Source organism: Dermochelys coriacea, chromosome 1 (assembly GCF_009764565.3).
Source record: "Dermochelys coriacea isolate rDerCor1 chromosome 1, rDerCor1.pri.v4, whole genome shotgun sequence".
Lineage (NCBI taxonomy): Eukaryota > Metazoa > Chordata > Testudines > Dermochelyidae > Dermochelys > Dermochelys coriacea.
The window spans coordinates 158507742-158571105 of NC_050068.2; the positions used below are offsets into that span (position 1 = coordinate 158507742).

At 42.4% G+C, this 63364-nt stretch overlaps 1 protein-coding gene across 3 annotated transcripts; it reads left to right on the forward strand.

Moving 5' to 3' along the window:
• The first annotated feature begins 244 nt into the window (after positions 1–244).
• ZBTB21 (zinc finger and BTB domain containing 21) lies at positions 245–41366 on the forward strand. Of its 3 annotated transcripts, XR_006278448.1 has the most exons (4): positions 557–727; positions 22782–26119; positions 38285–38340; positions 41061–41366. XR_006278448.1 is itself a non-coding variant. In XM_043506996.1 (2 exons), exon 2 carries the CDS (start codon positions 22795–22797, stop codon positions 25960–25962), a length of 3168 nt encoding a protein of 1055 aa, XP_043362931.1. In that variant the 5' UTR covers positions 19448–19741; positions 22782–22794; the 3' UTR covers positions 25963–31464. The 3 variants fall into 3 exon arrangements, 1 of the variants encoding a protein (XP_043362931.1); XR_005288574.2 differs by lacking the exons at positions 38285–38340; positions 41061–41366 and adding an exon at positions 28468–31464 and having other exon boundaries at positions 245–727; XM_043506996.1 differs by lacking the exons at positions 557–727; positions 38285–38340; positions 41061–41366 and adding an exon at positions 19448–19741 and having other exon boundaries at positions 22782–31464.
• Positions 41367–63364: the final 21998 nt, after the last annotated feature.

Here is a 63364-nt window from a genome sequence, read left to right on the forward strand (position 1 = left end):
CACCCCGGCCCAACCGGACTCCGCGGCTGAGCGCGGGTGTCCCCGGAGAGGTCACGGTGCTGCGGCTGGGCTGGGGGCGCCTCGGCCCCGGCAGCACACGCGGGCCTGGGTGGGCAGCGGGTCAGCCCCGACTGTCCCCGTGCGCGGCTCGGGGGCAGCGCCCGGGGCTGCTCGGTCCCCCCCAGCTCCCGCGCAGCTGCATCCCCCGCTCAGTCTCGAGCCCGGAAGCCGGCAGCGGGGCCCAGCCCATCCCCGGGCGCTGCGAGACGCGCTGCGGGCTCAGGGGACGGGGGGATGCTCCGCTCTCAGCCCCCGAGTCTCGGGCCCGGCCCGCAGCGCGTAGCGGGGAGGCGGCTCCCACCCGACGCAGCGACCGGGATGAGATTTTGGCGAGAGGCGACTCCCCAGTCCCGCACAGAGCCGCCGCCGCCGCGCCCGCGGCAGGGCGCGAGGAGGAGCTGACGGTTGGGGGAACCCCGGTAACTCCCCCTCACCGCCACCCGTTCCCCAGCGCAAGCGCCTCTCCCGCACCCCCCACCCTGGCGCCGGCCAATCGCAACGCTGCGCACGTGACGAGCGTTCCCTGCGATGACCTCATCCCTGGTGTGGGATGACGTCAAATTCAAGATGGATGGAATCACGGCGGTGGCAGCAGCGCGCTCGGGCGAATCGTGAAGGGAGGCGCCGAGGGGGGCAGCAGGGTGGGGTGCGGCTAACGGCGGAGAGGGTGAGTAACGGCCGCGTCTCGCGCCCGTTTCGGGAGCTGCCCGCGCCGCGCGGGTCTCCCCGTGCACAAAGGCGTCTTTTCCTGACGTAACTCTGAGGTGTTTTTTTTTTCCCCCCCACCGAGCGGGGCTGCGGTCCCCAAACTCTTCAGTGCGCCTGCGCCACTTACAAAACTAGCCCGTCCCTTGTTCGCGCATGCTCCACTCCCGGGGGCGGACTAAGCCTGCCCATTGCGCGTGCACACATCCGCCACATAGACTCATCGAAGCCTCCAGTGCGCCTGTCTGGCGCCCACAGTGGGCTTCGCATTCCCTTTTTTTGCGGGTGTGTAGTGCCGCTGAAACAACCTCGAGCTTGCTTCGGTGCGCGTGCGCGGTAGCCAAAATATGGCCTTTTGCCCTGAGGCGTAGGCTGCTCAGGCGCAAACGTTTCACTGCGCAGGCGGGCTGACGGTGCCTGCGAGGGGAAAGGGGCGGCAGGGAGTTGCTGTGAGCATGCGCAGTGGCGTGAGCGTGGCCCTGCGTGGGGAGGGGAACTATTGAGTGTAGTGATGTCACTATAGGTGGTGAGAGTGCTCGTGCCTCCCCTGCTCCCACCAGCCCAAGCACGGAGCTCCAGCGCGGGTGCAGTCAGCGGGTGCAAGAGCTGCCGTGTTGCTGGTTAGGGCATCCGTGCCTGGCGTGGGGCCCAGTCACCCCGTTTGCATGGCACCCTGGGCTGTCCCTGCTGCATTGGCTTCAGTGCAGCGAATGTAGAGGGCGCTGGGCTGCCGTGGCAGTGTGGTTTATGCTGTATTATATGGAAGCTATACCTCGCGTTCGTGTTTCTGTCATCTGAACCTTGAAGAAAGAGAACACGTTTGTATATCGTAGGTTCTCCCTGCTGTGTCTCACAAAAGTGCTATGCTAATGTAAAAATTTAAGAGTAACTGCCTATGAAGTGGGCTGTAGTCCACAAAAGCTTATGCTGTAATAAATTTGTTATTCTACAAGTACTCCCGTTCTTTTTGCCGATTATGCTAACCTTGCTGAAAAGTCGTGCACACCAGTGCTGGGCAGGTAGCTGGTGGTTGTTTTTTCTTGTTCACTGAATCTGAAAATTGTGAAAAATTTCAGCATATCGAAAAAATGTGTTTTGAGTCAAATACAGCATGTTGTTTGACCTGGAACTCTTTGTTTTGGGTATTTTTAAAAGGATTCACAGAATGCCAGGAGGAGAAGTAGATGGTGATGATTGTGGTACCAATGCCCTTCTTATAACTTTTAGCCCAGCTTTTAGGCTACTCACCTGGGATATGAACATAAGAATGGCCATAGTGAGTCATACCGATAGTCCATTTAGCTCAGTGTCATTTCTTCTAACAGTTGTCAATGCCAGATGCTTCAGAGAGAATTAACAGAACAGGGCAATTATCAAGTGATCCTGTCCCTGTCATCTAGTCCTAGCATCTGGCAGTCAGAGGCTTAGGGACACCCAGAGCATAAGGTTGCATCCCAGACCATTTTGGGTAGTAGCCACTGATGGACCTGTCCTCTGTGAATTTATCTAAGTCTTTTTTGAACCCAGTTCTACTTTTGGTCTTCACAACATCCCCTGGCAATTAGTTCCACAGGTTGACTCTGCCTTGTGAGAAGTAGTACCTCTGTTGGTTTATTTTAAACCTGCTGCCTATTAACTTGATTGGGTGACCCCTGGTTCTTGTGTTATGTGAACGGGTAAAAAACACTTTGTTTATTCACTTCATCCACACCATTCTTGATTTTATAGACCTCTATCATATCCCTTCTTAATCATCTCTTTTATGAGCAAAACAGTCCCAGTCTTTTTTAATCTCTCCTCATTTGGAAGCTGTTCCATAACCCTAATCACTTTTGCTGCTCTTGTCTGTACCTTGTCCAATTTTAATGCATCTTTTTTGAGATGGGACAACCAGAACTGAGCGCAGTATTCAAGGTGTGGTTGTACCAAGGCTTTATGATATATTTTGTCTTATCTGTCCATTTCCTAATGGTTCCTAACATTCTGTTAGCTTTTTTGTTTGCTGCTGCACACTGAGCAGATGTTTTTCAGAGAACTATCCACAATGACTTCAAGATCTCTTTCTTGACTGGTAACAGGTAATTTAGACGGCATCATTTTGTATGTATAGTTGGGATTATGTCGCCGACGGTGCATTACTTTGCACTTATCAACATTAAATTTCTTCTGCCATTTTCTTGTCCCGTCACCCAGTTTTGTAATACTTCACTATCTGCTTTGGACTATATTGAGAACTATTGTATTGTCTGCAAACTGTGCTACCTCACTGCTTACCCCTTTTTCCGGGTCATTTATGAATAGCACTGATCCTAATACAGATCTTTGTGGGACCCTGCTGTTCACCTCCCTCCACTGTGAAAACTGACCATTTTATTCCTTTTACTTTGTTTAACTTTCCTCTTCATTTTTGTGTAGTTAAATGCTACTGTGGTGGACTTCTTTGGTATTCTGCCCCTCCCCCCCCCCATCCCCAGGATGTTAAATTTAATTACGTTATGGTCGCTATTACCAGATCCTGTGTGCCATTTAGGACTAAATCAAAAATTGCTTCTCCCTTTGTAAGTTCCAAAGCTAGCTGCTCCATGAAGTGGGGGAGACAGGTTCAGTTCTCTTCTCTGCCATGTGGAGAACGGATCTGAAATTATATCTCATATAACAGGAATGTGTCCATACCTCTCAACTATAGGCTATTTGGGGGCAGATCTCTCTCAATCTCTTTTGTTGAAGCTGTTCCGCTTTGTATAAATAATTAATCGTTGGAGCCCAGGGACTTGAACTTGGTCTTCCATATTCATAGATTCCAAGGCCAGAAGGGATCATTGTGATCGTCTAGTCTGACTTCCCATACTACACAGGCCACAGAATCTCCCCCAAAATAATTCCCAAACATATATTTTAGAAAAACATCCAATGTTAATTCAAAATTCAGTGATGGAAGTCCATCACGACCTCTGGCAAATTGTACCAATGCTCAACCACCCTCACTGTCAAAAAAAAGAAAAGGGGGAAAAAAAATAAGTACACCTTGTCTCCATCCTCAACCCCCAGCCATTGGATCATGTTATACCTTTCTCTGCCAGAATCAAGAGCCCATTGTCAAATATTTGTTCCCATGCAGACACTTACAGAATGTAATCAAGTCACCCCTTATGTGACAGCTTTTCAGAATGCCCAGGACTTTGTTACCTCATTATCCTCCTTCCTGAGTGAGAGAGACAGCTTTGGTTATGCATAACTAGATGTCATCTCCCTGACAACACTCTATTAGAAACCCAAACAATCTCCTCGGGGCTCTCTCACTCCTTACTTTACCTATTGTTATCTGCAAGGTATACATCAGTGCTCGAGCCCCTCTGAAAGCACCCCCCCATTGTATCCAGCCCCTGTCACTAGACACTCACAGAAATTACCAGGTTTGCTGTCCCCAAGGGAGCAGTATATGCACAGTTTGACTGCTACAACTCAGGATCAGGTTCTTTATACTGTCACAGCACTAAGACATGAGTTAAAGTTAAAACAATCGTATGTTTATTATCAAAGATAAAGATTTAAGAGATGCTGAGTAAGGGTTGGGCCAGATGGTTACAAGAGAGTGGTTGAAGGTAGATACATTAGTTCCAGGTTAAGCAAGTCCCTTTTTCCTGGGTAAGATAACAGGGATTATTCCAGAACACTCAGGAACTTTCAAGAACTAATTAAGGCAGACTGATTAGGACACCTGTAGCCAATTGGGAAGCTGCTAGAATTAATTAAGGTTAATCAGGACACCTGGTTTAAAAAGGCTGTCACTCCAGTTAGTGAGTGTGTGCGCGTAAGGAGCTGGGAGCGAGAGGATGTGGTGCTGGAGGAGTACAAGTGTTAACAGACATCAAGAAGAAGGTCCTGTGCTGAGGACAAAGAAGGTTTTGGGAGGAGGCCATGGGGAAGTAGCCCAGGGAGTTGTAGCTGTCGCACAGCTGTTCCAAAAGGCACTCTAGACAGCTGCAGTCCACAGGGCCCTGGCTGGAACCCACGGTAGAGGGCAGGCCCGGGCTCCCCCCAAACCTCTCAACTCGGGACCCAACACAGGAGGTTCCACCAGAGGGGAAGGTCTCTGAGCTGTTCCCCGACCCACATGGTGGATCAGCAGGGATTGTTGATTTTTTTTCCCATGCTGGCCAATGATGAGATTATCTGAGTGAACGGTAGATTTGAGGCACAAAGGTGGCCAAACTGAGGGCTACTGTGAATCTCTGAGGCGAGCAAAATCTGCCAGTAATCACAGGACCCACCAAGGTAGAGGAGGAACTTTGTCACAAAGGATAATGGAAAGAGAAATGGTTATGTATAAAACAAAAAGAATGACCTGTTTCTTGGAGGTTAAACTTAACTTTAATAGGCTAAAACTCTTGTTTAAAGCACTTTCTCACCTAAAGCAGTCTTCCAGCATCAACCAAACAACATGGCTGGCATTCACCTTTCTAAGTAGTATCTAAGGTGCCACAAGTACTCCTTTTCTTGTTACAGAACAGTGAACCCTTTACCAGTTGGCACTGAGGGGTTCTTAGGGTCACACCTGAACCGTCTTTGTTAAAATAAGTAGATTAGACTTTTTCGGTCTATATCCATACCTACATCATTCAGTGATTATGAGGCTCAGTGTGCCTGTTCTCCAAATCCTGTAATCCTTCTCGTGGCTCCTCCCCGAATCCTCTACAATTTATCAACATCCCTCAAATTGTGAGCTTCAGAACTCCTACATGAGTGCCCTACCGACCAGGTTATAGAATTATTCTCTCTCTCTCTGCCCCAATGACTGTTCATGTCATTATGAATGACTAAAAATTACCACTTCTAAAGACAATAACACCATCTCCAGACATTTTTCAAATGGCACCTAAGTCCTCCCAAAAAAATTTTGGTGAAAACTATTCAATTAACTCTTTATCGCATTCACAAATAGGTGAATCAGGTCACTCAAAATTGCATTTTTCATTGAATAAACTATTTGTCCAAAAAACTTAACTTAGCTCTAAGGCACACATAAATACTAAAAGACTAACGTGTAATGTATTTATTGGTCTGAGTTTGGGATGGCTTCATTGTTCAAAAGTAGCAAAGCTACATTCCAAACTCAGGTAAATAAAGCCTTTATTTCACCACACACCATCGTGTACTCTATCTTTTACAGAAAAGCTATTTTATATATTTGTAAACTTTTAATGGTGTTTGTGGTTTTTTTGTTTTTTTTTTGGTTTGTTTGGTAAAGCTTTGCTTGTAAATCCAGGGTTGTCTTAATACCATTAATCCAATTATACAGAGCTCAGAGAGAGAAAGATGGCGGGGAGAGTACTAATATATTTTTTTAAAAGCCTCTAAAATGATTTAAAATAGTTTTTCTATAAAGGTAGGACACTGCATTTTTTTCACGGTCAATATTTCATTACAAGACAGATGAAATGAACACTGTACAACACTGGAAAGCCTGGAATCGCAGTTTTCCACTGGTATAAGGACAGTTTTTTTCTTTTTCCTGATTGTGTGAGATATTGGATTTTAAAGTCACCTGTCAAGGAACCCATAGTAGTGTAAATTTAGAAGACCAGGCTACATTTTGGGCAAAAGGAAACTCTTGTGATAGATGCTATTTAAAAAATTTAAAAAAACCTATTTGAAGCTGCTCAGTTTTTTTTCACTTTGGTAGTCTCAGAATGTAAGGATTAGTAATAGACTGCAGGTGAAAAGGGCAAGATGCAGTTTCTCAGATGGTTGTAAAATTTAGCGTATGGATGGCATTGTCATATTTAGTATGAATAGGTGTAGAATTGGTGTGTGTATATAAAATTAACACTGCACTAATGTAGTTTTTTATTAAACTTCAAGTTAAAATAATCAAAAGTTTAATGTTCCAATAGCAATGTTAACATGGGGGGACGAGGGAGATGAGAGAGTTGTACAAATAAAGTCAATTTAACTATTAAAACAGGAGTAGCAAATGCTACAATATAGGAAGAGCTGGTAGCACTGACTATAAAAATTGCCCAACGCTTCCCCATTATAAGTCCCTGTTTTTGTTGCTTGTAACTTCGCTACGCTTTAACAGTTTGAACTGAAATATTCTGTGCTGGATTTCTCCGTCAAGATGAATGATTTTGTGGCAGCAGGAATTTGAGCCAAAATGATTTAGCTGTTTCTGAGAATAAGGCAAGACAAAAATAAGTTGTTTGTACATGTTCTGGTGACCTTTTATTTTAGAAACTCCTAATCCATTAGAGCAGGAATTCAAAATTAGGCAGGGGGAGGCCTTTGTATTAGGGAGGTTCGTTTTTCCATTCCCAAGAAAATAGACCTAAATTGGGCCAAATTATTAACCTTTGAAGAATTGCAGTCTGCATATGCTCAGTAGACATTTGCTAGAGCTTCACAGTCAAATGCCAAAGATTCTGTCTGCATGTCAGCCCAGGGCATAGCAGGACTTTCCCCATCATTGCAGGTGTGAGCTACTGCAGGCTCTGCCAAAGCTGGGGCCCAGGTTTGTGCATCAGAACGGAAAGCAGGGAACATTTCTCTTCTCCTGTGCCATCAATACTTTCCCCTTTGCTGGGCCCAGGCAGTGCTGAAGAGGAAGCTACCTGATTCAAATTCAGAGGGTACAAGAGCTGGACTGGGAGTGAGAGGAGGGAAGATAGGAATAGATAGGGACAAGGAGCCTGGGTTGGGGAGACATGGGACTGAAGGCTGGCAAGTGGGAGAGGTAAACTGGGACTGAGAGTTGGGATGTGAAGGCGGGAGGTAGGAGGGAGAGACAAATCTGATGGGGATCCGAGGTCTGGGAAGAATCATAGAATATCAGGGTTGGAAGGGACCTCAGGAGGTCATCTAGTCCAACCCCCTGCTCAAAGCAGGACTAATCCCCAACTAAATCATCCCAGCCAGGGCTTTGTCAAGCCTGACCTTAAAAACTTCTAAGGAAGGAGATTCCACCACCTCCCTAGGTAACACGTTCCAGTGTTTCACCACCCTCCTAGTGAAAATTTTTTTCCTAATATCCAACCTAAACCTCCCCCACTGCAACTTGAGACCATTACTCCTTGTTCTGTCATCTGCTACCACTGAGAACAGTCTAGATCCATCCTCTTTGGAACCCCCTTTCAGGTAGTTGAAAGCGGCTATCAAATCCCCCCTCATTCTTCTCTTCCTCAGACTAAACAATCCCAGTTCCCTCAGCCTCTCCTCATAAGTCATGTGTTCCAGTCCCCTAATCATTTGTGTGGCCCTCCGCTGGACATTTTCCAATTTTTCCACATCCTTCTTGTAGTGTGGGGCCCAAAACTGGACACAGTACTCCAGATGAGGCCTCACCAATGTGGAATAGAGGGGAACAATCACGTCCCTCAATCTGCTGGCAATGCCCCTACTTATACATCCCAAAATGCCATTGGCCTTCTTGGCAACAAGGGCACACTGTTGACTCATATCCAGCTTCTCGTCCACTTTAACCCCTAGGTCCTTTTCTACAGACAACTGGGACTGGCTGGACAAAGAGATTGGGACAAGGAACCAAGAAGGTGGGTGGGGATAAGGATACTGAAGCTCAACGAGAAGACTGAGTCTGGGGACAGGTATGGTGAGGGGGACAGTGAATGGAGGCTGAGATAGGAGAAATAGAAGGACAGATTAGAGAGGAACTATGGGGGAATGGGACAGGCTGGCCAAGGAGAGTGGACCAGAGATGGAAAAAAGCCTATGGAGTGGAGACAGACTGGCTGGGTAAGGAAAATTGGACTGGGATGAGAGGCTAGGATAGGGCCAGGGACAAACTGTAACAGAGAGAGCAGAAGTGAAGCTTGGGGGAAACAGGTATTACTCCCCCTGACCCACCCCCAGGATAAAGTTAGGGATCCCAGGTGGTGGGGTGGACCAAGGGAGATTCTGGATTCAGTGTCTGAAACTGAAGTAGGAGAAATCAGGCACAAGGGGATCATTTATAAGATGAGGAATGAATTAGCTTTTATTATTTACAGCTGTCTGGCACCTCTGGATAAGTCCAGGAACCAGCTTCAGATCAAAGAGAAGGGGCTGCTCACCCAACTGCTGTTTGACTCCACAAAATTGCCATCAGCCTCCTGCAAAAGCGTCTGTTATCCTGTGACCATTCCCACAAGGTTACTGCCAGTAGTGGCCACAGCCATCCTTCTATTTGGTCAGTCAGGACCAAGATCTCTGAAGGCCTCCCATTCTGACTGCCATAGTGTCAGCCACTTCTTATGTCTGCTCTGGCCCTTTCTACATACAAATTAGCAGACTTCCTGCAGATTCTGTCTGCATACCCCAGGAGTTAGGCTTGTTACACAGGCAAAGGGTCCTGTGGGGAAAAATAGTATATAATCATGTAATTAAAGACCATCTCAGAATGCGTACACGTAAGGGGGTCAAATTAAGGCAATCTTAATTCTGGCATTTCTTAACTTTTGAGTGCTTGACTTTGCCACCTTAATAATGTTCTGTTAACATAGCTTGTCTGTGTGTGTATATAATATATATATATATATATGAGAGTGAGTTAACATTTTATAGAAAACAAAAATGTTTTCTACCTATTTAAGATAATACACATCACTGAAAACTACTTGATGCCAAGTGTGAGCTTTCTGAGTTCAATTGACTATGAGCTATTTCCATGAAGCTGGAAATTACTGATGATCAGAATATAAAATAAATTAGGGTTTTTTGCTCGCCTTCATACCAGTGGCAATAATTTGTGTTAAATTAAACAACTGTCAGTAGACAGCAAGAATGGAAAATTTCAGGTCAAAGGGAGAATTTTTCACAAAGTTATGAGCAATTAATAATTATGAGTCACATTTATTATCACTGAAATTTTGAAATCTTAATAATAGTAGTTGCTAATAGTGACTGTTATAATATTCTTCAGTTTTGAAATACACAAATGAAAACTGTTGACTTTCCATATCTGCAAAGTGTCATTATTAACAGTGAGTGAAGGCTCATTCAGAAGGCTATCACCTTCTAAATTAGTGAATTACCTTCTTACTCAGTAGATCTGCACCCTGTGCATATTCAGTCGTTTGTGCTTTCTTTAATGACAGTTACATTTTTACTACTGGTTTCAGAGTAGCAGCCGTGTTAGTCTGTATTCGCAAAAAGAAAAGGAGTACTTGTGGCACCTTAGAGACTAACAAATTTATTAGAGCATAAGCTTTCGTGAGCTACAGCTCACTTGTACTTGTGGCACCTTAGAGACTAACAAATTTATTAGAGCATAAGCTTTCGTGAGCTTACAGCTCACTTCAAGCTCACTTTTCTTTTTATTTTTACTACTGTCAGCCCTGCAGGGCCAACTCAGATCTGGCAGAGAGAATTCCATTCATAAAAAATAATAGTACTTGCACCTTCCATCTGAGGATCTCAGAAAACTAATTCTCTACAAACACAGCAAAATCCTGCATCACAGATGGAAAAGAGTATAACATACTCTGCTTTAAAACCCATCCTCAGTTCAAAGGAGATCTCCTCCTCAATCCTGTCCCTAATGGCTCTCTGTCAGTGTAAGACTAGTCTCCATAAAGCAGTCCTCCCCCCACCCCCCCATGATTATGAAATTTGGGACAGCAAGGCTTTTTTTTTTTCCTTCCCCCCCCCCCCCCCCAACATAGTTGAAAGAAGGGAAATGTATTTTGTACTGTCTTCACTGAATGAAGCTTTTATGTGTCATGTCATTCTGGAGCAGATCATGTACATCTCAAAAACTGAGTCATTCAAGGAACAAGAAACAAAAGCTTGTTTTTATGTTAAGCACCTGCTCCGCTCTCCCATGTTTTTTTTCTTTTTTCTTTTTCATAATATTGTGATTAATCTCCCCTATCAAATTTTACTCATCTGGAATGGATGAAGAAATCCCTCATTTTGGATGATTTAAGATAATTTAAATCTCTTATGCTGAAGAATTTTGTTGTAGTGCTTCAATGAAACATTAAAATCTTGCTCCCTAATTTAATTAAAAATGCCCCTTTATTTAAATGGTCACAGATTGAGAGTATACCTTATGGAAACTTGATTTCCATAATCTACATTGAATGAAGGTTTCAAAAATACTTTAATGTGAAATCTGTGATCGTAGGGCAATTCATGTACATTTCTTAAACTGAATTCTTTAAGAAAGACAAAAGCATTTTGGGGCACCTACTTCACTCTCCTCCTCTTTTTCTACATTATCTTCAAAAGCAATTAAAATAAGCAGTTTTAAGAAATCTCTTACAAAAATGCCTTTAAATATATGTATGCACTTTTTTCCTAATTTTAGGATACTTTTTTCTTAATTTGTAAAACTTTTATTAGATTACTTGGAGGTATTATTAAAGAGTGGTGTTTACAATGGTATTTCTCATCTTTTCATGTACATGCATAATTTTGTTAACATTAATTGAAAGCACCAACCGATATTTATCGGTGGCAGGAGCTAACTTTGGGTCCAATTCTGCTCACATTAAAGTCAATAACAAAACTCTCATTGTGTTCTGTAGGAGCCGGTTAGGGTCCTTTGTTATTATGTATTCATGTTATAATGGACACAGAGAAAGAACACAATTTCTAAGTCTCATAGAATAAGGTTTCAGAGTAGTAGCTGTGTTAGTCTGTATCTGCAAAAAGAAGAGGAGTACTTGTGGCACCTTGGAAACTAACAAATTTATTTGAGCATAAGCTTTCGTGGGCTACAGCTACTTCATCGGATTCGGATGCATAGAATGGAGCATATAGTAAGAAGATATACACATACAGAGAACATGAAAAGGTGGAGTAAGAGGCTAATTAATTAAGATGAGCTATTTTCAGCAGGAGAAAAAAAAACTTTTATAGTGATAAGATGGCCCATTTAGATAGTTGACAAGAAGGTGTGAGGATACTTAACATGGGGAAATAAATTCAATATGTGTAATGACACAGCCACTCCCAGTCTCTATTCAAACCCAAGTTAATGGTTTGCTTCTTAATTCAAGCTCGGCAGTTTCCATCAGATCATCTAATCTGATTTACATATACAGGCCACTAAATTTCACCCAAATCCCCCTATATGAAACCCAAAGACTAGTGTCAAGGTTCCTTCCCCACTCTGAACTCTAGGGTACAGATGTGGGGACCTGCATGAAAACCCCCTAAGCTTATTTTTACCAGTTTAGGTAAAACTAGGTTAAAACTTCCCCAAGGTACAAACTATTTTACCTTTTGCCCTTGGACTTTATTGCTGCCAACACAAGTGTCTAACAAATATATAATAGGGAAAGAGCCTGCTTGGAAATATCTTTCCCCCCCAAAAATCCTCCCAAACCCTACACCCCCTTTCCTGGGGAAGGCTTGATAAAAATCCTCACCAATTTGCATAGGTGAACACAGACCCAAACCCTTGGATCTTAAGAACAATGAAAAAGCAATCCGGTTCTTAAAAGAAGAATTTTAATTGAAGAAAAAGTAAAAGAATCACCTCTGTAAAATCAGGATGGTAAATGCCTTACAGGGTAATCAGATTCAAAACATAGAGAATCCCTCTAGGCAAAACCTTAAGTTACAAAAAGACACAAAACCAGGAATCTACATTCTATTCAGCGCAACTTATTTTATCAGCCATTTAAACAAAACAGAATCTAACACGTATCTAACTAGATTGCTTATTAGCCCTTTACAAGAGTTCTGACCTGCATTCCTGCTCTGGTCCCAGCAAAAGCAACACACAGACCGAGAGAACCTTTGTTTTTTCCCCACCTCCAGCTTTGAAAGTACATTGTCTCCTCATTGGTCATTTTGGTCAGGTGCCAGCAAGGTTATCCTAGCTTCTTAACCCTTTACAGGCGAAAGGGTTTTTCCTATGGCCAGGAGGGATTTAAAGGTGTTTACCCTTCCCTTTATATTTATGACAACTAGTTTCCCCAGGACTGAAGTGTTTTGGGTTAACTAAACTATGAGCCACAGGCAGAAAACAGGAGAGATGCAGATGCCACCAGTGCCTGAGGCCCCTTCATTGGCAGGGAAATGATTAAATGAGAGATGCCCAAATGATCCCAGCAGGTGAAACATGCCCCATGCTACAATGGAAGGTGAAAACTCCTTGAGCTTCCTGTCAAACTGAGCTGGTGGAAAATTCCTTCCTGACCCAGATCTGGGATTTGTATGACCCTGGGTGCGTGAGCAAGACACATAAGTCAGGCATCTAGAAAGACATGCCAGCCAGGCATTTTCTGCATGACCTCAGAGCACTGGTCCACCAGTGTCCCGTCTCGAGCTATGACCAATTTAAGTTGCATTAGAGGAAGGAGAAGATTTTTAAAAAAAAAAAATGCATCAAGCCAATTGGGGGAGCGGGGGGGAGAGGCCCCTGCAGATGCCTGCCTGAAGCCTGATATTTGATTGTAGTCACTATCCTAATACAGAACTACAGGTGTTATGAGCCAATACATGTTTGTTTCCCACTCATATGGAAAAAAAACACTTGTTTAGAAAATATGCAAAGGAGCTTGTTCAAAATTAACTTTTATTTGGAAGTGGAGGGGAAAGTCCCTCATATACCTGTGTGACAAAATTCCTGCTCTACCCTGGTGGGTCTTGTGCTTATTGGCAGATTTGCTCGCCTTGGAGCTTCACGGCAGCCCTCAGCTTGGCCATTTTTCTGAATTCACAGTCCAGGTTGATTCCTCCTGTGGCTGACCAGGAGTTGGGGAGGATTTGGGGGGAACCTGGGCCTGCCCTCTACTCCAGGTTCCAGCCCAGGGCCCTGTGGACTGCAGCTGTCTAGAGTGCCTCCTGGAACAGCTGGGCGACACCTACAACTCCCTGGGCTACTTCCCCACGGCCTCCTCCCAACACCTTCTTTATCCTCACCATAGGACCTTCCTCTTGGTGTCTGATAATGCTTGTACTTCTCAGTCCTCCAACAGTCCACCTTCTCACTCTCAGCTCCTTACACACACCACAAACTGAAGTGAGCTCCTTTTTAAACCCAGTTGCCCTGATTAGCCTGCCTTAATTGATTCTAGCAGCTTCTTGATTGACTGCAGGTGTTCTAATCAGCCTGTCTTAATTGTCTCCAGAATGTTCCTGATTTTTTAGGAACCTTCCCTGTTACCTTACCCAGGGAAAAGGGACCTACTTAACCTGGGGCTAATATATCTGCCTTCTATTACTCTCTTATAGCCATCTGGCCGGACTCTGTCACACCTGTCATAAGGATTAGGTTCTCCCAATTTACTCCAGCATCAAACCACCAGCTATCTTCCCATTACCATCCATATCATCTGTCACAGCTACCACTATTTTGCCCCTGGCTCAGGACAGCTGGATGGAGTTTCCTTTGGAACCCATCAAACTGCTCTTACATTACTTAAGGGGAGGAATCATAAGAGAGAGAGATGAGGTGCTTTTCCCGGAATTTGGAGTTGGTAAATCCACTGTGGGGACTGTTGTGATCCAACTATGCAGGGCCATTTATTGCCTTTTGGTAAGAAGGGTAGTGACTGTTGGTAATGTGCAGGACATACTGGGTGGTTTTGCTGTAGTGGGGTTCCCTAGCTGCGGTGGGATGATAGGGATGTGTGTGCCATCTATCTTGGCACCAGACCACCTTGCCAAAGAGTACATAAACAGAAAGGGATGCTTTTTAATGGTGTTGCAAGCATCAGTGGATCACCAGAGGCCTTTTACCTACATCAACGTGGGGTGGTCAGGGAAGGTGCATGATGCTTGCATCTTTAACAAGACAGGTCTGTTCAGAAAGCTGCAAGTGGGGACTTTCTTTCCAGAACACAAAATAACCATTGGTGACTTTAAAATGCCGAAACTGATCCTGAGAAAGGCAGCCTACCCCTTGCTCTCATGGCTCATGAAGCTGAACACTGGACACCAGCAAGGAACAGTTCAACAATAGGCTGAGCAGGTGCAGAATGGTGGTTGAATGTGCCTTTGGCCATTTAAAGGGTCACTGGTGCAGTCTGTTTACTAGCTTAGACTTTAGTGAAAGCAATATCCCCTGGTTGTAGTTATCTGCTGTGTGCTCCATAAAATCTGTGAGGCAAAGGGTTAGAACTTTCCACAGGAGTAGGGGGTAGAGGCAGATAGTCTTGTCTGCTGATTTTGAACAGCCAGATACTAGAGCAATAAGAGGAGCACATCATGGAGCACTGTGTCTCAGGGAGGCTTTGAAAACCTGATTTAGTAATGATCCCCAGTAATGTGCGCTGCTTCTTGAATTATGCCTTCCCTTACTGTGAACCTTGCTGTGCCTGCTGAGTTTCTGTCTCCAGCAAATGCCCTCTGTTTCTGTAGTTTCCCTGTACCTCTCCTTCCTCCGTGGTGTGAAGTAATAAAGATTATTTCATTCTCAGGACCTGTAGTTTTATTGCACAAACATATTGGAAGTGAAAGATCAGGAAAATAATAAAAGGAGTACTTGTGGTACCTTAAAGACTAACAAATTTATTTGAGCATCTCTAAGAGTCTCTCTAAGGTGCCCCAAGTACTCCTTTTCTTTTTGCGGATACAGACTAACACGGCTGCTACTCTGAAACCAGCCAGGAAAATAATGTAACCTGGGACAGTCATTAGAATAAAATTTGGAGGGGCAAAACACTGTGATCTTTTCTTTTAAATACCGTGGCTTTGCCTGTCAAAGATCATCCTTTGTGCGCCTTCCTAGTACCCTCCCCCGGTGTGGAGTGGAAGAAATATAGCTTTTTTTCCCCCTGGCCTCCTGGAACGTGAGGGGGAGGTGAGAATACAGTGATGCAGCAATGCTGTTTTGCAGGAGCTGTAGAGGGAGTCTAACCTCAAGGTGTTTTTTGTGAAGGTCTACCGGATGCCGCAACATGTCCTTCGGAATCCCCAGCATCTCCTGCTGTGTGCCATGCCATGCTCATGCTCCTGAGCTGCTCTCCTGCTCACAATGTCCATGTCCAGTTTTTCAGATAGAGAAATCCTCCATGCTCTCTGCTCAGTGTCTGCCATCCCAGAGGTGTTCTAATCTCATTAAACACGTCATCACGTGTTGTCTTTTGTCTTCTTCTAATCTGAGACAGCCTCTCCGCTGGTATGGAGGATGAGCTAAAGGCCACACTTTCAGCTATAGGACATGAAAGCACAAAGCAATCATTGTCAATCCATAATCAGGGTCTAGTGCACAATTAATACATAAAATTTCTCCTTATTCCACTAAAGTACAAGGCAGAACATTTTCACTGATGCAAGGTATTCATTGAACTGGCTTGCTGTACCAGGCACGATGAGTAGGACCTGGGGACATGGGCACCAAGCGACTGTCTGCAGCATTGGGTGGGCAACCCACGGCAAGAACACAAGTGGCATTGGCCACCTGCCCTTTGTAACATGGACTTCGTGTGGCGATCAGGGGCCACCGTTGACCTTCCCAAACTGCAAACCTTGGCAAAGGCAGCGTGGTGGGGAGAGTTGCGGTGACGAGAGTGCACAAGCAAATTTCCCAAATCCTCCTCTACCCCTTCCCCATTGCACTGCTGCTAGCCATGGCCTGAGGCTTGTAGTTTGTAAGCTCAATGCCTACCCCTGCCACCCAAACCACCAGCATTCAGTGGTGCTGGAATAGTTTTTATAGTGGGATGAGAGCCATTGAACCAAACTGTAAACCCTATATATAATGGAAACCACTTCAACTCAAGGGGTGTTGCAGCACCCCCTGCACTCCTAGTTCCAGCACCTATGCCAGCATGTCTAGGAAACCGTGAGGGAACAGAAAAGCACAATGGGGTGGGATCACATGCACTATTGTTTTCAGTTGCTCGGACTGCAATGAAAACTGCCACCGTCTCCCCTAGCTGATATCACTCTCCTGAAGGTAACAGAGACAGCAAGGACCTCATTCAGTGCACAGAATAGACAGAACCCAGGGAATTGATCAGAATTCTATAGTGAAATGAAACTCTTATCTGCAGGACCCCTGCCTCCGTTAGTGCAGAAGTTGGAAGGTGTGTAGTGAATGAGTAGGGCCTTCATTTTCAGTTTTCATTTTATTTAACTTTTCCTGGGAATTTATCCGTGTTTATTAGTACACCAACAAAAACAGGTGAAAATTGGTGAAAAAAACTATTAATAATTTTTTCTGAGTAAATATCAGGGTTTATTTTGGTGGACGGGAAAAAACTATTCAGCAGATTAATGCTTTGATGAATGGAATTCAATGTGGTTTGCTGCAGAACTAAAACAGAACTCAAAACACAATGCTACCTCCTGAGTTTAAGAAAACAATACAGCTCTAATCTCCACATAAAACTTTTCATTTGAATAAACAGTTTACTGTTGTTGACTTAAAACTGTTAGCATAAAATATTTGTATTTAATAATTGAGCCACACCATTTACAGTGCATACAATCAACTTCTTCATTTTCTCCTGTTTTTGTTTTTTTAAACTTTAGAGGACTTCCTTGTGCTCTGAAACGTATTCTGATACAGATTTTCATTTTCTACCCATTTTAGTGTTTTAGATCTTTAAACCATTATCTGCTAACAGCTTGAAATGTGTACGTGGTGAGCATGAGATTCATCAGTACGTTTGGATGTGCACGCACTTCAGAGCTTGTGTGTGTGCCTGTTTGTTGTATCTTCTAGACCAGTGGTTCCCAAATTAGGGGCGCCGCTTGTTCAGGGAAAGCCCTTGGCGGGCCGGGCCTGTTTGTTTACCTGCCGTGTCCACAGGTTCGGCCAATCGCAGCTCCCATTGGCTGTGGTTGGCCACTCTAAGCCAATGGGAGCCGCAGGAAGCGGCATGGGCCAAGGGACGTGCTGGCCGCCACTTCCCACAGCCCCCATTGGCCTGGAGTGGCAAACTGCAGCCACTGGGAGCTGCGATCGGCCAAACCTGCAGACGCAGCAGATAAACAAACAGGCCTGCCCCGCCGGAGACTTTCCCTGAACAAGTGGTGCCCCTAGTCTGGGAACCACTGTTATAGACTAATACTTAGCCATACTTCAACAGGCAGCTTTGCATTTACACACAGACTAATATATTATCATAATACATGTATGTCATGCAATGTGTTTTAATTTTCTAATAAAACAAGTTATTTTTTATATATTTGAATGATACAAAAGTAGGGTGGAAATTGGAGGGAAAATGAATAATACTTTTTGTAAAACCCAGGATTTTTTTGGTAAAAATCAGTTTAAACTGAAAACGAGGGGGCTTATAAATGAGGTAGGGAACTGCAGAAAGAGAAAGGTGGTCCCATGGCTGAGGAAGTTGAATGCTGCCCTGGAGAACTGGATTATATCCCTGCCACAGAGCTCCTATATGATGTTGGGCAAGCCACTTAAACCAAAATGTTCATAGTTGGCCATTAATTATGTGTTCCTCATTTTCTGAGTATTCAGTGCATGACAACTAGGGTCTGACTTGCAGAAGTGGTGACCACTCCTAACTGTATCCTAAGCCAATGGGAACTGTGCTTTGAAACATGTAAAGTGCTACGAAAATGCTAAGTACTCTGTAAAATCAGGTCCGAGTTGTTTATAATTGGGCAATCAAAATTAGTGGATGCTTGACTATCTTGGTCTTAATTTCTCTGTGCCTCCATCCACCATTTTACTGATGGGGAAAAAAATACTACCACATCTTCTCATAGGAGTATTGTGAAGATAAATTCATTAGCGTGAAGCAGTCATACTATGGTGATTGGAACCACAGAAAAACATGAGAAAATTAATAATTTTGTATTCAGTGTAGTGTTGGATGATGTATCATAAATAAAGTAGGGGCCACACATTGGATGTTGAAGATAAAAACATTGAATAATTGTTCATTTAGTGAGCACTATGCATCCTGTGCACTCAATCAGGCAGAAGTCTTGTGGGAAAAGTAGTATGTGATCAAGTCATTAAACACTGTACTCTACTATAGGTAACCTGATAGGCCCCTGTGTCCTGGGGCAGTTTGCACAGTGATAGCAAACTTACACAATGTATTTTTAGATGAATATTTGCCAATTCTTTCCCTCGGATGTGCATTGTTGCACAAGGATTTCCTGAGACCAAATTACACTGTGATTCGCTTAATGATCTCTGTGGCATGTTAATACTGGAATGTATAGGAATAAATAGTTTTTGTTAAGGATCTTATCACTCCAGGAATATTGAAACAAAATTGTCTTTTATTAGTTGTTGCTGTCTTCATGATCTGGTGTCAATCATCTTGATTTTGCCACCTGCATATTTCAGTGATGGGCTTAATATTAGAAATATTTAAGGGAGAGAGTTTCACAGACACCAGCTCTGTACTGGAAATAGTTTCAGTTGAGTTGACGAAATGGAATTCTACTGTTTTGCTCATGGTATTAGGCAGACTATGGTGTGTGTTTGACACAGTACCTATAGATTGATCAGTCCTACTTCCTGCAGTGCACTGAACACCTGTAGGCTCAAGCCTTGGGTGAGGCCAATGTAAAACCTTTTGAGTTTCAAAGGAGATTTGATTGGTAAAGAATGATAGGATAGGAATAATAGTTAATGCTAGTCAATCTGGTTTTATGGAAAATAGGTCTTGTCAAACAAACTTGATTTCACTACTTGAGATTACAAGTTTGGTTGATAAAAATAACTGACTAGATGTAATGTACTTAGACTTGTGTAAAACATTTTAAAAGAGTAACTGCACAGTATTGATAAAGCACCTGTTAAATGGATTAAGAACTGACTAAGTGACAGATTTCAAAGTAGTCTTTTATGGCGAATCGTCACTGAGTGGAGGTGGTTTCTAGTGGGGTTCCAAGGGATCGGTACTAGGTCTAATGGTATTTAACATTTTCATCAATGTTATAAATATATCATTCAAGTAAATATAAAATTACTTGTCATAGGGTGGCACTAGCCCTTTAAGATGGAAGAGGGCAGTGTACCTGTGATTGATGAGCTGATTCCCAGTTGGGCTTGAAAGTGGACACCAGGGCCCTATAGGGAGGAAGTTGTCAGGTGAGAGTTGTACAAGACCAGAAGAGAGAGAGCCTGAGATGACTCAGAGAGACAAAAAGCAGCCAGGAAGAGCTGGCAGAAGTTGCTTGGGAGCAAGCTGAGTTTGGAAGGAGAGCAGTAACTGAGCTGCTGGTGAGGAGCTTGGAGGAAAGCCGTTGGTGAGAACTGATGGAAGCTGGGGACCCCTGATGAGCAGAAGGGTTGGGCAGTGGCCCCTATGAAAGGGGAAGATCAGTGTGGTCGGGAAGATGAGTCTAGAAGCATGAAGATTGTTGAGAGAGTATGGGGTAGGATTCCATAGCAGGGAGAGCCTGGAACACTGCTGGAAAATTGGTCACTCTGGCAGGGAGGCCTGACAAGTTGGGCCTTAGTTCGGGGCAAAATTAACTGGGAAGAAAGTGCTGTTGTTGACTCTTGATTTGGTGACTTGAAGATGGTGCCCGTGGAGAGGGGAATGGAAAAAACCCACTCTGGCTCTGTTTATTGTAGAAATTGAAAAATGGTTTTATTACAAGATTTTGGGGGAATTACTGCCTTGGTGTGTGTGAATAAATTGCACCTAGAGGCAGGTTTTGTATCGAACCTTGAGAGATTTATGTTCCTTTCTTTGGCAAACAAAAGGGGAAACTGAGACAGGCACACTTGTGCCACAGCTTGCCACTAGAGGGTGCCTCAGCTGGGGATCACCCTATCCCATCATTGCTGATTAAAATTTGAGGATAACAAAAAAGATTGGTGGAGTGGTAAACAGTATTGAGGACAGGGCAGTCATAAAAAGCAATCTGGAACACTTGATAAGCTGGGCCCTTTCAAACAGAATACGTTTTAATACAACCAAATGTGGGTATACATCTAGGAACAAGAATTGCAGGTTGTGATGGGATCCCCGAAGTACAACCTGGAATTGGGGTACTGCTGTGCTTCCTTAACTCTCCAGCCTGGGCTGTCTCTCACAATGCTTTGCTAGTGACAAGCAGCAAACCCCTCCATGCACTGTCATCCCTCAGTACAACAGCATGGGGAACCCCAAACCCAGCTAGATTGCATGAATGTTCCCTGACCCACTGACCAATCACACGGAGAAAGGCACCAGCAGATCTCCCAAGCCCCCAGCCTTAGACTCCTGGAATACACCCTTTTGCCCTGGTCAGAAGCCTGGCCAGTATAAGTTTATTACCCAGTCTGTTCCTCCCTCGATGTGGAGAGGACACATGCTAGCCTTTGTAAACTGAGCTGAAATTTCCCAAGCACTTTACCTAAAACAGTGTGTTTTGGATGTATTATAAAACAAATTTATAAACTACAGAAAGATAGATTATAAGTGGTAGGCACAAAAGATCAGCTATAGTTACCAAAGAAAATAAAAAGTAAGTATACAGTCTAAATCTTAAACCTTATTAAACTAGACAGTATTTGGGTCAAGCAGTTTTTCTCACCCTACTGGATGTTGTAGGTAAGTGACAGTTCTTAATACACAGGCTTCCCCTATAAGCCTTGGACCAGTCTACTCAGTTCAAGTCTTTTGTCTTCCCAGCGTTCTTGTTGCTTCCAGGGTAGGTGGAGGAAGAGAAAGGCAAAAGCATGACACCACTGTCCCCTATTTTATATCCTCAATCCATGTGCTTGGAAAACAGTAGCCCAGACATGTCCTGGTGGGTTTTGCTGAGTCGCAGGGTTGAGCAACCCTGCACTGTGTGGCGCTTCTCTTACAGAATTGTAAATCCCTTGTTTACAACTCCACTGCTGATTACAAGATTAAAAAAAAGAAATAGTATTTTTAATTCACCTCGTACAAGTACAATCTGTTTATTATGAAAGTGCAACTTACAAATGTAGAATAATGTTTTTACATAACTACACTCAAAAACAAAACAGTGTTAAACTTTAGAGCCTACAAGTCCACTCAGTCCTACTTCTTGTTCAGCCAATCACTAAGGTTCCAGGGTGCTGCTTTGAGGAACAGAGTGCCACACAGGTCATACCTATAGAAGGAGGTATTGTATCCCAGAAACCATTGACCCTCAAAAGGATCTAGGGGTAGAGGGGGCAAGCAACTCAACGTGAGCTTCCAGAGCGATGCCGTCTCAAAAAGGCTAATCTATCCATACGTGTGTCACCTGAGGATTTGAGCAATACAACTTCATGGCATGTAACAATACTGCGAGGAAGAACCATTCTAGGACTGCTCAAAGGCACCGGGGAACCAAGTTCATCTGTTGCTGGAGGTCAAACCAGGGAGTGTAGTTGGTTGGTACACTTTATATTGAAGTCATGACAGAAGAACACTTGGACTCCATTGTAAAACTGAAATTCCCAGAAAGACAGGATACATGGCCACTCAATTACAAGTAATTTTTTTTAGTAATACACTTCCAAAGTTGTTAATGTATGCTTACATTTCAGGGCAAGGCAAAAAGTAAATATGAGAGTTAATTACACCAATCTTCATCAGAGACAATTAAGCAGTATAGTTTTTCCCCATCATTTTTAAAAAAGCAACAAAAAAACTTTAGCCTGTTCAATTAAAAGGGTACTATCAAGGTTGTTTAGCCTCAAAAATTAGTTGCATTTAAAAATTAACCCATATTGTAAGTCTCAGAGTCAGAATTTTAGCAATGTTTTTTTAATATGTCTTTGCAGAAGTACTGATAGGGAAAAAAACTTCCTTCACGCTCAGTCAACTTATTGAGTATTACTATATAAAGAGAAGTAGGCATATGCTAGCTACAGGAAGAGAACATAGCTGCCCTTATTGGTCAGATATAATCTTAATGGAGAGTGATTATTTAAGGTGCATTGGAAAAGCAGAATCACAAATTGCTTTTTTTTCGTGCCTTTATATCCATTAGAGTTATGAATTCAGATTGCTTTTGTTCTTTTAATTCCCATGCATAGCCCCAAAACTTAAAATTCTTGAATGTTAATGAAAACATAGCTATGTGGGCTATAATCAGAAACTAAGCAGTTATATAGATTCATGTTATATTTAAAAAGTGTGTGTAAAACAGACCATAACTATCTTTATTTTCGTTTTTTTCAGATAAATCCAAATCATGGAGGGGCTCTTGCATTACATAAACCCAGCACATTCCATTTCTCTCTTAAGTGCTTTGAACGAGGAACGTCTAAAAGGACAGCTATGCGATGTTCTTCTTATAGTGGGAGACCAAAAATTTAGAGCTCATAAAAATGTTCTGGCTGCCAGCAGTGAATACTTCCAGACTCTCTTCACAAATAAAGAGAATGAGTCCCAATCAGTGTTTCAGCTTGACTTCTGTGAACCAGATGCTTTTGATAATGTATTAAACTACATTTACTCTTCGTCTTTGTTTGTTGAGAAAAGCAGTCTCGCAGCTGTTCAAGAATTGGGCTACAGCCTTGGCATTTCCTTTCTTACTAACATTGTTTCTAAGAGTCCTCAAGCTCCTTTTCCAGCATGTCCCATTAAAAAAATATTGTTTCAAGAAGAAGATGAAAGCAGTTCTCAGAAGAGAAGTGTCATTGTTTGTCAGAGCAGAAATGAAGCACAAGTTAAAAATGTCAGTCAAACACATGATTTAAGCCATAGCTCTAAGCCCTCACACTCCATTGCCATCAAAACAAACAATAGACCACAAGTAACAAAACCAATTGAACCACTTCACAGTTTATCATTAAGTGACAGGAGGTGGCTAAAAGACAGTCCTGTGAGCTACACCAAACTTCATGAACCTTCTGGAATTGTGGATGACCAAAGTAGTAGTGGCTTGGTAAAGAGGAATACAGTATTGCCACAAAAGCCTTTAGCTGAGAAAGAAATTTCATGTGATGAGCCAGGAGTGAGTGGTCAGCTTCCAAGAGGAAAAGCTGTAGAGATGTCATTAAAAAGACCACGTCCTCCAATCTTATCTCTGCATGCTTCATCAGAATCTACATTTTTGTTGCGAGAGACGGGAAAAGGAAATGGTCAAGGAGAGGATAGGAATTTGCTATACTACTCAAAATTAGGACTAGTGGTTCCATCTAGTGAATCAGGTTCTGAAAACCAAAGTATTGACCGGAGTGGCCCACTTGTAAAAAGTCTCCTTCGAAGGTCATTGTCCATGGATAGTCAGGTTCCTATTTATTCATCTTCTATTGATTTAAAAGCTTCACATGGATCATCATTGGTGACTAGTGACTCACAGGGAAAAACATTTAATGTTATATCTCAAAAGTCATCCTTGAAAGAGTCTTCAGAAAAGGCTGTCCTAGATGACAAGACACAGGTAATACACCCACACCGCCTTAGGTCCTTTAGTGCCTCTCAGTCGACTGATAGGGAGGTAGCTTCTCCTCTAACTGATGTACGAATAAAAACTGAACCTAGCAGCCCGCTTTCAGAGCCTTCTGAAATAATAAGAGTTACAGTAGGAGATGCTTCAACATCTGCCAGTAAAGACTTTCCTTTTAAAGCTGAGGATGATAATAGGGATATGAATAGACTGCCAGCAAAAAGGAGGCTTCAAGCAGATAGAAGGCTACCATTTAAAAAATTGAAAGTGAATGAGCATGGTTCTCCTGGGTCAGAGGATAATTTTGAGGAAAGTTCAAGTCCTACGCGTCTTGATGCTGACTTTCCAGATTCTGATGTCAGCAAAGATGAATACAGTGAATTGGAAGAAGTGAGACCAAACAAAAAGTTTAAATGCAAGCACTGCCTTAAGATTTTCAGATCTACAGCAGGCCTTCACCGTCATGTTAATATGTATCATAATCCAGAGAAACCATATGCTTGTGATATATGCCACAAGAGATTTCACACAAACTTCAAAGTGTGGACTCATTGCCAGACACAGCATGGAATTGTGAAGAATCCCTCACCTGCTTCCAGTTCACATGCTGTCTTGGATGAAAAATTCCAAAGAAAATTAATTGATATTGTGAGAGAGAGAGAGATTAAAAAAGCACTGATTGTTAAACTACGACGTGGCAAACAAGGTTTTCAGGGACAGTCCAGTTCACAAGCACAGCAAGTCATCAAAAGGAACTTAAGATCAAGATCCAAAGGAGCCTACATTTGTACCTACTGTGGGAAAGCTTATCGTTTTCTCTCGCAATTTAAACAGCACATAAAAATGCATCCAGGGGAAAAACCAATTGGAGGAAATAAGGCTTCTAAGCAAAAAGAGCACATTCATCTTGCAAGTCCAGTTGAAAACAAAGAGGTCTATCAGTGTCGTCTTTGTAATGCTAAGCTCTCTTCTCTTATTGAACAGGGAAATCATGAGCGACTTTGTAGAAATGCAACAGTCTGTCCTTATTGCAGCCTTAGATTTTCTTCTCCAGAGCTGAAGCATGAACATGAAAGCAAGTGTGAATATAAGAAGCTCACTTGTCTTGAGTGTATGCGCACTTTTAAATCCTCCTTTAGTATTTGGCGTCATCAAGTTGAAGTTCACAATCAAAATACCATGGCCCCAACAGAGAATTTTTCTTTACCTATTCTTGATCACAATGGTGAAATAACTAATGCTTCACGATTGCATTCTCAACCAGAATCTAATAAAATGAACAATTTTGTTACTGCAAAGGAAGATGGAGTATTCAGTGATTCTTCAGAACAAATTAATTTTGATTCAGAAGATTCTTCATGCCTCCCTGAAGATCTAAGTGTTTCCAAACAGTTTAAAATTCACGTAAAGGAAGAGCCTGCAGACGATATAGAGGATGAGGTCACTGAAACCAACAGAGAAGCTAAGGAAGTAGTTTCTAATAAAGTCACTGGCTTGTGGCCCTGTGAAAAATGTGGAAAAATTTTTACTATACACAAGCAGTTGGAGCGTCACCAGGAGCTTTTGTGCTCTGTAAAACCATTTATTTGTCATGTGTGCAACAAGGCCTTTCGGACCAACTTCCGTCTGTGGAGCCACTTCCAGTCTCATATGTCACAGGCTGCAGAGGAATCAGTGAATAAAGATCCTGAGATATGTCCACCAGCTAACTCCCCATCACCGCCACCTCTGCCTCCGCCCCCACCTCTACCCAAAATCCAGCCCTTAGAGCCTGATAGTCCTACAGGTTTGTCTGAGAGCCCAACTACTACTGAGAAATTATTTGTTCCACAAGAATCGGACACGCTCTTTTATCATGCTCCACCACTTTCAGCAATCACATTCAAAAGACAATATATGTGTAAACTTTGTCACAGGACATTCAAGACTGCATTTAGTCTTTGGAGCCATGAACAGACACACAATTAGTTAGAGATCTTCAACAGGTAGTTTAAAAAGCTGGTTAAATGGAGACCGTTTCCAGGATATTTCAGAAGTATGCCATATAAACTAGAAATCTAAGGGGACAAGAACCATCAAAAAAGTAAAGATGGATTTATGATGCTGCTTGGATTTGAAGATTAAGGTAAACTAACTTTGATGTTAGTAGATAGAAATATGAATAATTTAAAGTACTGTTGTCTAGGATCTTTATAGTGACAGTATAATTTAATTTCATTAACATTGAAATCCGATCACATCTTGATTGTATGCATGGATCCTCATCCTGTGGTGTCAATATATATATAAATATACATTAAAAACAAAAAAGGAACAAAAATGTGGATTCTAACTGTGAGTTTATAGTGGTGTTATACTGTAACCAACTTCTTGTTTTGAGTATAATGAACACTGAGCTCCCTATAAATATTAGCCCTGCACTTGAAGTTAAGAAAGAAGTGGATGGAATATTTTTCTTTAGTAATCTAGATTTTAGTAATATTTTAGCAATAACAAACAAACCTCAAGTCTGAGTTATCCTGACACTTATTGGGAATGAATGTTGTTGTTTTTTTATGGTAATGTGGAATTGTTTTGTTCTTATATGGAACTTGTGCAAAATACAATAGAATCTAAGATCAGCAATATTAATACTTGGATTTTATACATAAAGGAGCAGCAAGCCTGCTTTCAGCCATTTAAATAAAAGCTTCTAAGGAAGACTCTGGAAAAAAATGTATGCTGCTTTATAGAACACCCCAAAGGCTAATTTACTGTACGTATTTCAGTAACTACAAGCATTGTAATAAAGCAGCACTTATAATGCAAACCACAGTACTGTTTATAAATATAAACTAACATCGAATGGATGTCAAACAATTCACAATTTTGTTTCCTCTGGTTTGTACTGTTGTGTGTAATTCTAAGTACAATAGAATGTATGAATATATTACTTCGAATAGCAGAAGCTTGTAGGAGGAAGAGGTTGTGAAATAAACTCCTGTGTGTGGCAGTAAATATGGCCATTAGCACAAAGATATGTTGTTGGTTTTTTTTTAAAAAATTAAATGTAAATATTTATATAGACACCTGTATAAATGAATAAAATATGTATTTAAATTTTGTATTAAACATACATATCCAGTTCAAAGCAGAGGAAAAAGCACCACACTACAATCATCGGATTTTGTAAATACAGTGTATAGAGTATTTGTTTCTTTTCTGACACTTTCTATTGTTTGTGATACTTTGTGTTAGAAGTGTTTATTTGGGTTTGTTTAAAATAATGGTAATAATGGTTAAAAATAGTCACAATTGGAATAGTTGGCATCATTAGTATCCAATATTTGCCAGAAGCTATGGCAAGGATCCAGAATTAGTTTTCCACCTGCTTTTGACAATGTGCTTCTCTTGTTTAGGAGCTCAGAGTTAAAACCATCTTTCTGCTGCTGGTATTTTAAATGTAATTGAGTGGAATGGATTAGAATAAACCGTGAGAATGTAAATGGATGAAATACTTGACAGTCCATTTTGGATCCAGGCCACCTTCAGATGGGAAAAGAAAAAAGAAAGTATTGCATTCAGTACTGTATAATTAGATCCCAGTCCTGCTTTCACTAGAGTCAACGGGAGTTTTGTTTCAGACTTCAGTGGGAGCAGGATCAAGCCCTTAATCCTATAAGGTTCTGATACTGTGTTCCTTCAGCATCCAGAATTCCCACAGAAGTCACAAGGAATGTAGGCTGAGGCCCAAAATATAAAGGTGTGGACAACAATGATAATATTCAGGACCAATGGCCCTGATTCAGCAAGATTGAGCATGGGTGCCTAACTTTAAGCTGCTGGGTAGGCCTATTGACTTCAGTGGGTGGTTAGTTAGGCATGTACTTAGATACCTTGCTCAATCAAAGTCCATATTTGCCATCATTGTTTTGTTTGTTTTAAAAAAGCACTTTATTTTCATTGGGAAGTTCAGCTTGAAAGGATGGCACAATATGACCCTCAGACTTCCTGCTTACCAGCAAACTGTAATAATTAGCTACAAAGTCTTTTGCTACAACATGGTGGATAAAAAAAAAAAAAATCTAAAACTGCTACTAAACACACTAACACCTACCCATAGGTGTTTTTCCTTATTCCAGATGAATTGTATGAACATATGATTACACTAATAATGTGCAAATATTTTTAGATGAAACCTGCAGTCGAAACTACAGTTAGGCTAGATGACCCTTGAGGTCCCTGCTAACCCTATGATTCTATGAAACGAGGTTCCTATGTAAACTCTTATAGGTGATGCTTCTGGATGCGACTCCTTTTTTTTTTAGTTCCAACTAACAAAACTAAACCATTTAATGAAAAGAAATAATTTCAGTGTAAAATAATAATTACTCAACCTTGTTTATTAAACAAAAGCAAAACGAAATAAAGCCATGTTAAATATATTTAGCACAGCTAAATAATTGTTTTGTGTTTACATTAAATGTCTTTTAGGAGAAGAAATCTATGTGGACAAAATGTGAAAGCAAGGTATTAAAATTGGTGCCTAAGTTTTCACCATTGATTCCTGTACAAAACAGCATGATATTTCCTTTTTTAGTTTGTTGACAGTCTGTACCTAGCCTTCTAAGAATGAGTATACCCTTCTAAGAGAAAATATGATGACCAGTTCAGCTATCAAATAATCATAATTTTCAACTGAAGCACTTCTTTGATGCATTTTTGGTATATACTAAGATTATAAATAGCACACATTTAACAACCTTGTGCTACATTTTGAAGAAGTCTTGATTTTTTTTCCCCCAACTGTAATATATATTGTAAAAATCAGAAAAAAATGGATATAACTAGTTTCCTTTTTCAGTTTGTTAGATTATTTTTTAAAAAGTTTGTTCTTAATTTTGAGCATGTTCTGTGTTTTGTTTTGTTTTTAAAATTAATTCCTGTTTGTAGTCCAATAAAGGAATACAGGCTCTCTAAATAAAGTTTTAAATATGAGATATTTATACATCAATTCTGGTTTTCTATTAGCTTTTATACAGTATCTTAAAAAGCCCTGAGACCAAAGTGTTTACTTTGGAGGATATGGATAAATATTCTTCTACTCCATGTAATTTTAATATATGTTAGAAAAATTAAATTATGGAAGAAATTGTTAGTTACAATAAAGTCTTTTTTAAAGAATGTCTAGTTTGGCCATAACAAGAATAATAGGCAAATTATTGATACAAAAAACCCTGTCTTCATCATATTTTGTTTAGTTTTGCAACTGTGTGAATTGGATACTAAAGGCCTTGGCTTTTTGTCTGATTATTTAACAATTGCAGAAAGTTTGTATGATTTCTCTTAAACTTTGAGGTTTTGTGCTCTTTTTCATATGGCATGACAGAAACATGCAGATGTTTTAATATATACTTTAGAATTTAATTCTTTCTTGGTTTGTTTTGTCCTCCATCAACAAAATTTGACAGAGGCTCATCCTGTTCCAACTCAAGTCAGTGACAATTCCTGTTTACTTTAGTGGGAACAAGATTGGCCTGTGAAGTAAAGCTAGTTCATTTAGGTACTGATTCAGCTAAGCGCATGCTTAAGTCTCACTGCAGTCATTGGGCCTTAAAACCTGATTAACGTTAAGCATATGCTTAAGTGCTGTGCTGAATTGGGGCCATAATCAACCACTCAAAGTAAGCAATGGAAATAATTACATGTTGTGGACTTTTAAATGGTAGAAACAAAAATTGTATCAGTGAATGTTCTTCTGAATAAAGGCTACATATATAGTTAGTGTGTAATTCAGCAATTTTACCAAAATAGACAAAGGACATGAAATGGTATTGCTGCTCTAATTTTTTAACTTTTTTAAAAGTAAACAATAGACAGTTAAACTTCAGAGATGGCAGTTGAGTTGTCAGTCTCGTTTCAGAACACAACTATAGCCTTACAACCCTCCAGTGAACCAAAATACACAGCTGTAGGGAACCTGCTCCTGCATTCCCTCCTTAAGCAACGCTCCCATTGACATCTCCGAGGGCTTTTTGCCCAAGTAGGAAGTGCAGGTTTTTTCCAGATCTGTATTGTACTCTGAGGCCATGTCTACACTACGGGGTCGATCAATCCAAGTTACACAACTTCAGCTATGTGAATAACATAGCTGAAGTCAATGTACTTGGATCTACTTACCACAGGGTCCACACTACGCAATGTCAACTGGAGATGCTCTCCCGTTGACTCCCCTTGCGCTTCTCTTTCAGGTGGAGTACAGGAGTCGATGGGAGAGCGATCGGCAGTCGATTTAGTGGGACTTCACTAGACACGCTAAATCGACCACCGATTCTGCGATCACCACACGTCGAACCCCCGATAAGTGTAGACAAGACCTAAGATTTTGCCTAAAACGTCTATTGACATCAGTGGAAGTTCCTCATGTGGGACAAGGGAAGAATATGGTCCTAACTCCTGAGCACTAGCAGTTATGGTGCAAATATCTGGCATGTGCCTATACTGTCTGTTTACATTTTCTTACCAGAAGATCTAGATGAAAATCCAAGCAAGATAGATTTTTTTTTTTTATGTTGTAATTAGTGAATCAGTGTTAAAAATTTTGTGTTGAACTCAGCCTGATAGTATTTGGGTTTTTGTTTTTGTTTTGAAGTCCTGCTGATTCTTGTTTGTTTTAAAATGACTTGTGACAAAAATTGTACTATCAAGATACATAGTGTAAAATGTCCTTACCTGTGTTACCAATACTTGATACTAATAAAGCTAATATAATTTTTAAACCCCAGTTGTTAATATTTAAGATGTTTGGGCATGAAAATACCAGGTAGGGATACCCTCAAACTTTGGCAGTGTGTATGAAATATGGATCTGAGCTTTGTGGATCTGTTGCATTTTGCTATTCTGAGACAGTTAAAACAAACAAATCAGTTTCCCTTTCTATTTCTCATACTCTGGCACAAATATTGTGTTTCGGTTTCCACCATTGTAGCAGAGTGTTAAATTTAAAACACCCTTTAAAAACTTATGAATAGTTACAAAACCAAAACTTCAGAGTCTAACCTTGACAGTGTCCCTTTTAAAAACAACAGGAAAAATGGGATCATTTGTAGTGTTCAGAAAAAGTCTCCTACGCTTTGTGGAAGTTGGAATAATCCAACATAAACATGCAAACTGTAGTATTTTCCAATTTAAAGTTGCATAAAATCACTTGTCATTTTAAAGTGTTATAGAATTAAGACAAATAAAAGCTGTTTTTATAATCCTGTATATCATGTAGCCATTGTATATTGGTTCAGTTACATCAGTGTTGGATTTTAATTAATAGGTTTTTACTTTTTTAGGACTGAGAATTAATAGTGTAGAATAACTCTTCCTTTAATGTAATGTAAATCCATTGCTGCTTTGTATGACTTTTTCTACTGTGTGTTTTCTTTACTTAGATTTTGACTAAGAAATGTTGGAGTCCAATAAACTTAAACTTGTTTCTTTTGAGTTATTGTCTCATGTTGGAATCTTTTGGCAAATTTGATATTACTTATAGTGGGGTGGGAATTTTGCTCACAAAAGGGTATGTTTCAGTCATGCTGTATATACAAAGCATATAGACTATTTTTAGCTGGTATGATTAGGATTAAAATAATGTTTGTTTTTTAGTAAGTATCTTATTGAAATATTATAAAGAAAGTGAAGTGACATAGAAAATATACTTTTACATCAACAAAACCTGTGCTTTGAGGGTAGGGTTTTCAAAAATTTCAGCACTAGCTTAATTCTGTTCCCATTGCAGTCAAAGGGAGTTGTACCATTGATCTATCTCTGCTTCCATTGAAGGCAATGGTAAAACTTAACTTCAGTGGCAGCAGAGAAAGGTCAACTGAGTGCTTCTAAAAATCCTGCCTTGCGTTATCTAAAACTGGGTTGAACTAAATGTTTTAAATATACTATTAGGGAACAATTGAGGGACCTGGTAGTGCTGCCATTGGAGTCAATAGAATTCTCATTGCCACCACTTTCCGTATCAAAACTGCTAAGAGAGAATGCAGGGGGAGGATTTGCCTCACATAGATTAGAATCCGTCATTGTCATGGGGGATGGGGTTTGCCCACCCCCATTCTTTCACAAAATAGGTTGTGGAATCCACCATTGAGTCATGAGGATTCTTAGGCTACAGGCATCCACACAGAGTCCCTCTGCCTCCACAGCAGCTCTGGCCTCCATACTCACTCTGTCTTCAAACACACGTACACAATAGCACGATTCCATCAGAGCTGCACGACCAGGGACCCCTTGTTGAAAGGGGTTCTACAACACAGATGTTTGCTTCTGAAAAAGATCATTCAGCCCCATTGAGAGGTCTAATATCCTATGACCCACAAGTGCTAGAAAAGAAGGCTTTATACCACAGAGCGCTGGGGAGCTCCCCTCTAAAGAAATACTGCACTAGTTTCTAACCTTCTAGGTTACAAGATACCAGACTTAAAATCACAAAATGATAATACAGCAAAGCTATTTCAGATAATTTAGAGGTTTCTGCTGTTTTTTTCTTTAAAAATGCTCTACTTCCAGTACTAAAGTAGTTTAATTTACAAGAAGAGGTGTATGAAAAATAATACTAATACCATAAAAATAAGTTATAGGTTTAGTGGACTGGAGTCTTTCTACTTCCTAACTATCTATAAAGCAAACAACAAAGCCTTAATACTGCAATTTTTGAAAAGTAAACAAGACATGACCCCCTTTCTTGATGCAGCCAACAATATTTAAAAAAAAAAAAAAATACCCGGTTCGTGTGACCTAACCATAGAGCAAGATACTAGTCAGTGGAGATTAAAATCCTCAAAGGTGCAAATAAGGGTCCCTATAATATTACCTTTCTCTTTCTCTCCGTCCGCAACTGAAGGGGGAAATTGTTTTATTTTAGTGTTTTGAGTGTGTAGTTTATTGCCTGAATGAACCTGAAGTTTGGAGTATCCTTTTTTTTTTTTTTTTTTCTCTCTTGCCAGGATGAGATTACTGTTTTCTGCTAGGCACTTCAGAGGAAATCCTTTCCTTTACATTGCAGCACAAGAAGAGAGCATGACTCTAACACTGCCCAAACTGAAGTGTGTGCGGTTATGAATAAATGAGAGGCCTGATTGTATAAGGCAAAGGAAAAGTAACATACCACCCCAGTCCCCTGTATTGAGACATTGGCCTAGTGGATAGAGCCACCGGGAGCTGGACATCTGGGTTCTAATTCTGGCTTTGCCACTGGCTTCCTCAATGCCTTTGGGCAAGTGATTTCACTTCTTTGTGCCTTAATTTCCCTAGCTGTAAAATGGAGATAATGATACTGACCTCTTTGGGAAAGTGCTGTTTAAGAACTAGGTGATATTAGTTTGCAAATCAGGCCCCTGCTTCTACAGCCATTATACAAACAGTCCCCCTGAAGTCCTTCTCCATTATTATTACTGAGGACTTAGAGATCTGCCTAGTCACTTCACAAAAAGAAGAAAAAGTCACAGTCTCTGCCCTGAAGAGTATACAGCCTAGGTTCGATATAAGAATCAAGAAACATATTAAAGGGGGAGGAAAGGCACAAGATCACTTAGTAAGGAATGTGTACATCTAGATGGTTAATTTTTTGATTTTTACTTTTCTTGCCCCTCACTTCTCACAACTTTGCTCCACAGATGGATCCAGTAAATTCCTCTTATTGCCATATCCACAGGACATTACAAACCACCATTTTTTAACTACAAAATGTGATGTGGCAGATATTAAAGGCCAATGCTACCTTTTGGGGATGATACCATTTTTACGGTGGTATGTATGTACTAAAATATTCTGTGGCAAAGCAAACTTTCAAAGTATTAGCTACTAGAACAACAAATGCATCATATTTTCCCTTCTTAATTAGGTAATTGAAAAAATAGGTCACAGAGTACCTTAGATAGGTGGGTTCATGATATAATAAACCCCACAACCATAATCAATATGTTGTGCTGATATTCAAAGGTATCGTATGTAGTGAGTGCTCAGAGTTGGTCCCTCTAATCTCTTCCTTGCTTCCCTTGTGCACAATTATCTTTGAGTTTTTTAAGGTTATCTTTATTTTGTGAGTTTCAAATGGTGCAACTATCTTTAGCTATCATGGCTGGGAATGAGCTAGATCACCCTCTCCATGGTAAAATATGGGGGAGGAGACTGAAGGGAAGGAAATTTCCACAAGGAACTCCTACTGAAATTTCTCCAACATTGCCCCATTAGAGGGGCAAGGCTTGCTTCTTACAGAACAGGTTTTGAAACCTACACAGAAACCCTTCAGCTTCTCAAGCATCAACACCAGCTTTGATCTCTTATCACTCTGGTAACATGCCTCTAATGGAGCTGCACTAGTGGGGCCTCCTTCTAGCCATAGGTGCCCCAGATCCCCTCAACCTACTCAGTCCTCAAGTCCCCCCAGAGCATCCTGTGTGGGGTACGGGGGAGTGGGGTGGAAGGAAGAGTGCTTATTCCACCTTCAAGAGGGGAGAGGAGAGATCTGCATGTGGAGGTTCCTCTGACTGCAAATATAGGGACCTGAATTGCACCCCAAAGTAATTAAGCTTGTGCAGTTTTGCCATTGCTGAGTACTGGCCTGGTTCTTCACTGAACCTGACAGCCAGAATGGCACAAGCAGGAAACTATTTATTTCTTTTCTGATTTTATTCAGATCCTTTGTTTCAGGAGAAATTTGAATGGGACAAATAGAAAGAAGCAAGTGCAATTAAGAAAGAAAAGAAAAGCGTAAAGAATAGCTAGAAGTCAAGAAAAGTGTCATCCTTAACAGGGGCATAATAGATTCCAAAAATAATTTCATAGGTCTGCCCGAGGTTACTGTTCTGAAAGATATTAGTAAACTTAACTACAGGGAGAAAAAAGCAACTTTATTCCATAAACCACAATAGGGGACTGGGTGGCTAGTGGTAGTAGCTGTAGTTCACGGGCTCTAGGAGGAACCAGTACCCTGAGCCTGTGATGTCGCATCCACTATATCAGCTGGGTGGACAAATATATTTTTAAGAGGCTTAACTTCTAAACAAGTTCCACATTCAAATAGAACGTCAACTGCTCAGGAACTGCAGACATGGAAATTTGCTTTATGTAGTTTCACAGAATTGGAGGAAATTTCCACAGGAATTTTATGAAAACCACCTATCTGTATCCTCACTCTCTTCTGCTCTAGTTTTTACTTCATTCACCAGGCAACCTTACCAATGTGCTTTAATCTTGTTCTGGAAGGATAACAGTGCAGACTGAGCAGATAGCTGTGTTTCTGTGTTAGTTCAGTCCTTGGCCTCCTTGCTTAGACTGCCAAGAAGTGTGCCAATTATAGTGATTTTTGAGATGCAGACACCTGCCTAATAGAAAATGGACCAACAACAATTCATTCTACACACCATGAACAATTGAACAGCCATGAAATCATCAGACCTTTCAGGTTACTGACCTGGTCATAATTTGAACTGGTGACCTAGGGGTTAAAAACTGTTCCATTACCTATTTCCTAAGACATTCAATTCTCCTTCTATTGGAGAATGTTTAATTTTGGAGGGGAAAGAGAAGAAGAGAGAGTCAGGAGGGAAATATCTGCAAATAAGTAACAAGAGACTTACTGTCTTGATACTGATACCTCAGCAGCAGTGATTACGTAAAAGAGAAAGAAGAACAGGACTCCAGTTTAGTGTCATATGCTTCATTTTTGCAAGGCTGTTACTAGACTAAAACCCAGAAATCCAGACCAGTCAGCAGATCATCCTTCTTGGAATACCAACACAACAGTAACATCTGTTGTATCTAAAGAGAGAGAATAACAAACATTAGGTTGATGTTCATGCCTCTTCCACATGGCATCTTCTACGGTTTAGAGACCTTCCTTTTAGCAGATCTGGGTGAATAACTGATTTTACAGTTTGCTGGCAGTTCTGAAAACAAATGGGGGGAGGGAGGAAATCAATTTGAATCTAACCAAATCCAAAATTTTCAGCAATTTGAAATAATCCATTTCAGGTCAAACAAAACATGTCATTTCAGCTGAAATGTTTTGTTGCCAGGCATTTTTAAAGGGCTCTATTTACAGAATGGTTGGAGGAGAAGGTGCTGTGCCCCGTGCTCCCTCATAACTTTTAGACCAGTAATTAGGGCACTCACTTTGTAGGGAGAGACTTGGGTTCAAATCCCTGCTCTTGACTATTGGCTAATCTTGGATGGGGTCTCTCTCTCAATCTCTCCTGTTAAAGCTGTTTTACTACTTGAATAATCATTGGACCTAGAGAGAAAGTGTGTGCCTGAGAATGACTCTATAGCACAGTAGCATTCCCCGAGGCTGTGGGAAACCCAAAACTTTAAGTCCCTGCTCCAATGAATAGTTAATTATTTACACAAAGTGGAAAAGCTTCAACAGGAGAGATTAAGAGAAACTCACCCCAGTATAGCCAACAACTTGGTATGTAGGGCATTCACCTGGTAGCAGGAATTTTAATCCCTATCCCAGGCGAGGACCCTAACCACTGGTCTAAAAGTTATAAAGGGCAGCAGCAATACTTCCTCCTCTGGCTGTTTTGTGAATTTAATCCCAATTTTCTTTTCTTGGATGAAATTATATGGTGAATTTGTGCCAAATTCACAAATCGTTTCCACGTGACCAAAACTGCATTTTTCAGCAAGTGAAATATTTGCCCCCCAAACCCCCCAAATTTTTTTTCTAAGTAACTGCTTTTGAGCCCCTGGAGCTTCTGATACTATGAGATTGCCTGCTATTGGCAAAAGCTAGGAATTTGAGCTTCAAAGAAAGTTCTATATGCCATGACAGAAGCCTCTGGTTATTGCCTCCCAGGTGGATGAAATGGACCATGCTGTTCAGTCTATTGACTTCCAGGAGATGCTTGGAGAGATTAAGGCATAAAAGCCTGGGAAGCCTAAAGTAGGTTTCTTTCTCAGCCTGGATCTCAATAAGCCACTGAGAAGCCACCCTAGACGTACATGAGGCATAGGTGGTCCTGCCTATTTGTGCTTCCTAGCCTGAACGTTCTCAGAATGGCCAACTCCACCGTCTGTTTAAGGCATCCTATAGAGACATATTGGAGACCAAAGATAGGCCATATTGCTTTGAATGGGAAGCAACTGCTGAGTTAATCTTAGCATGTAAAAGCCACACCTCCTGAATGCCTAAATCCAACCAGTAGGTCACCTGGGCAATAGGCCATTCCAACTGGGGATGCAAAGCTGGTCTCAACCATCTTATAGATAAAAGGATGCACTGGTAATATTTTTTCACTTCTACCCATCTCTTGTAGGGTGAGCAAAACAGAATGTTTATTCTCTACTGCTCTTTTCCATGAGGGTAATTTTGAAAATCTGGTCCATGTGTGACATTAAATAATCCCAGCCTTAAAGAGAAACTCTCCAGGGAGCATTCAGTCCATGGATGGGGACATATGGTGGAGGGAAAGGAGAAGGAGAAGACATCTTTGAGGTCTGAGCCCAGTCTTTCCCCCCCAGCAAATCATCCATCTTGGACAAAATGGAAAGGGGGAAGGGGCACAAGGGCCTGCTGAGAGGCACAAAAATACACAGATTCCTGGAAGGCACAGAGGATGGGGTAGGGTGGGGCCTCAGTCTAGGGGAGACTTTGGAGGGACTGCTTGGGATACCGAGTCCTTGAGAGGGGAACAGAGAGTCAGCATAGTTATTTCTCCTGATGGTCCCCCTGTCCAACGTTCTCTGTGGGAGGGAAAACGGGATTGTCTAGCAGAGGCCTAGTTCCATGTTCTCTTTTCTTTGTTATCCTCCCTGTGATTCTTCTGGGGAACCAACTGCAAGATAATCCTGACGTAGCGGGGCGAGAGCCAAAAATCTTCATCTCCAGGCTGAGTGCCTTCTGTCTGATAGAAAGGACACACTCTGCATCTGCACTACTGGCAGCCACTTCTCAGGAAATTGCACTGTGACATTATGTCTAATTTGCTGATCCTAAAACCACTAAATCTCTGTTGATATTAATGCTTTACAGAGTTCTCCTTCCCTTGAGTATCTCTGTTTGGGATCATTGTTGGCAATGCTTTTATTTTGCCAAGTTGAATCATGTTCCTTATCCTTCTGTTATTTCTGTCCTCAATGGCATATTGTACTTCTCTCACTGTGCCAATTTAATTAATGTGCTGTTTATTCCCTCTTCCAGTTTACTATAGCTTTTAAATAAGAATTGCAGTAACACCTATCCCTGTGGAACCCCACTAGACAACTTCTCCAACTCAGTATAGTGACATTTATAAATACCCTTTATTTACAGCCCTTCAACTGCTTTCTGATCTACATTGAAGTCTTCCTATCCAACCTCATCAAAGAGTAAGTTATGTGAGAAACTGTATAAAATGCTTTATAAAAATTCAAGTATACCACAGGCCAAATCCAGACGTCCCCTGTGAGGATGTGTAAGTTAGAGCAGTTTGTACTCAGACTCTCCTAGATCTTCTTACACCCACTCCATTCTTGTGTAAGGGAATCTGAGTTGGTCCATATTAAGAAGTCAGAAGAAAATGTAAATTAGAATAAGGTCTACTGTAATTTACAACCTGTCCTGGTTCCTCGGTGTATAAATAGCACCAACTTAAACTCCTTTATACACAGGTGGAGCAGAGGTACCTAGGTCTTGGGGAGTCTAAACTGAGTGTCAGAGGGTGTAAAGTATACCATGTGGAAGAGTGAACTCTGCTAGAGCATGCCCTCGTGGCTGGGTGTGGCATAGCAGTTCTCTCCTGTGTACCACCCCTTACCAACTGTCACTGGTCCTGCAGTGATGGCCTCTTCTCGTGACTCAGCCCTCTAGCTGAGTCACGTTTTAGTCCCATCCAGGGTAAAAGAAAGTCTAACTGAACAAATAACAGTCCAATGTCCAACAGAAGGTCTTCAGCTCTTCACTCTGAGCCCTGTGGTCCTTATATCCCTTCTCTCAGGGCTTTCAACTGTCCTTCTCGGAGTGGGAAGGCTTCACAGGCCCCAAGCCCACCCTCTGCACTGGGTTCCAGTCCAGGGACTCAATAACCAGCAATCAAAGTCTGCTCCTTCTGACTCCTTGCTGCTGCCTTCTAGGACTTCTGCCTACCATAATCTATCAGCACGCCTCTCCCACAGAACTCTCTAAGTTCACCCTTCTTTCAGGGCCAGGACTCACAGGACTCTCCCCATGGAATTCCCCCAACAAATCCCAAACCAAAAGTATAACTTAACCCAACTTTTGCCCTCCGTGAGTTTGACCTTTCATACCTCTTACATTTCCCTTATATAGTTCCTGAGTTAAACACCTCCCAGGGCTCTCTTCCTGGAAGTCCTGATCCTGCCCTTTTATCAGGACTCCTCACCAACACAACCTGCTCCACCCCCAGGGCTGCTTCATCTCTTTCGTGCCAGACTTCCCTATTCCAGAGAGGATCTCAGGGCCAACTGTCCCCCTGGCCTTCCTTCTTCATCCTCCTGGTCTCTCTAGTCCCAGAGAGTGATTACAGAGTTTCTCCCTGCAGCACCTTTCCTTGTCTTTGTTTTTTTGACAGAGCAGCCTCATTACATGAGGCTGTGACCACAACTTTCTTCATTCATTCTTTGCCATGTTGTTAATATCCTTTCATTCAGTCTAGTATTCTTAAGGAAACACAGCAAAGCACTGTTTCATTTTTCTGACATTCTCATTGGTCCTTTTAGGGAAAAATCTTTGATTTCAAGTCAATTAAATTTTTTGTAAAGAAACTTTCTTTCCATAGAATATTGCCCACAATACCATAGAATATGATCAACAGTTTCTTTGGTTTTGCACGCAATACACAGCACATCTTTATGTCTCTTTAACACAATTAACTTAGTAGGTCATTGTGCATTAAATATTAACACTAAAAATGACTACTTCATTTTTTCTACCCTGACTGTGGAATATAGTATTATCTTCTGTTTCTGAGCATACATCATAAAAACTTCATCCTTTTGCTTTCTTAGTCCATTGTTCTTGCCATTCCTTTCCAAGCTCCTTCATGACCATACTTTAAAATTCTTGTCTGCTTAAGAGTTTCTTGATACCCATCTTCTCATTTTTAGATCTTGTTTTGCTTCTTTGTCATCTATCTCATTTCCAGATATTCCAATATGCACAAGAATCCATGCTATTGTTACACAGATACCTGCTTGGTTTAATTCTGTAGTTAGGAACATTATTTCACTTATGGCATTTCTGCTTTCCAAAATACCTGTTCCGATTGTCATAATGCCTGACAAGGAATCAGATAAAATGACAGCTGCAGCTGATTGCATATCTCTTATCCAGATTAGTGCCAACATTTTCCCCATTAGTTCAGCCATGAGAATGGTCACATAATTTAATATCCTTGTAGATTTCTGGATTCCAAGACTAGGAATACAGAAAGCTGTTCCCACTTTACTTGCACTGTCATCTTTTGATCCATAGAATCTGGATTGACTTGATAAAGCTGGCCCCATTTTCATAAATAAATTCAGAAATGTCATTGATCATAATGTAAGATTTTTTTTCTTTCCTTTGTTTTTTCATACAATTCCAACTCCACAAATGGGGGAATAACTGTCCAGCTCTAATTTGGTTTCCCATGATTAAAAATTTGTAGTTCTCTCAATTTTTTGTTACATGTGTCCTTTATCCATTTTTGACCCTGATAGTACCTTCTTTCTGCTTCAGATTTCCTTTCTTTATACTAACTACCCAGCTCCTTCCCCAGCTGTAACTCAAGTTTAGTTGGGTCTGGCCAGCCTTCCAGGTGCAACCAGATGGGTTGATTGGTCTATCAGCCCCATATTCACCCATTCAGAGCCTGTGTGGGGTACAAAGACTGTCACACTCCATTTTATTCATAGTCCTCCATCTATTGTTTTCCCTTCTTACTTTCTGTTCATTTTTCTGTCAAAAAAAATAACAAAATCAGTCAAATGTGTCTGGCTTGATTTAGTTTTTATAAACACATGATGCTATACTAAAGTCTGAAAAACACACTGTTTGTGCACTACAATCATATAAATTAAAGTAATTGCAACAGAAACATTTTCCCTAGATCCTGCATCACCATGTACTGATACCAAAGAAACAATCAGCAGTTCTAAATCAGATGCATGCCTGCAGTCATTCAGTTGGAACTGTCCACAAACTTAGGACCACTTAGCAGCAGATTGTTTACCCAGACATGAGAGAGTGAGAAATGGATAGCCCTACTGCTGCAGAAAGAAGTGAATTGTTTTCATGTGGTGAAATGATAGGAAGCTTCTAAAATAACTGATGAAATAGCAATTTTTTTTGTTGAACACAAAGATCAATCAATTATTTTGCCAGTAGTTTTATACTTGTCTATTTTATTTATTTCTAACTACAGTGGGTCCAATCCTATATTCATTTGCATTCATGACTTCAAAGAGAATTATGGGCACATAAGATTATTTGGCACTGCAGTTTGGCAGTGCACCTTGAATTCAGTGTTGTTAGCAGTATTTTTTGAGATATGGCTTTGCAGCTCTGCATTAAAGAATATGGAGTTATGATTTGTCAGAGTTAAATATCATGATAGATCTGTTTTGAAAACTCATCCCATTTGTCAACAATGATATTTATGGGGCATAACTGGTTTATTTTGGGATATCATTTTGGACCATACATGTATTACAAATCTGATACTGTAGCAAAACTAAAAGAACAATTTTCTGACCTAGTGGGATGCTCCCAAGAGCCACTGGTGCTGAACCTATTTGAGAGATGTGAGTATTTGGGAGCAGGTGCCAAAGAACAACTGAATGACATCCATATGAAAACTTCATTGAGGTGGAAATGCTTTAATTTTTTATATGAGCAAAAGCAGAGTAGGACAGATCAGATATCTACTGCCAAAAAGGAAAGAGGGAGTAGTATGGTCAAAGTGATGAGCTGGGAAAATTAACTTTGCAGCACCATTTTGAACAGATATAAGTAGAGCAAGAGTGCATTTGTCAAAGTCAAAGAAGAGGATGTTGCAATAATTGAGATGTGAAATGATGAGTGTCTGTATAAGAGTTTTAGCTGTGTGGATGGACTGGAAAGGCCCTGTTTTAGAAATGCTATGCAGGCAGAATGAGCAAGATGTACATAAATCCTAGAGATGAGGACCAAGAGAGAGGTCTGAGTTAAAGATGATGCCCACGTTTCAGGCCTGAGGGACAGTCAGGATGGTGATGTTGTCCACAGTGGTTGAGAAAGGAGATAGCTGGGAGGGCTTGGGGAAAAGAGATTAAAAGTTACATTTTGGCCATGGTGATTTTAAACTGGCTGGCCAGCCACAAGAAGAGACCAGAAAAACGAGCCAAGATTTTACTTTGGACAGAAGGAGGCAAATCTGGATTAGAGGGGTAGATCTGTGAATTGTCAGCATTGAGATATGGTAGCTGAATTTGCGTTTGCAGCTGAAATTACCCAGAAAGAAGACATAGAGGGATAAGAGAAGGGAAGCAAGGACAGAGCCTTTTGGAAACCCCTCAGAAAGCTGGAGGGGAAGGAGGATGAAGAGGATCCTCTGAAAGACACACTGAAGGAGTAATTAGAGAGGTATGGTAACAACCAGGAGAGGACAGAGACACAGAAGCCAACGGGGGACAAAGTTTGACAAAGAAGAGCATGATCGACAGTGCTGAAGGTGCTTGACAGGTCAAGGAGGATGAGACTGGAGTACTGATTCTGAGCTTTAGCTAGAAAGCGATCAGCAATCATTAGAGGCTTTAGTGAGAAACATTTCAGTGGAGTGCAAGAGCCAGAAACTGGACTGGAGCAGGGTCTAGGATGGAATGGGAAGAGAGAAATTCCAGATAGCAATTGTAGACTGTGTCAGTGTGCTTAGAAATGGAGGGAAGAAGGGAGCTGGGATAGTAATTGAAGAAGGTAAGTGGGGGTCAAGGGAGATTTTTAAGTTGGGAGAGACTAAGGCATGTTTGTATTGTGAAGGGGAAGAACCAGAGGAGAGAGAGTTTGAGGACAAGGGTAATATAAAAAATGAGGGTCAGCATGAGGGAAGTGAGGAGGTGGGATGGGATGGGGTCATAGGAGCTGTAGTCACCAAAGATAAATGTGGGATATTATGAGGAGAGGAATAAAAGAGCCAGGAGTCAAAATCAGATAGAAAGGCTAATGGGGAGGAGTTGGGTGGATGGTTGTTAACAGCAGCATTGAATGGGAGAGGAGAGAAGAGTTGGATGCAGTGCTCTTCAAAAGAGAAGAAGAGTGGGAAGGGGCTGAGGAAGGAGCTGAGAGTGGTAGGAATGGGAGAGGAGAAGCCCAGCATGCCCACCAGCATCTGATCTAGGGTAGGGAGTGTGAGAGGAGAAGTCTCCATTAGAGTTTATTTCCAGGTTGTAATTAATTGGACTTTTGTCGCTAATATGTCAGTTTAAATACTTAAATAAATTCTTCCTTGGGAAGAGGTACCCACCTTTAGACTTGAGCTTGCTGATCAAAGCCAAGCGTGCATGTTGTTTGATTGATATGTTTCACAAGAACAAATGGATATAATCTAGCCATCAACAAGTTTAGGCTTGAAATTAGGCAAAGGTTTCTAACCATCAGAGGGATGAAGTTGTGGAACAGCCTTCCAAGGGGAGCAGGCAAAAAACCTAACTGGCTTCAAAACTGAGCTTGACAAGTTTATGGAGGGGATGATATGATGAGACTGCCTACAATGCCATGTAGCCGATCTGCAACTGCTAGCGGCAAATATTCCCAATGGCCAGTGTTAGGACACTAGATGGGGAGGGCTCTGAGTTACTACAGAGAATTATTTCCCAGTGGTCAGGCTGGTGGGGCTTGCCCACATACTCAGGGTCTAACCGATCGCCATATTTGGGGTTGGAAAGGAATCTACCCCTGGGTCAGATTGGCAGAGACACTGAGGGAGCGGTTGTTTTCTTCTGCAGCATGGGGTCATTTGCAGGTTTAAACTAGTGTAAACAGTGGATTCTCTGTAACTTGAAGTCTTTAAACCATTATTTGAGGACTTCAGTAATCCAGCCAGAGGCTAGGAGGTCTTTTACAGGAGTGGGTGGGTGAGGTTCTGTGGCCTGCAATGTGCAGGAGGTCAGACTAGATGATCATGATGATCCCTTCTGACCTTAAAGTCTGTGAGTCTATGATACACCTGTCAGGTATGGAAACTCTCTTATACTCTTATTTATATTGTCAAAGAATGCCAGAATGCAAACAAATCACTAGGAGCTTCAAATTGCTTAACATATCAGGGGGCAGTATAAAGGGCAAGGGAAATGGATCTTTGATAACATCAACCAGAAAGTAATGGCTATAAACTGGTTGAGAGAAGAATAAATAATAAACCTGACGGCTCAGATATTTTTTGTGCAAGCTGACAGTATTGCAGACATAACTCGTACTGATCAGTGCTCTAATAATTGTTCACTGCATTACTAGTTAAGACTAAGAATGCAACCTTGCATTGGGTGATGGCAACCAGGTGTGGTTCAGACAATGCTATCAAACCAGTGGCTACAGGAGGCCCACAGGTCATTGGGGGCCAGGCTACCAATGTTAGTGAAATGTTTACTTCTCAGGCTTCAGCACCATGTGGCGTGAAACCCCTTTATGCTCACAGTGCCTATGGTGATAATAATTGGAATCCGCACAGAATCACAGTTGGCTGGGCGATACCATGGGTTTCACTCTTCCAGTGTAACAGGAAACCTCCATCTACCTTTCTATAAACTTCTTCCATAAACATACTCCTCAGTTCTAGAAACACTGCTTATTCTCTGTCCCCTGGTCCCTCATAGGAGTGAACATATTTCCGTCTCCAACACCCCAGTTTGCACGATTCAGTGTTTGAAGCGTGTGGAGGCAGGAAGGCATGTTCAGAACATTAGGTTCTGGAAATGTGGGCCACAGTCAATGTGCAGGGGACCCTAGATTTGCTTGAACCAGCCCTCATGACCATTCTAATGAAGGGAAACACTATTCCAGATGATAGAGAATATATTTGCATTATACATCCTAGCTGCTGCTCACTGGGCTATATTTTCAGAAACATTTCAGTGGGCACCGATAGGAATTAAGGGCCTAAAAACAGATGGCCCATATTTTCATAAAGTGACTTGGATGCCCTGAATTTAAACATATAGTTGTCTCAAGTTTGGCATACATAATTAATGGACATTTTTGAAAATGTAGGCCAGAAATGTCCAAAATTAACTAAATTTCAAAGATTTTCAAGGAGCACCTACTTGGATTGAAAATAGGACAGTTTGGGGTCTGGGGATATGTGTCTGAAGGTTTCCTTGAAATTCAGTGTCATATGTTAGTCATCCAGTCATCTCATGTGGTCTAGTCAGCTTTATGAAGTCTAACTATATTTTTAGTTATGCATGCAAAGTGGTTTAGGCAGACAGTTACCTTTTTAACTGTTGGTTGGCATTAGGGTGGAAAGGTGAAGAAAACCCCAATTTCATATTGAAGAATCTGAAGCACATGGAAGAGGAGAATGAATGTAAAGAGGAAACATTATATTCCTCTAAGCTGATGGATAGATGCCATGAACAGTTAAAAGCCCTGAAACCCAAATTACAAATAGAAATGGGCCCAAACCAAACCCCTTGGTTTGAACCCTCTGAAATCAGGAGTGTTTCAAATCTAAATCCAGATCAGATTTAATTGATCTATGCCTGTAATGAATTAACCAAAACCCCATATGTGAATGTTCCTGGCCTTTGGGGGAGTAAAAATATGAATCCAGATACAGATCTGAATTGTGCAAACCAGGACCATCTCTAATTTAACATAAACTACACTAGTCAGGTGGCCTCCCCCACGGACATCAAATAATTTTGTAAAAATGGAGGGATAACAGGAACAGGCATTGAGTTATCATTCAAAATATTTGGGAAGAACTCTCAACAGCTTCCTCTGGTATAGTCCTGTGATGATGACAGAGGTGAGGTCCTTCCCATCCTAATTGTTTTAAGTCTGGGGTTTGCGAACCACTGGGGGTTCACACAATGTTACAGGGGGTTACTCAGAAAAATTTCTTTAATGGTGGCCAGAGGACCTCAGGCATGGGAGGCAGCAGGTGTGACCCAGTTGCGGAGCAGACAGCCCGAGCCCCGTGGAGCGCTGAGCAGGCAGCCGAGCCCTGGTCAGTGCAGGGCTGGCAGCCCGAGCCCTGCGGAACGTGCAGCCGAGCCCCGATTAGTGAAGGTGCCGGCAGCCCAAGCCCCATGCAGCGGAGGGCCAGGCAGTTGGGGCCGGCAGCCCGAGCCCACGCAGTCAGCAGGGGCCAGCATCCTGAGCCCCATGGAGTGTGGAGCCGGCAGCCCAGACCCCGGCGCGAGGCCAGCAGCCTGAGCCCCGTCGCAGGCAGGGAGGCAGCTGGGAGCCCAGGCACACAGATGGCAGCTCGGACCCCTGTCCTTGCCAGACGGGAAGTTGGGTGGCATGAGGGGCAGAGTGAGCAGGGGCCATGCTGTACGTGGGGGGTGGTCCAGGCTAATTTGTCCCTCTCAGGGCACCCCGTAGGGATGGCCCTGGTGGTGGAAGAAAAGGTGTTTGCGCGCCAAACCAGCCGGAACCAGGTTGTAGTCAATGCAGTAGCATTAAGGTGCCTCAGTAATTCGATACTAAGTAATTTTCTCTGGAGTGCTGTTTTGCTTCAGTGAGAGGTGAGACACTCTTCTCATTTTCTAGTTTATTGGTTGTTAGCATCACATTGAGGAGATTTAAATTTAAATCCCTGGAAATATTCATTTTTAGCAGGGGGTTCACGAGATTTCACGTTTTAGTGAAAGGGGTTCACAGGTTGTTAAAGTTTGGGAACCACTGTTTTAAGTGATGCCTGTAAGTGTTCCTAATGTGTGCGAACCTCTCACCCTGCACTATACATGCAAAAGATATGTCCTGTGCATCCATCTGAGGTTGTTTACTCTCAAACAATTCTCAAAAGTGCGGCACAACTGTTTGTTGGGGGTGAATGTTGCTTCAGTTTTGGACAAGGAACAATGGACAAATAAGTGAGGTATTTTCAGGATAAAAGTATTCCAACTTTCTTAGTTATTGCCTGGGCAACACAGGCCCACCAGTGAAAAAGCATATCTGTAAAGGCTGATTTTATTCAAATGATACTGGAATTGTGTGTCTACCTGTACTGAGGGTAACATGGAAGGATAAACATGTATCTCATGATTTTTACACCACCAGACATGTTCTTCTATCTCATACATGAGATTCCACAACCAAGTTAATTACATGAAAAGTAGACTGTTGAGAGCCTAATATGTTTTTACATATATTTATGGATTTTTATTAGCCGTAATGTTTAATGTATTTGTTACAAACATGGGAATTTCCTGCAATGTCTTTGGGGGCTCTTACCCTATTACATTTATAGATCATTGTGGGCCAGGGACTGTATGTAATTCCATGGTGGAGAGTGACCACAGCTCCTCCAGGAACTAAAAACAGGGAGTGATTAGGCAAATTCACTCAGGTTGTAACACCTCCAGAGAGGTACCACCACCTGCAGAGTTTCATCTATACTAGTTCAAGCTGGATTCTCCAGAGACCAACAGACAAAGAAAGGATTTTTGGATAAATAGCCTGTGTTAAATGAAGAGAGCCTTCTTTCTCATCCAGCAAACAGACAGGACCTCCTATCCATGGTTGGAGGGCAGTCCTTCTTGGGAAGGGGTGGAAGGACTTTGGCATCCTGATGCTCGATAAGACTGATGGGTGACCTCTGGTAAGTTTTTAACACGTGCATAGGAAGTTTCATTGTTTTTATATGTTTTCTCTGGCCTGGTCTACACTGCGGGGGGATCAATCTAAGTTATGCAACTTCAGCTATGTGAATAACGTAACTGAAGTCAACGTACTTAGACCTACTCACCACGGTGTCTTCAGTGTGGTGAGTTGACTGCTGCTGCTTCTCTGTCGATTCTGCCTGCGCCTCTCACGGTGGTGGAGTACAGGAGTCTACGGGAGAGCATTCGGGGGGTCAATTTATTGCGTCTAGTCTAGACGCGATAAATCAACCCTTGCTGGATCGATGGCTGCCCACCGATCCGACGGGTAATATAGACATACCCTCTGTAATGCTTTCACCTTAAGAATAAATGTGCTTGTTTATAAAAGGCTGTGTGGTAACTTATAGGTATTGGCAATAACTCTGCTCATTGCCTTTGAAGAGAAAGCAAAGCACAGACCATTTAGACAATCTGGCTTGCTGGGCTACCACAGTGTTGGCATGGAACTGTGCAGCCTGGAAAATCCCAGTCAGAAGGGAGAGGGACTTGGATATCAACCCAAGAGAGGTGATAACTGAGGAACTGGAAACCTAGAGTGGATGTCGTCATGGGACCACAGAGGGGGAACAGAGGTACCGTTGGCCTGAACTGTGACAGTCAAATTCCCTTCCCCCGACAGTGCAGAAGGGGCTGTTACAGGGCATATGCACTTAAACCTTTAGGATGAATTTCTGTGCCTAACACCCAACCTGAAGGGTGCTAGGGATCTCCAGAGACGGAAAGGGGAAAGGTATCCTCTTTCATGCCACTCTGAAGAGGTTCCCTAGCCATCAACTGGAGTAGCTTTTGCATCTCTAACAGCCTCCCTTCCAGCAGAGGAAGGATTGGATGATCTGTGCAGTGGCAAATCCTTTGGCCTTTCCCCTCTTAAACATCCCCTCTCCCCATGTGGAGCTGGGTTCCATACAGTGCATAGGGGGTACACCTCTTCCTCTCCACCTCTCCCTCTCCCATTTCTTGCCTCTACTGCATAGTACAATTGGATCAGTTCTCTTGATAAGACACCCTTCACGTCTTCAGAGAAGCTTACATGGTACATAAGGCCTCAAGGGGCATGTCTACAGTGCATAGTAAATGCCGGTCTGTGGAACCCAGGCCTGCAGATCCATTCTTTCCAAACTTGTGCTTAGGCATCCACACTTCCTTGCTATTCAAGTCTCATACCTGTGCCAATGCATCCATAGATGCGAGTCAGACCCTGTTGTTTCTGGGATATATACCAGGGTTCTTAGTGCCCTTGGTAGCTATGCCCACTCTAGGGCTTGGTTCGTGGTCTGTTGTGGGAGACCTTATCTGTCCATCCCACAGGACTTGACGAGAACTGTTTTTAGCCCATCAGTATCCAGCCAAGTCAATTTTGGGTGTGCATGCTCCCTGCAACTGGATTCATCAACATGGTTCCAGCAATTTCTCCTGCTCATGCTTTCACTCTTATTTCAGGATTCAGGCACTGCATCTGAGAGACGCTTGTGGAGATTTCAGTGGTGGTATATATTCAATCATAGAATATCAGGATTGGAAGGGACCTCAGGAAGTCATCTAGTCCAACCCCCTGCTCAAAGCAGGATCAATCCCCCACTAAATCATCCCAGTCAGGGCTTTGTCAAGCCTGACCTTAAAAACCCCAAAGGAAGGAGATTCTACCACCTCCCTAGGTGACGCATTCCAGTGTTTCACCACCCTCCTAGTGAAAAAGTTTCTCCTAATATCCAACCTAAACCTCCCCCACTGCAACTTGAGACCATTACTCCTTGTTCTGTCATCTGCTACCACTGAGAACAGTCTAGAGCCATCCTCTTTGGAACCCCTTTTCAGGTAGTTGAAAGCAGCTATCAAATCCCCACTCATTCTTCTCTTCTGCAAACTAAACAATCCCAGTTCCCTCAGCCTCTCCTTATAAGTCATGTGTTCAAGTCCCCTAATCATTTTTGTTGCCTTCTGCTGGACGCTTTCCAATTTTTCCACATCCTTCTTGTAATGTGGGTCCAAAACTGGACACAGTACTCCAGATGAGGCCTCACCAATGTCGAATCAAAGGCACCTCCTTGAGAAGAAGTACAGACATGGCAGTGGCAACCCAACTGACCTTGCTCATGCCTGTTGCCATAACCGCAGATTCCCCTTATAGTGCTTCTGGAGCTGGGCTGTGAGCACGGACTGGCGGGCTCACGTTTGTCAAGCAAACCTGAGATGAGCAGCAGTGGCTCTAGAACTTTCACATGAAAAAGCAGATGTTCCTGGAGCTGTGTGATCAGCCTGCTCTGATCCTCTAGAGTCAGGACAACATGCATGAGGAAGGCCATGCTGGTCCAGAAACCAGTTGCTATGACCATCTGGAAGGTGGCTACCCCAGACTGCTACCCCATAGCTAACCAGTTTGGTGTTGGCAAGTCAACTGTGGGGTTTGTTGTGGGAGAGGTTTGTGAGGTGATGTACCCAAAGATGGCGGGCATAAATAATGTTCCTGAAATAATTGCTGTCTTGGAGAGAATAGGCTTTCTAAACTTTGCTGGGGCTATCGATGGGACTCGTGTACCAATAGTTTGCCCTCTGCAAGTTGCACATGAGTACATAAACGACAAAGGGTACTACTCCATTGTAATGCAGGCCCTGGTTGATCACAGAGGCAGGTTCATGGACACCAATAGACACCAATGTGGGATGCACTGGCAGGGTGAATGATACAAAGGTTTTCCAGAGATTGGGACTATACCTTCATGGACAAGCTGGGACATTATTCCCACTGAATGACATTGTTATAAATGGAGTCACTCCACTCACTGTTATTCTAGAGGACATCCTTTTTCCATAGCTTATGCGACCATACCCTGATTTCAAAGGGTCTGGCCAAAGAAAGTTTAACTACATGCTCAGTAGTTGTAGGAAGGTGGTGGAATGTGTGCTTGGCAGATTGAAATTCTGGTGGGGCTGCTTTCAAAACAGTTTGGATGCCAGTGTCGCCTATGCTGTCCACATTATTGTAGCCTGCTGTGCTCTACACAATGTCTGTGAGGACAAAGGTGAGCCATTTCACCAGGAATGGACTCACAACATTGCTGGATTGGTACATAGAGCCAGAGGTGCACCTGTTATTACTGGTGCAGGATCCCCACGGGCAACAAAAAGCAGGGATGCTCTGTGCACCCATATAACATGTTTGAATGGTCCCATGGATAAAGGGGAATGAAATAGTATTTTTAATTGTGCCACACTCATCTCGCTGTTTCTGCATGCAGGGCAGCTCTAGAAGATTGTTTTTATGAATTAGTAGTATGCATTTTGTAAACACTGTTCATGAACCTCATTACACAGTTTATGGCTTACTGTGGTGGATGGAATTTTTTATGCATTTTATAGAAACTGGACATGCTCTACCCACAGCTTATGGATTACTAGGGTGACATTCCACTTTAATAAATGTAATTAAATTTGCTAATGAAATTTGTGTGCAAATCAAGCACTTTATTTTAAACATGCATTTAAATAAGAACTAGCAATGTAAAAACTTGAAAGGCAGACTAGCTGCCATCAAAACTCAGAACACAATACACAAAAGCAGTGCAAAAAACAGTGACCAGTGCATGTAAATATGCACTGTATAAGAGTGCAAAACACCCAAACGATGTCCATTTCCTGCACAGCAATTTCACTATTGCTGGTATCCCCTGTTCCTCTGTTGTCCTTGGTCCTTTTCGTGCATCTTGCATATGAGGGCAGCTGAGCTGTAGTGGAGGAATGCACAGGGTACATTTGACTGTTCTTTGTACTAGTGTTAATTGCTTGTGACATGGACGAGCCAACCCCAGAATTCTCCAAAGGCTATATAGGCTGCAGAACTTGATAGCGTGAAGGGGACTCAGGTGTGGGACTGGAGCCTGCAGTCTGGCAACTGTGAGTGCAGGCAACCTCTTGAACAGCTCCTTCTACTGTGCTGTGTCTTCCTCCCTCAACTTGTGGTTGTGCTCCAAGAACTGTACTGCCAATCTCTCCTTGCGCTGTGCAGCCTGTGTCTTTTTCTAGCTATCTTGCCCCCTTATATCTCTGGTACTCTGTCTGCTGATTGGCTTTGTCCAAAATGTTTCCCATCAGTTAATCTCTGACTCTCTTCCTCCTTGCCTGTTGATAGAAAGTTCATTCTCCCAGGCTCCTGGATCCTTTTGTGTGCCCTGTAGAGGTGGAAGGGCCTGGCAAGTTAAATGGAAGAGCACATTAGTGTCTGACCATGAGAATAAATTACATTTCTATTCTTTGCCAGGGACTGCCTCAATTCAAGATCAAAAGATTATACTTTTTATCACTGGGTTTTATTTTATTCACACATAAAACAATGCCCACACTGAAAGCTATCACAGATCATGGTAAGATACACATAGGAAAATCAGTTACAAATTATTTATAAATCCCCTCCATTTTTCCCAGGGAGTGGGGTAATCTGAGGAATTGGCTCATATGAGCTATGGCTTTACAATCCTTTTGGCAAAGCAAGCCCCAGAGGACATTGTTATTCTGGAGGTCCCTGTGGTGAAAGCATGAACTTCTGTTCCAGGCCAGCAGAGGACAACCATCTGCCTATGCCAAAGAGGTTTTTAGGTATCTAGTGATTGACCAGCACATCTATAGATGGAAGGGGCTTGCGAGCTAGGAAGGCGGTCCTAATAAATACGCCATGACCCACAATGGAACCGATTATCTGGAGTTCCTACCCTATTGGAAATTTGCATGCATCCCCAGCCAGGAATGGGAGAAAAACCATGGCAAAATCAACAAGATGCTGATTTAGCATGGAGATGTAATTCAGCCTCCTTGCAAGCATCCTGCATTCATGCAGAGACCCAACTGCCAGCCATTTGGATCCATAACACAGACAACCACGCTCTGTTATCATTTGGACTCATAATACAGGCAGGCATTGTGATGGGTTGGATCACAGAAACCCTCTTGGGACTGCCACCTGATGTGCCAAGACTACTTCTGCTCCTACTTGCCTACCCTGTCAGCTTAGCACTTCAGTGCCTTGCCTGGTTTGAGCCAGACCCGCTAGCCTGCTGCAAACCCAGACCCAGGTCTGAACCACATTCCCGAACAGCTGTAGGCTTAATTGAAAGCAACTTAGGAAGTGTTCCTGTCCTTGACACTCAGATGCCCAATGGGATCCAAACCCTAAATAAATCCGCTTAAACCTGTATAAAGCTTATACAGGGTAAACTCACAAATTGTTTGCCCTCTATAACACTGATAGAGAGATATGCACAGCTGTTTGCCCCCCACCCCAGGTATTAATACATACTCTGAGTTAGTTAATAAGTAAAAAGTGATTTTATTAAATACGGAAAGTAGGATTCAAGTGGTTCCAAGTAGTGACAGACAGAACAAAGTGACTTACCAAGCAAAATAAAATAAAACATGCAAGTCTATGTCTAGTACAGTAATAAAACTGAATACAGATAAAAACCTCACCAGTTCCAGTAAGCTTTCTTTTACAGACTAGTCTCCCTCTAGGCTGGGTCCAGCAATCACTCACATCCCCTGTAGTTACTGTCCTTTGTTCCAGTTTCTTTCAGGTATCTTTGGGGGTGGAGAGGTTCTCTTTTAACCAGCTCAAGACAAAATAGAGGGGTCTCCCAGGGGTTTAAATAGACTTTCTCCTGTGGGTGGAGTCCCCCTCCTCTCTCCTATGCAAAGTCCAGATACAAAATGGAGTTTTGGAGTCACCTGGGAAAGCCCAGATGTGGATTGGTGTCTCCAAGTTCATTGTTGGTTTAAGGGCTTCTTGATTGGGCACTTACTGAGAATAGTCTTTTCTCAGGAAGCTGACCAACTGCTTCACTAAAACCTACTTAGAATCAGACAAGTATACCGCCAATATTTATAACGTTGAATACAAAAATTATACATCCATACAAATAGGATTAATAGATTCAGTAGATCATAACCTCTACAGAGATATGTTACATGGCATATGTAGCATAAAACATATTCCAGTTATGGCATATATATATACATTCATAAGCATATTTCCATAAAGCCTTATGGGGGGCACCATCACAGCCAAGAATTAAAACAACCTCCAGTATCGTTTGCAGTCATACTCCAGGCAATCCAGCTTGGCCAATTTATATGGTGAACTGTAGGAGCAGGAAAGGGTATGCAAGACACATATTATTAATACCCCAACTCATCTTCCTAACATTCAGTGTGTATCTAGTAAAAATTTTATAACTTTGTTTAACATTTCCCCCCACACTTCCCGGTGTCCATTTTGAATCCCATGTGGTGGTGGTAGTGGGTGGGTGCGGGAGGGAGGATCCTAGGGAACTAAACAGAAGCATGCTACATCTCCTGGCTTGTAATAATAATTTTCTAGGGTCATAACCTGGAAATCTCTCCCATTCCTATATTAATAACAACAAACATGGTGGCAGAAACATACAAGTCTCAGGCTTTGGCTACAGCTCTTTGGCTGTGTGTTCCACTGTGGGCTGCTCCCCAAACAGGTCCTCAAAATATGGATCCAGGATGTGCTCTAGCTACTCCAGTGACATAGCCTCTTCAGGGACCTGTGTAAACACCAGGGTCACTTTGTTACCTTCATCTAGCAGCTGCTGCCTCTCCTCTAGGGGAGCCTGTGACTGGGGGGGCTTTGAGGGTGTCAGCCAGAGATGACATGGGGGCGGGGGGGAATTTGAACCACTGAGGTGAGTCAAGGTGTAGACGCAGTGCTCCCTCCCTGAACCCTGCCACATAGGACTGGCCCAACCTGTCTGGCATCACCGGCCCTAGCCTTCCAGTGTCTTCGCTTGCCCCTCTCCGTCAAATGCCCTCCTCCATGCCCCTCCTCAGGGGGCATGACTTACAGTTTGAAAACCTCTGTCCTAGATCCAGAGGAAACATGTGGGGTGGTCACGTTCCCCCACCTCCAAACCTTTAAATTGTGCCCCTCTGCTCACAATCAACGGTTTCGCGTCACCTCTGGACTGTCAGCCCCGCTCAAGAAATTGTCATGCACCATTGAGGGCTCAGTGCTCAGTTAAGTTCCCATTATGTGGTCGAATTCCTTGTAGAAGGGGCAGGTAGATGGGTAGTTCCTTGAGCTGTGGTTATCATCCCTGACTTTGCAGTAGTAAGTCTTGACGTACTTGCCTTGCTCGCTGAATTGAACAGGGGTCCGGTGAATCCCCAAAGCTGCAAGCCTCTCTGAGATACCTTTGTACACGTGTTCATTTCTTAAACTCTAGCTGAAGTTGAATGTCTTGCTTGCCATGCACCAGAAATTAACCAGAATCTGGCTGTGTATCTCTGACCAGCTAGCAGAGCACTTGGTGTACGGCTTCTTCATAGTGCTGGCCATAGCTAACGTGAGACAGGGTTAACTGTGTTTCCAGTTTAGCGGTCATCATGGAAAGGAAGGGTTAAATGTGAAGCAGCTGTATCTGAACCGGGAGGTCACTTTCAGTTCCTGGGAATCAAACAGGAAGTTTTGAGATAGAAGGGCTGGAAAACACAGGCCAAAGGAACTGTGGGATAGTGTTAGAAGATTCTCCAGAAATGTGTCTGGCAACCCAGGCTTGAGCTGTGTCCCTACTGCAAATTGCCTGTGCTTGCACTCATGTCACAGCAAGTCTTGGGCTCAGGTCCTGAGGGTTTTCTGGCCCAAATCAGAAAGATTTGTGTGTGGATTGTAGGGGGCTTGGGCTTAACCCTCAGTCTGAGCCCAGGTTTACTATGCAGTTTAGACATACACAAGAGAACCTTCTGCACTGGGGTGAGTTTCCATCTTTGTCAACATTGCAAGTGAAGATATGATTGTTGCACGGGTAGGCATATGTGAGCTAGCTTTAATTTAGCTAGCATGGATAATAATATCAGTGAAGATGCAGCAGCATGGGCTTTAGTACAGGTGAGATACCAGAATACCCAGGGTCCCTGGCAGGCTTGTACTCTGGCTGTTAGCTTGTACTAAAGTCCATGCTGCTGTGTATTCACTGCTATTATTACTCATGCTACTTAGATTAAATCTATCCCAGGTAGGCCTACCAGGGCTTCAATCACATCTTCACTTGCAGTGTAGACGTACCCTTTGTTGCTGAGTTTGTTTTGTTTGTTAAGCCTTTTTAGATATCGATTGCCAAATATCTTCCAATAAGGCTTCTTTGTGAACTAGCCTGAACGTTAATAGCCCAGCATGCAGCATGGAGCCTTCATAGGGTTATGTTTTTCTCTCTTACGTGTCTTTCTGTCTCTCTCTCTCTCATGCTAGTAAAAGAGGGATCCCTTATAGTATAGGGATGATGAACTAGTAAGAATTTTTTTTATTGTGTTTTTATCCCTGCATAATCATTATTACATATCATCCATGTCCCCATAATGCTCTATTTCAATATATTTTTCAATAATAATTTTAGGAATTTGTGTTTCCTATGTAATGATTGCTTCCTATAGGAGTCCCATTGTACCAATAGAGTCCAGGAGGAACCAAACTTGATGGAAAAAAAGATGATACACTTCCAAGCTCTGCCCATGTGAATTTTCAAAATGAGGCATTTCTACAGTAGATTTTGCAGATATTCAAAATACGATCATGCAGCTCTCTGAGCTCCACTTGGCTTCTTGATCTGGGCTCAGTGGGGCTTGACTATGGCCACAGGCTCTGCTACTGAGCTTGGATCCTTCTTGATTTGGGGGAAACAATAAATAGTGGTATCGTCCAACCACCACTTACTTGTTGTGTCGAGCTGTGATCCTCTTCTCTCCTTTCTGACATGAGGAATAACACTATGGACGAAGCTTAAATTACGATCACTTGGACATCTGAGTTAATGCCTCACTGAGATGAATCTGATAGTTCACATCTCTCAAAGCTATTGTTTCAGGCTCTCCGCAGACTCATCTCTACATCACTTAGGCTATGTCTACACTAGCACTTCTGTAGGTATAACTTATGTCTCTGAGGGATGTGAAAAAAACACCTCTCTGAGCAACATAAGTTATACCAACAGAAGCACCAGTGTGCACAGCACTGTGTTGGCGGGAAATGCTCTCCTGCCAATTTAGCTACCACCACTCGTTGGAGGTAGTTTAATTATGTCAACAGGAGAGCTCTCTCCCACTGGCATAGAGCGGCTACACGAGTGATCTTACAGCGGCACAGCTGCATTGGTACAGCTGTGCTGCTGTACGCTTGCTAGTGTAGACGGGGCCTTACATTCAGCTTATTTTTCTGAGACTTCACAACCAAATCAGCTAGAGACTTACTAAGAAAAAAAAAGCTGAGAATTTGTAAAACAATATAGCAACTTGAAAGAGGTACCAGTACATGGTACTGCCAAGTACTGGCTGACTCGAGCCTTGAAGTCCCGGCCCAAATTATGGACACTTAATTACTTTAGCCACATCCCCACTGCTAGACTCTGATGAGTGAGATCCTGCCTGTTCATGGAAGGCTATTTCAAATTCACAGACACATTGCTTCAGAAAAAAAAGACAAATGTTTAAATGTTTGCTGAGTCATACTTCTTCCTCCCCCTCCCCCGATTGAGAGGTAAAAATGTAAAACAGCAAACAGCTACTATTACTTGGAAATGACACCGGAGAGCAGTGTTTTGTAAGAGATTAAAAAAGGGTGGTACCTAGTGTGCAGAATTGCAGTCCTGGGATTGGGAGCTGCCAGCTGCTGCTCTGGAATTACAGGAAGTACTTCAGAAATCTGAGAATTCAGTATTTCATACCTGATGGATTTCCAGCTCACAGAATAAATGGCTCCTTAATTTGCTTTTTTTCTAGGGAGTGAGATTCTGGCAGTGGCAGCATTAGGCCTATGCCATCTACATGGCTGTGTAGGGCCTGATTCTTCCAGGAAACCTGTCCTTTACACACATACACCACCAGTAGCTCCTGGTGTCAGATGGGGCTATTCTCTGTCCATGTCCCTGTCTGACATACAGCCAGTAGATCATGGTAGACATTACATTTCCAAACTGCCCTCTCTTTTTGGGAAGGTGGCCTATTTCTGCCGTCTTGGGGGTGGGGGTAGGGTGGGGGGCACCAGTTGCTGCAAAGCCTCACAGACAGCACAAACATATGAGATTGCCATTGTCAAGGTTCCTTGCCCACTCTGAACTCTAGGGTACAGATGTGGGGACCTGCATGAAAGACCCCCTAAGCTTATTCTTACCAGCTTAGGTTAAAAACTTCCCAAGGTACAAACTTTGCTTTGTCCTTGAACCCTATGCTGCTACCACCAAGTGTGTTAAACAAAGAACGGGGAAAGAGTCCACTTGGAAACGTCTTCCCCCAAAATATCCCCCCAGGCTCTACACCCCGTTTCCTGGGGAAGGCTTGATAAAAAAACCTCACCAATTTGTACAGGTGAACACAGATCCAAACCCTTGGATCTTAAGAACAATGAAAAATTAATCAGGTTCTTAAAAGAAGAATTTTAATTAAAGAAAAGATAAAAGAATCACCTCTGTAAAATCAGGATGGTAAATATCTTACAGGGGTACTCAGATTCAAAACATAGAGACTCCCTCTAGGCAAAACCTTAAATTACAAAAAGACACAAACCCAGAAATATACATTCCATTCAGCACAGCTTATTTTATCAGCCAGCAAACAAAAGGAAATCTAACGCATTTCTAGCTAGATTACTTACTAACTTAACAGAGTTTCTGAGACTGCATTCCTGATCTGTTCCTGGCAAAATCGTCACACAGACAGCCGAACCCTTTGTTCCCCCCCTCTCCTGATTTGAAAGTAGCTTGTCTCCTCATTGGTCATTTTGGTCAGGTGCCAGCGAGGTTATCTTAGCTTCTTAACCCTTTACAGGTGAAAGGGTTTTGCCTCTGGTCAGGAGAGATTTTATAGCACTGTATAAAGAAAGGTGGTTACCCTTCCCTTTATTTTTATGACAGTCATAGTCTCAGGAAGGTTTCGGGCAGGAGGTAGCTGTGCGGTAGCTCAGATCTGGATGCCCCCCGCAGGTGTTACTTCTCATACCTGCACTCTAGAGTACAAATACATAGTTTGCACTTAACTGAGTCTGAGCAATGAAATTAAGTTCGTTGCTTTCACTTTTGCTTCTAAAAAACAAGAAGTCTGGTGGCACCTTAAAGACTACCAGATTTATTTGGGCATAAGCTTCTTCTCTTCATGTGTCAATATATTTATGCCTGCATCTGTAATTTTCACTAAATGCATTTGAAGAAGTGGTTTTTTTACCCACGAAAGCTTATGCCCAAATAAATCTGGTAGTCTTTAAAGTGCCACCGGACTCCTCATTGATTTTGTGGATACAGACTAAAACGGCTACCCCTCTGATACTTTTGCTTCTAGTTAGTTTCTAGGAAGCTTCCCTGGCAGCCTCTGATTCCCTAGCACAATGGTGCAGTGTTTGAATTGCAAGCACTGCAGGGGAACGTCTAAAACCAAACTGAAAAAAAAGCAAAACACAAAATCCTTACATCTGAAATTAAAACATTTCTAATAATAACACATTTTATAAAACTTTGAGAGTAATAATATCTATTCAAATGTGTTAGCCAGTCATATTTCCGGGGGCAGTTATTACTGTATTATTATTTATATACAGTATTCTATTACATCTAACTCTGATCACCTCATTCATTATGAGATTTTAGCCTCATAACACTCCTGTGAGATAGGGGCATAATATCCCCATTGTATAAATGGAGAACTGAAGTATGGGGCAGGTTAAGTCACTTGCCTACAGTCCTACAGAGAGTCTGTAGCTGAGCCAGGAATTGAACCCTCGTGTCTTGTGTCCTACACCATCTTTCCCATCCCCATACAGCAAATTAACTGGGCCAGACAAATGACACGTCCTTGCCCTGACAAGTTTAAAGGTACAAGTGGATACTAAGCTATACGTAAGTATATTACAATAGGGCCAAATCCTGCAGTCCTTTCTCAGGCAAATCTCCCATAGACTTAAGGACCCTGGCAACTTATGTTTGCTCTTTTAAAATAATGTATTAAATAATGTATCCCTGTCCCATGCACAGCCCTTCTGTCTCTATTTCTCACTTTTCACTTGCTTGGAAATGAGCAGTTGTGGCAGATAAACATCTGAGACTCGGGTGTGGGAGGGTAAATAGCAGCCTGAAAGCATGTACATGAAACAGAGGCTGCAGAGCCTCTAATCCTGGGCTGCTGCTACCTGCAGGCTTTCTCAGAAAGACAAGGAGCTGATTCTGGAGGAGACAGAGAGCAGGGGTGTCAAACATGTGGCTAGAACATTATTTATTTATGTGGTCACCATGACCTATTCAGATTCTCCAGAATCTCAGCTTCGATTTTCTATCTGCATTGATAATAATCTAAAGCTGATTGGAATATAGACTTTACAGTGGTTCTTAACCTGTGGTCTCCCCACAGGTAGGGGTCTGCCAGTATAATCTAGGGGGTCCATGAATGTGCCAGCAACCAGAGGTGATATGCTGGAGGGGGCAAAGGAGGTCACATCCTCCCCCCCACCAGATTTGTGCCTTCCATTTGGCCCTGCTCTCTGAAGTGCTGATGCAGCAAAGCAGAGCAGTGGTGTATCTCCTTGGCTAGCCGCTGCCTGTGGAGTCAATGGCTGTGAGGCAACCCCTTCTGATGGCAGGAAGAGATCTCTCTTCTGCAGTGATGCTGCAATTTTTGGTTGTGGCCTCCCCCCAGATTTCTGCTGGGTGGCTCAAAGAAGTGAGTCAGGGAGTGGAGGTGGCATTCCCTCCCCGAGCTCCCGTAGATGGACATGCCCCACAGTTTGAAAACCTCTCTGGCATTAATAAGCTGTCAATATTTTAATTTGCTGTGTTTTGTTGATCTATTCAAATAATTTATCTACAGTAATATTCATGATAATTATTAAAATAATGTGAAAGAAACAAATTATGAGCAACAAAATAATTATGGGGAGTTGGGGTTCTGCAAGTCTGTCAATTTAAGTTTTCGGGTCCCTGGGTAAAAAAAGGTTGAGAACCATTGCTTTGGATGACACTTCAGTGCCAACATCAACTATTTTAATCACTTATCATTTTAGTGGGTAGATTAGGAAGAGGATGGGAGCGCAGCCCACACGGTTGGAAACCTTGAATTGCTGCAGGGAAGCAGGGAATTCAGAGAACAGAGGAGATTTCCAAAGACAGGGGAGGGGGAAGAAATTGAGAAAGGAAGATGGAGAAGAAGGAGAAATAAACAGCAGTAAGCTTAAACAGGAACATATTGAAAACAAAAAGGGTGCATACTGAAGGTGAATAGACAATAAGGTACTGAACAAATAACAACAAAACATTTAGTTACTACATAAAGGCCATATCCTTTCCTTGGTATCTGTGCAAACTGCCAGTTGACGTCAATGTCTTATTGAGAGTATATAGATCTGAATTTATACCCTGGGCCATGAACCATAATTAAGTGTAGAATTCAGCCCTCTTCTTCCAATGAGTTTGACACCCCTGCCATAAAGGATAAGGATTTTGAGGTTGGAGGAAAGAACAGTTGAGCCTTCATTTCCCCCTTCTGTCATGGGATGAATGAAGAAGAGAAAATTTATAGTAAACTCTTGTACACTTCCCTCTTTCCTGCCTGCTAAAAAAAAAAAAGCATCCTGTGAAGTGGACGGGTGGGAAAGCTATTGCAGCCCACTCTCCTCAAAAATGCTACTGCGGAGTGTTACTCTTTCAAAAGTGTTATTATGGGGGCTGTCCCCCTAAAATGCTCATATGCTGTTATAGAGAAATGGGAGTTGGTCCCTTCCAAAATGTTGTTTACCAATGATATAGCAATCTCAGGGGAGATTTTCAAAGGCAAAAAGGGCAATGAAAGTTGGGCACCTGCCGCCAATTTGTGTCCTGTCCAGTACCTTTATTTACATTCCTATCTGTTCCACATAGATTGGAGCAGTTATTCTCATCACACATCCTGCCTAAAGCACTTGTCTACACTACAGCAATTCTAAAAACTGTTTGGTCCACTTAGCAGGCATGTAAAACACTCTGCAACAAGTGCTCCAAACAGCCAAATAGTGTTTGAATAAGCATGGTTCCGGTCTGTAATGTTTAATGGCAGTAGACGGACAATGGTTCAAGTAGCCCTCCCACTACTATCCAATATTGCACTGGTGGCCTTTGAAATCTCTCACAATCCCTTGCTTCTGGAAGATGTGCTTGAAATTGTGGGACAGATACCCAGAAGGCATTGCAACTAAAGCAATTTAGAACAGCACAAGTTAGAACATGGACCAAAACTGTAATGGCACAGAATACAAATCACCGTGTCTAATGTGGGCACACTCATTTACTTGGACTTCAATTGGTTCTTTTCCACTAGTTCAATTAGAAACAGTTAATTAACTAGGGTAGGCATGGTGAGAGAGTGAATGAGGGAGGAAACAATGGCATCTACTCAAGTTAGTGTAATTGGTGGAAGGGAGAAGCAAACACCAGGATGTGTCACTAAATCCTATCAAGCTGTGCAGGAATTAGGACAGAAAAACAAACTGTAAAACTGGAGAATTATAAATCCAACATGAAAACAAATGTCACTTGGAGCCAATGGAGGAAATTAAACCCTTCCCCAAATACTCCAACTCAGAGTTCAGAGCACCAAGACAGCTTTTTTAAAACACTGTGCCCCACACACATACACCCAGGATCTGTGCCCAAGAGGACAAGAGTTCTGTTCTTGGGTGTGATATATGATCTTGGGCGAGTCACTTCACCTTTCTGTTTCTCCGCTTCTCCTCCCAACTAGTCTTATGTATTTAATTTGCTGTTCAGGTAGAAACTGTCTTTTACATTATGATTTTGTATGTTTCCTAGCACGATAGGGCCCTAAATTTGGTTGGGATCTCTGTGTGCTACTGAACTACAAATAATACCAAGAACCCCTTGTCCGAATTGTGATCCCGCTGGCTCTGACCTCTATACTCACTTGGCCAGCATCATAAACTCCCCTGTGCCCTCGCAGAGCTGGCTCAGTGGCTTGCAAGGGACAAAGGAGTCTGTGACCAGGCTCCATGCTTTCTGATCTTGCCATGGTGGTACTCCATTCTGACCAGGGCTGGTCAACATTTCAATCTTTTTAAAATCATTTTTGCTGGGTTTTTAAAACCAGTCTATATAGAGCTGGTTGAAATGTTTCCAGTGTTGGACATTTCAACCACAGTTTTTGTATCGGAAGTGTTTTAAAAATTCTCATAAATCTCCACAATTTTTTGACATGGACTGGCCCAGCCAGGGAGAGGGTGGGTCAATAATTTCACCCCAAGGCACAGGAGAGCTGGCTCAGAGGGGCACAATGTCACTACCGCCGGGTGGCTTCTACAATAGCGTCGAAGAGCTGTTTTTTTTTGTTTTGTTTTGTTTTTGTTTTTTGAAGAGGTGCCGTGGGAACGGGCCGAGGGGACGCTGCTCCAAGCCGAGGGGGCTGCACGAAGAAAGCAACGAACGCGGTGACCTCCCCGCATTTCCATGTCTGCTGCATGCACGGGAAAGGAGGGACCTCTCTGCTACCGATCTGCACGAACGACACCACGGCAGCCCAT

What these genes read in the sequence shown, in the direction of transcription:
- ZBTB21 (XM_043506996.1), top strand. Translation starts at nt 22,795, where the DNA reads ATGGAGGGGCTCTTGCATTACATAAACCCAGCACATTCCATTTCTCTC.